The 56,000-nt window shown below is 47.1% G+C and overlaps 1 protein-coding gene across 6 annotated transcripts; it reads right to left on the bottom strand.

The window, feature by feature from the left end:
• Positions 1 to 13,738: 13,738 nt before the first annotated feature.
• On the bottom strand, positions 13,739 to 51,363 carry LOC140407184 (uncharacterized). Of its 6 annotated transcripts, none has more exons than XR_011939511.1 (3): positions 34,596 to 34,714; positions 26,761 to 26,801; positions 13,739 to 13,795 (listed from the first exon to the last, which is right to left on the bottom strand). XR_011939511.1 is itself a non-coding variant. In XM_072494858.1 (3 exons), the coding sequence occupies exons 2-3, from the start codon at positions 26,764 to 26,766 to the stop codon at positions 23,314 to 23,316; spliced, it is 696 nt and encodes a 231-aa protein (XP_072350959.1). In that variant the 5' UTR covers positions 26,767 to 26,801; positions 51,287 to 51,362; the 3' UTR covers positions 23,106 to 23,313. The 6 variants fall into 6 exon arrangements, 2 of the variants coding, with proteins under 2 accessions (XP_072350959.1, XP_072350958.1); XR_011939510.1 differs by lacking the exons at positions 13,739 to 13,795; positions 34,596 to 34,714 and adding exons at positions 23,106 to 24,297; positions 51,287 to 51,363; XR_011939509.1 differs by lacking the exon at positions 13,739 to 13,795 and adding an exon at positions 23,106 to 24,297.
• Positions 51,364 to 56,000: the final 4,637 nt, after the last annotated feature.

Raw genomic sequence — 56,000 nt, 5'->3', positions numbered from 1 at the left:
GGGACCATTTTAGGCTTGACTTTCAGGTGTTCCACTGCTGATAGTGGGATCAGATTGGTCATTGCTCCTGTGTCGAGCTTACAGTTAACTGGCGTGCCATTTATCAGTAACAGGATTGTCCATCTGTCCTCTATCGTCTCCTCATTCACCTCACTATGGCTGCAGATAGCGAGAGAAAATGTTTTGCTTTGGCTGGCCGAGCCCTTTGTTTTCCTTCGTGAGATCATGCGCGCATCAGTCCGATGTTTGCTGCATTTATCTGTACTCACACTCATCGATTTTGTTTGGACAACCTTCAGACGTAAAGTGGATCGCCTCACAAACTGACCCGTCCCACCACACTAGTAACAAATTTTTCCCAGTGCGGGGCATTGTTGTGGCAAATGTCTGTTGCCGCACTTCTGGCACAAAATGGCGGATCTGGTGAGCCGCTCAAAATAGCCACCCGCACTGAGACCATGTTTATTTTTTAATGGCAACAAGTGCTTTCAAAATGGCCACCAGCACTGAAAACACATTTCTTTTTCGACTGCATCACAATGCTTATGGCAACATCTTCTTCGAGATGCGCAGCAATATTTTTTGAATCTGAGCCTATTCATCTGCCGCGCAGCCACCTCACTTGCCTGGCACATTTAGATGGTATTATCGAGTATGAGGTTGCCATCGCACATCAATCTTTCATGGAGTCCATAATTTGATGTGCCAAATATTATTTGATCCTGGATCATCGACATCTGCAGATGATCAAAATTGCAAGATTGGGCCTTCAACCTCAAATCTGTCAAAAAACTGTCATATGACTCATCGGCCTTCTTGGTGCTGATACGAAATAGGTATCGTTGAAACGTTTTGTTCTTTTTCGGAGAGCAGTGCCAGTCAAAATGATCTATCACCTCATCATATATCCTGATTTCCTCTTGTCATGTGAGGGTACCTTTAAGACATGGATGTTTAAGCAATGTACCTTTAAGAAAACAGTGATGTCAGAGAGTTAATGGAGCTGAGGTCAGGTCAGCCATTTTGTAGTTTAGTTTGACAGTTTTGAAAAAGAGCTGGTGTGTGTCTGTGTGTTTCCAGAGAGCTGCAGTTAGTTTGAAAAGAGCTTGTGAGTGTCTGTGTTTTGCAGTGAGCTGGATTTGCTGTCATGTCTGCCACAAAAGACTGTGGGGCGAGATTCTCCGACCCCCGCCGGGTCGGAGAATCGCCGGGAGCTAGCATGAATCCCACCCCCGCCGGTTGCCAAATTCTCCGGCACCGGATATTCGGCGGGGGCGGGAATCACGCCGCGCCGGTTGGCGGGCCCCCCCACCCCCCCTGGAGATTCTCTGGCCCGCATGGACCGAAGTCCCGCTGCTGGAAAGCCTGTCCCGCCGGCGTGGATTAAACCACCTCTCTTACCGGCAGGACAAGGCGGCACGGGCGGGCTCCGAGGTCCTTGGGGGGGGGCGCGGGGCGATCTAGCCCGGGGGGGGGTGCCCCCACGGTGGCCTGGCCCGCGATCGGGGCCCACCGATCCGCGGGTGGGCCTGTACCATGGGGGCACTCTTTTCCTTCCGCCTTCGCTATGGTCTCCACCATGGCGGAGGCGGAAGAGACCCCCTCCACTGCGCATGCGCGGGGATGCCGTGAGCGGCCGCTGATGCTCCCACGCATGCGCCGCCGGGCAAAGTCAGTTTCGCGCCAGCTGACGGGGCACCAAAGGCCTTTCCCTCCAGCTGGCGGGGCGGAAATCAGTTCAGCGCGGGCCTAGCCCCTCAAGGTTAGGGCTCGGCCGCTCAAGATGCGGAGGATTCCGCACCTTTGGGTCGGCGCGATGCCGGACTGATTCGCGCCATTTTTGGCACCGGTCGGCGGACATCGCGCCGATTGCGGAGAATTCTGCCCCATATCTGGATGATTTGGGTGATTTAAATTCATAATAATAAAACCTTTAACCTGATGTGATTTTGGTTAAAGGTGTTAAGTCTCTTGGAAGTTTGAAGGAACATTTTAAGGAATTATTTACTGTTGCAATATTTTCTGAGTTATCTTTGAAGTAAGGGGTGTTAAGAGATCCAATGTTTATTCAAGATGTTCAGTTGAGTTCATGGAATAAACAGTGTTTTGTGTTTAAAAACCCACGTGTCCATAATTGTAATCCCACACCTAGGGAAAAAGCCGTGTGCTAGGAAAAGCAACAAATACATGAAAGGGAGAGGTTGGTTGAACTCCATGATACATTTTGGGGGGGAAAAAGTCTCACCCATAACAATTGGGGGCTCGTCCGGGATAAAAGTCTATCATTAGATTGGCTTTTGTGAACTTAAAGACAGTGAAGGATTGTTGCTTTTCCGGTGTGGTATTTTAGTTTAAGTGGGGAGAGTGTTGTGAACAATGGCTCTTTCAGAGGCTCAGAGGTTTTTGAGGATGGAGAATGCCACACGTAGTACTTTACGGATAGAAACGAAAAGCAGACTGTTAGATTTGGCAAGAACATTGCAGTTAACATTACCTGACAAAATACGAAAAGATGAGGTAATTATGGCGGTGGTTAAGCATTTAAAGTTGCCTGAGATAGAGTTTGACTCATTGGAAATGGCAAAAATTCAGTTGCAAATTAAACAAATGGAACCTGAGAAAGAATTAAAGCGGCTGGAATACGAGAGTGAGAGAGGAAAAAAAAAGAGAAAGAGAGAAAGAGGAAAAGAAAGAGAAAGAGAGAGAGAGGAAAAAGAAAAGGAGTGAGAAGAAAGGAGAAAAGAAAGAATAGCCCTAGCTGAACAAAAAGAAAAAGAAAGGGAGATACAGATCAGGGAAAAAGATAAAGAGAGGGAGTTTGAACTTCAGAAAATCATGATCATAAATCATAGAATTTACAGTGCAGAAGGAGGTCATTCGGCACATCGAGTCTGCACCGGCTCTTGGGAGGAGCACCCTACCCAAGGTCAACACTGCCACCCTATACCCATAACCCAGTAATCCCACCCAACACGAAGGGCAATTTTGGACACTAAGGGCAATTTATCATGGCCAATCCACCTAACCGGCACATCTTTGGACTGTGGGAGGAAACCGGAGCACCCGGAGGAAACCCACGCACACACAGGGAGGATGTGCAGACTCCGCACAGACAGGGATCCAAGCCGGAATCGAACCTGGGATCCTGGAGCTGTGAAGCAATTGTGCTATCCCAAGGCTACCGAATGGCCATGAAACATGACAATCAGTTAAGATTGGCAGACGTAACGGGAAACGTACAGTTTAATGATAATGATGAGGATAGTGTGAAAGAGCGTCAAAGTCAAAGGCTTGGTGGAAATCTATTTAAATATGTCCAAGCATTGCCAAGGTTTGACAAGAAGGAAGTGGAAGCCTTTTTCATTTCATTTGAGAAGGTAGTTAAACAAATGAAATGGCCACAGGACATGTGAGTATTACTGATTCAAACAAAGCTGGTAGGTAGAGCTAGCGAAGTGTTTGCATCACTATCGGAGGAGATATCTGGTACGTATGAGGAGGTGAAGAAATCCATCTTAAGTGCATATGAGCTAGTGCCTGAAACTTACAGACAAAGGTTTAGAAATTTAAGGACAGTATTTGGTCAAACATACATGGAGTATGAAAGGCTCAACCAGAGTAATTTTGATAAGTGAATAAGGGCTTTGAAAATAGACCAAACGTATGAAGCTCTCAGAGAAATTATACTTTTGGAGGAGTTTAAAAATTCAATTCCTGTGTAGTGAGAACTCATGTGGAAGAACAGGGCGTCAAAACTGCGAGATTAGCAGCGGAAATGGCAGATGATTATGAATTAGTTCATAAATCAAAGATTGGTTTCCGACATCAGTTTCAGCCGGTGAGGGATAGAAACTGGGAACATGAGAAATACTCAAGTGGTAAAGGTAAAGGTGATCTGATGGGAGACAATAAAGAGAGTGTACCTCAGATTAAAAACGAAATCCAGGAGGGTGGAAAAGAAATGAAAAGTTTCAGATGTTTTCACTGTAATAAACTAGACCATGTAAAGTCACAGTGTTGGTGGTTGAAGAAAAGCACTGGGAAGGCTGATGTGGTAAAATAGGATAAGACACTGGGGTTTGTTAGAGTGGGAAAGGAAAGCCCAAGGGAAGCGAAGGAGGTGCAAATGATTGTACAGCCTGTTCAAGAGGTAACTGTTAAGAAGGTACCAGATGTCTTTAAAGAATTTACTTGTGTGGTTAAAGTTTACTCATGTGTATCAGGAGGAGCAGGTAAAGAAGTTACAATTTTAAGAGATACAGGGGCTCGTCAATCTTTAATGGTAAGAGATGAGGAATAATGTAGCTTGGGAAGAATGTTGCCAGAAAAGGTGGTGATATGTGGAATTCAGGGTGAGAGGAATAGCGTTCCATTATCTAAGGTAAGGTTGGAAAATCCAGTGAAGAGTGGTGAAGTGGTAGCAGGAGTAATAGATAAACTATATTGTCCAGGAATACAGTTTATCTTGGGTAATGATATAGCTGGATCGCAGGTGGGAGTGATGCCTACTGTGGTTGATAAGCCAGTGGAAAATCAGTCAACTGAAGTGTTGAAGGACGAATATCCTAGGATTTTTCCAGATTGTGTAGTAACAAGGTCACAAAGTCACAGGTTAAGACAAGAGGAGAAATCAAAGAGTGAAGATGAAGTTGAAGTGCAATTATCAGAAATGATTTTTGACCAGATGATTGAAAAAGAACAAGAACAGGTGGAGGATGAGGCGGATATTTTTAGTTCAGGAAAATTGGCGGAGTTACAACAGAAAGATGTAGAAATAAAACGGATATATCAGAAAGCATATACAGAAGAGGAATCTGAGAGTATACCAGAGTGTTATTACCATAAAAATGATGTCTTGATGAGAAAATGGAGACCTATACATATGCAGGCGGATGAAAAGTGGGCAGAAGTTCATCAAGTAGTATTGCCAGTAGGGTATAGAAAGGAGGTGTTGCGAGTTGCACATGAGGTACCAGTGGGAGGTCATTTGGGAATAAGGAAAACTTAAGCTAAAATCCAGAAACATTTTTATTGGCCTGGACTACATAAAGATGTCGTTAAATTTTGTCAATCATGTCACACTTGTCAGGTAAAAGGGAAACCTCAAGCAGTGATAAAACCAGTGCCCTTAATACCCATTCCAACATTTGAGGAACCTTTTACAAGGGTCCTAATCGATTGTGTAGGACCGCTTCCTAAAACCAAAGGTGGGAATCAATACCTTTTGACGATAATGGATGTGTTTACTAGGTTTCCAGAGGCCATTCCAGTACGTAATATTACAGCTAAAAGGATTGTGGAGGAGTTACTTAAATTCTTTACTAGATATGGACTACCCACAGAAATTCAATCGGATCAAGGAACAAATTTTACTTCAAAGTTATTCAAAGAAGTTATGGATAGCTTAGGAATAAAACAATTTAAGTCAACTGCGTACCATCCAGAATCGCAGGGAGCGTTAGAAAGGTGGTATCAGATATTAAAGACAATGTTGAGGGCGTAGTGTCAAGATTATCCAGAGGATTGGGATAAAGGAATCCCATTCGTAATGTTTGCAATTAGGGATGCACCTAACGAGTCTCAAATTTAGTCCTTTTGAACTAAATTTTGTTCCTGAGGTAAGAGGACCACTTAAATTGATTAAGGAAAAATTGATGGGTGAGAAATCGGAAATTACACTATTGGATTACGTGTCAAATTTTAGGGAATGATTAAATAGAGCAGGTGAATTGGCTAGACAACATTTGAAAGTTGCACAAAATGTGATGAAACGGGTCGCGGACAAGAAATCCAAAGTTCGTAGTTTTGCCAGTGGGGATAAAGTTTTAGTGTTGTTACCAGTGGTAGGGGAGCCTTTAAAAGCTAGGTTTTGTGGACTGTATCAGATTGAAAGGAAATTATGTGAGGTGAATTATGTGGTAAAAACACCAGATAGAAGGAAGACTCACCGAGTGTGTCATGTGAATATGCTTAAAAGGTACTTTGAAAGGGAAGGAGAGAAAAAGGAGGTTTTAATGATTCTCACTCAAAGTGACAAACCAAATCCAGATGACTGTGAATTTGACATACCTCAAATTAAATTGGAAAATGAGGATGTTCTTAAAAATTGGGATGAATTGTTAAGTTACCTTCCAGAGGAAAAACGAACTGACCTGAAAGAGTTATTGATATCACATGGGCCTATTTGTGGAGATAAATTGGGAAGTACTAAAATGGCTATACATGATGTAGATGTAGGAAATGCTGTTCCTATCAAACAACATCCATATAGACGTAATCCTTTAAAATTGGCACAGATTAACAGAGAGAGTGAGAGTATGCTGCAGAATGGCATAATTGAAGTGGGTTGCAGCCAATGGAGCTCACCCATTGTGATAGTACCTAAACGAGACGGTACCCAATGATTGTGTGTGGACTATCGAAAGGGGAATGAATTATCGAAAGTTACAAGAGCCGACTCTTATCCTATTCCACCATTGAAGGATTGCATGGAGAAAGTGGGACAATCTGCTTTTATTTACAACTTCCAGACATGGAAAGAACATTTAAAACATTGTATAGAGTTCTTCGATCGACTTCAGGAGGCGGGTTTGGTGATGAACCTGGCCGAAAGTGAGTTTTGAGATGCCCGAATCACTTTCCTTGCGGAGTTTCCGTTATCCTCAAGACGAAGGGAAATAATGCAATTTCTTAGCATAAATGGATTTGATCGAACAGTTGTGCAAAAGTTTTGTGGCATGATTACTCCACTGATGGAATTGCTGAAGAAACGTAAAAAATTTCAATGGACAGCGGACTTTCAACAGGCATTTGACTGCATGAAAGCGGTGATCACCAATGTTTCTGTATTGGAGAATTGCAAGGTACTCTGTGGTCAGATTGAACTAAAGTATCTGATTCTAAAGAGAAATGCCGAGGAGTAGAGGAATGGACGGATCGTGCAGAGACTTTGTTCAAAGAGACTGCCAATCGAGAATGATTTTGGTTGGAGGAAGAAGAACAAAGAAAAATGGACTATATTATTATACCTGTTTGCATGTGTTGTTGTTTTTTTTAAAACAAAAAGGCATATTTACTGTGTACATTTCTTAGTGGATGGTGCAAAAGTGAAAAATGAAACCATCTTGAAGTTGATTGTTTATTGTTTTTTGTTGCGGGAGGTGTCATGTGAGGGTACCTTTAAGACATGGATGTTCAAGCAATGTACCTTTAAGAAAAGAGTGATGTCAGAGAGTTGGTGGAGCTAAGGTCAGGTCAGCCATTTTGAAGTTTAGTTTGGCAGTATTGAAAAAGAGCTGGTGTGTGTCTGTGTGTTTCCAAAGAGCTGCAGTTAGTTTGAAAAGAGCTTGTGAGTGTCTGTGTTTTGCAGTGAGCTGGATTTGCTGTGATGTCTGCCATAAAAGACCGTCTCTGGATCATTTGGGTGATTTAAACTCATAATAGTAAAACCTTTAACCTGATGTCATATTGTTTTAAGGTGTTCAGTCTCTTGGAAGTGTGAAGGAACATTTTAAGGAATTATTTATTGTTGTAATATTTTCTGAGTTATCTTTGAAGTAAGGGGTGTTAAGAGAACCAATGTTTATTTAGGATGTTTGGTTGAGTTCATGGAATAAACAGTGTTTTGTGTTTAAAAACCAACGTGTCCATAATTGTGATCCCACACCTGGGGAAAAAGCCATGTGCTAGGAAAAGCAACAAATCCATTAAAGGGAGAGGTTGGTTGAACTCCAGGATACATTTTGGGGTTCTAAAAATGCCTCGCCCATAACACTCTGCGCTGACAAAAGCGAAGGTATTGTAGATTGTGATTGCTTGAGGATCTGCTACTGTGAGCAACAATGCAATGCACCTCCCATCAGGCTGCACCTGGAGGCCAAGGGCTGAGACATAGAGTCCAAACTGTTGTTTGAAAATGCGCCAGTATTTGTCTACTTGAACCTGGTGGGGTGCCTTTAAACCTTCCATCTCAAGCTTCACTGTTGTTCGCTGTGTGGAAATGCAGTTAGCTACAGTTCACCAGGTCGGCTGAAGAATCTTCCATTTATTTTGTTCTTCGGCCGGTATTATTTCTTAGTTTCTGCAGTCACCTTTAAATGTTCAGCACTCCTGGTACCATGTTGTGTTCTGTGATGCTACCTTTCATGAGGATACACACAGAATATATATGTGTTCAACTAGCACGATCATTTATTGTCAAACACATGGAAGGATAACTAACAGAAATAGATGTATACAGAGAAAGTTACTTGGGAACTACTGTGTGCAACTGTCCTATTGTACGTCCTATCACCAACTTCTGAGTGCCCCACGTCGCATGACCAAGGTCTGACGCCACCAGCTGGTTGGAGGTCACTTGCTGACTATGTACAATATCATTCACCAACATATCACCACACATGATAATGATTCAAATTCAAACAAATCAGGTCCGCGTCCTTGCTGAGCATGACTCTGATTCCATCATCAGGGGGGACCTGGGAAGACCATGATCAGAAATCTCACCGGTGCAAATCTTGCTTTTGCCCTCTTGCAAGATTCAGCAGCCATAATGGGATTTGCACCCAGGGCTAACGCAACGCTGAATCCCTCTCCATGTATACTGACTTAATTGTTTTTTAAATTCAGTGAAAATAAAGGCAGTGCTTTTATTGCTAGGACAGCCTGAAAGCCAGAGCTTGAACAGAGCAATGAGAGCAATACTACGCAGACCGTTCATGTTGTTTTTGTACATAGCATTTTTCTTGTAAGAATGAAGCTTCCAAACTGAATGCATCTTTAATATACATTCTCTTTGGACATCATTGATGTAAGTTCTCAAAGCCGTATATGAGTAATACATGCTCGACTTGTCAGCAACAGCCACTCCTCGGGGAACATTTGTCGGCTCAACCATGGCGCAAAAGCAAAATGCATTTCAAAGGAATAGAAACTTGAAATAAATGTTACCATTGCCAGCATGCAAATCACAGCTTCCAGCGTGCATATATTATTTAAAAACTTGACATTATTCAAAAGCAGGTATCTTGATAGTAATACAGCTCCAAGATCTGCAATAAAGCAAAATCGTCCTGGCTCTCCCACGTGGCTGAAACCCTATCTGGCTTTAAACGATAGAGCTGCCGATAAGGACCAGGAAGCATTCAATTTCCTTTTATTTTCTTGGCTGCTGCCAACAGTGTGATCCTGAGATGTCCGTATGCACCTGGGTTATGCATATTTAATTTTAATTGGGCTCAGGAGTAAGTTCACGTTCGGGGGCCTGGTCGAGTGCCCTCGCAGTGTGATCCTCACAAACTGTGAGCAAGATCATTCCATGACTGCATGAGATATGGAGGAGAATGACACAAAAGGAATTTAAAGGTTTCTGTCTCTCCCTCTCATGAGGAAGTTACATTTCGAGACAAGCAGTTTGGAATTCTCTGAATGGAATTTGAGCATAAAGGGAATACAAGAGGCTTTTGATTGGGTGAAAACAGACAAAGTGACATGCATTTTGTAACATAAGTATCAGAATTAATCCTGCACTGTCCAGTCAATGTTGGATGAGCTATCTGACACCACGGAACACACTCTAACAAAGGAAGAAGCCTTGGGTCAGGCACCCGACAGTGGAGAAAGCATTACAAATGATTATGCTGAAGGAGAGAGAATCATTCTCTAAGCTGCTATCAAAATGTTACTTCATAAATACAAAGTATGGAACTTTTCGATTCAGAAATACAGTTGAATAATCTGATCAGACAGAAAGATTGGATTTCTGTTTTTCTATTCTTTTGTACTTTAAAAACGTATAAATTAGTACCATTTTTGGGCTCTTGATGTCAGCACTTTTGTCAATAACAAATGATTTTGCAATAATACATACTAAATATAAAATACACCTGAAGGCAATTTAATTTAATACTATTGTTTTTTCTCATGGCTCTTGCTAAACCAATCAAGAGGTAAACCACTTGGCCCCCTTGCATGACAGTACATGGATTATACTAACTACCCAGTTTCCTATACTTAAATAAGATACTGACGGAACTAAGATGTCTGTGTCCTCCAGTCTCGTCCCTCAAAATGAGCACGATCAAAAAACAGGATGCTGTATTACCTTTCCACACCGACCGAAAAGTCAGTTATCGGCCAGCTCACTGGAAACCCGCTGCACCACTATAATGTTATGCACAGAGCAGCCATACATACTTCAGAGCGAAACTTTCTCCTCCATCTCGGAGAACAGAGGTTGGTTTAGCACAGTGGCCTAAACAGCTGACTTGCAATGCAGAGTAAGGCCAGCAGCGCGGGTTCAATTCCTGTACCAGCCTCCCCAAACAGGCGTCGGAATGTGGCGACTAGGGGCTTTTCACAGTAACTTCATTGAAGCCTACTTGTGACAATAAGCGATTATTATTGTTATTATTACATCCTGATGAGAAAGCTGCCAGACAATCTGATTAGCCAGCAGCTCTGTCAAACAAGCAGCACCAGTGTTGAGTGGTGGCCACTGCTGGAATTACAGGCAGTCCCTGAGAAAAAGAGTGACGGATTTCAGACAGATTTGACTGGCAGAGTCCAGCACAATGGGGGCAGCTTTGAGAGGCTGGTGGGCAGAGTTAAAGGGAGGCTTTGATCTTGGAGGATGACGCAGGGAATTTCCTGAAGGAGGTTGCCCCACCTTCCTGCCTGACATTAGGCCTCCACTGGAAACCGCCAGGCTAACTGCCTTGCCTGCATCTTGCCGTGTCACTTACAAACCTCAACAGGCCTCAGGGCTGTCGTGTTGGGTGTTCTGCTGCACAAATGATCCAACACGGCTGTAGATTGTCTTAACAACGGTTACAACTAACTGCTGGCTTGGGTACGTGCTTCACCAGCTAACCATTGGACCCAGTCCTATCACTATCTTAGTGAGGCACTCAGCACATGGTCTATGTCTGAGTGGCACGCTGTGAGCTCTGTGCTCTGAGCTATCTCCTGGTAGAATGAGCGGGAACTGTGGTGTTCCCTGTTTTATAGTGCGTGTGCTCTCATTGGTAATTGGCTGCGATGTTATGTGTGCGCTGGTTGGTCCAACTGCCTGTCCATCAGTGTGTGTGTGATTGCACCATGATATGCTGATTTGGATATCATGACATCCCGCCCTTTCACAAGGATATGTGCCTACATGCTAATAAATAGAAATGTGTACTGAGTGCATCTGAGCATGTGTGTGCAATATTTACAACATGTACCTGAGGCTAAACTATGTACAGAGGAAGGTGTCAGGTGCAACAGAGCAACGAGGTTGTACCAATAACAGAACAAATGCAATCAGCAAATGAGGAGAGAAAACTTCTGGAACAATGAACGACAAGAAAAGAAACTCGTTAACAGTACTGTGAAACAATTCAGTGAGTCCAATGTGCTAACAGGCTTATAAGTCAATGCTCTCAGGTGGGCGACGAATTCGGGTTGACCGTTAGGGTAGCACACCACTCATCGCTCGGATTAATGCTGTGAACCGGCAGCGGCTGGTGGTTCCGACTTGAGGACATCCGGTTCTTGTGGATTAGCGCAATGCGGAAGGGCTCCCTGTCTTCGGTATCGCTGGTCTGCATACTGTCTGGATATGACTCTGTGTAGGGGGGCTGAATCGCCCGCACGTCCCTGCGAGGCTGGCGGAATTGTTGGGAGTTGGCAGGTTGAGCTGCTCGACAGCAGGCAGCGTAGTGGCCCATCCTGCCACAGCAGAGGCATTGTCGCGCTTTGGCCAGACATTGCCGCTTTAAGTGGGCGGAGCCACAGTTGCCGCACGTCGTGACGTCATGGCGTTCGTTGCTCCACCGCGCATGCACGGTGCGGTTCTGCGTAGAGCGCGCCTGCGCATCATGTCCCTCTGCGTCAACGTCCCCTCTTTTGGTGCGTACAAGCGCGGGAGGCCTCGGAAAGCATGCAAAATGGCCGCCCTCATCCAGGCCGCGGGCCGGGAGGAACTCGATCGACTGGACCCGCTCCGCCTCGTAGGACCCGTGCCGTGCCGTTTTGGCCACCTGTATTTGGGTGTACCGGCTGGTCGCGTTCTCATGGAGGACGCAGGTCTCGAGGCGCTTTATTTTTAGGAGCTGCTGGCGTAGGGTGTCCGAGATGACCCCAAAAACTATCTGATCCTGTATCATGGAGTCGGAGGTGGCCTCATAGCCGCAGGACTGTGCGAGGATACGGAGGTGTGTCAAGTAAGATTGGAAAAGCTCATGCTTACCCTGCAAGCACTGCTGGAAGAGGTACCTCTCAAAGCTCTCATTGACTTCCACACTGAAGTGTTCGTCGAACTTGAGAAGCACCGTCTTATATTTTGTTTTGTCCTCGCCTTCCGCGAATGCCAGGGAGTTGTAGATGCGGATGGCGTGTTGCCCCGCTGTGTAGAGGAGGAGGGCGACCTTCCTGGCGTCCGATGCATTCTCCCTGCCTGTGGCTTCTAGGAAGAGCTGGAAGCGCTGTTTAAACAGCTTCCAGTTTACGCTGAGATTACCAGCGATTCGGAGCGGCTGCGGTGGGCTGATGTTTTCCATGGAGCAGGATGCCGGATTTATGAAAGGGTGCAGGTAGGTCTCACAGTCGCTGGTTAACTTCCACTACTGGTATCATGTCGGTTGGGTGTTCTGCTGCACAAATGATCCAACACGGCTGTAGATGGTACAACTCTGTTTTATTGTCTTAACAACGGTTACAACTAACTGCTGGCTTGGGTACGTGCTTCACCAGCTAACCTGTGGACCCAGCCCTATTACTATCTTAGTGAGGCACTCAGCACATGGTCTATGGCTGAGTGGCACGCTGTGAGCTCTGTGCTCTGAGCTATCTCAGGGGCTGTTTAGCACAAGGCTAAATCGCTGGCTTTGAAAGCAGACCAGCAGCATGGTTCAATTCCCGTAACAGCCTCCCCGAACAGGCGCCGGAATGTGGCGACTAGGGGCTTTTCACGGTAACTTCATTTGAAGCCTACTTGTGACAATAAGCAAATTTCATTTCTTCCCTGCCTGAACCTTGGGTATTTTCTTTGGGGCAGCACGGTAGCCTTGTGGATAGCACAATTGCTTCACAGCTCCAAGGTCCCAGGTTCGATTCTGGCTTGGGTCACTGTCTGTGCAGAGTCTGCACATCCGCCCCGTGTGTGCGTGGGTTTCCTCCGGGTGCTCCGGATTCCTCCCACAGTCCAAAGATGTGCGGGTTAGGTGGATTGGCCATGATAAATTGCCCTTAGTGTCCAAAGTTGCCCTTGGTGTTGGGTGGGGTTGTGGGGATGGGGTGGCGGTGTTGACCTTGGGTGGGGTGCTCTTTCCAAGAGCCGGTGCAGACTCGATGGGCCGAATGGCCTCCTTCTGCACTGTAAATTCTATGATCTCCTGGTAGAATGAGCGGGAACTGTGGTGTTCCCTGTTTTATAGTGCGTGTGCTCTCACTGGTGATTGGCTGCGATGTTATGTGTGTGCTGGTTGGTCCAACTGCCTGTCCATCAGTGCGTGTGTGATTGCACCATGATATGCTAATCTGGGTGAAGGGCAGGTGGATTGTATGATGCCTTCCCCTCCACCAAAAGTAGTAGGTGCAAAATTCTTCTCGAGCATGATGCAAACCTGGCTGCTGGTCAGTAAATCTCATGGAAAAGTTTCAAGATCTCATTACATTTCATACCCTATTCCGATAATACTGTTTTCAGTTACCTCCTTTTGGGTTATCCGTTAGCCAGGATCTCTTTCAAGCTCACATCAGCTGCATTACATGTACTGTGCCAGGGTGCATCTGTATTCTTGATTAAATCGCCTTTCTGGGAAGAACAAGGTAAGAACTTGACCACAATCTGCACTTATTCATGCACAGATTTGTTTCAAATCACTAGCTTTCACCTGATGAAGGAGCTGCGCTCTGAAAGCTAGTGATTCAAAACAAACCAGTTGGACTTTAACCTGGTGTTGTAAGAGTTCTTACTTATTGATGCAAGTGGCACATAGTGAAGGATTGGTTCTCAGCAGTCTGAAATGTGGCATCAACGTGAAGCTGATAAGTTTTATTTATTCCAGTGCTGCATATGCCCTGATACAAGTGAAACAAAGAATATTAAAGACATGCCAACTCCTCAAGATAAGATTGATCTTGGGGCGGCATGTGGTGCAGTGGTTCGCACTGGGACTAGGGCGCTGAGGACCCGGGTTCGAATCCCAGCTCTGGGTCACTGTGTGGAATTTGCACATTCTCCCTGTGTCTGCGTGGGTTTCACCCCCACAACCCAAAGACGTGCAGGTTAGGTGGATTGACCATGCTAAATTGCCCCTTTGGAGAAAAATAATTGGGTACTCTAAATTTAAAAAAAAAAGATAAGATTGATCTTTAAAGCTGTCTCGGTCTCTTTAATGTCCTGTCTCCAGACATTCCCAATTCACTCAAAACTCACACTCGCTAAAGGAATTGTTGAAAATGGATGTGCCTTTCTTGTGGCACAAAAACCATCAATACCTCTTTGAAGCATTGACATTTTCATCACCAGACGCATCAACATTGCAATTTTACAATAGCAGGGAAACAACTACATTGGAGATGGATGGCTCAGAAATAAAGTCTGGGAGCATGCATACTGCAAAAAGGCAAACCAATTACATTTGCTTCAAAATACGTTCACAATACAATTCAATTACTCTAAGACTGAGTGGGAAACATTGGGCGGGTTTCTTCATCCGGCTGCGCCAGATTTCTGGTTCAGCACGCCGGCAGGATGCTCTGTTTCACCGGCTGGTCAATGGGGTTTCTCATCGTGGTGCAGCCCCACACCGTTGGGAAACTTCCAGGCTGCGGGCAAAGTGGAGCATGCCGATGACAGAGAATCCAGCCCATTAGCTTTGGTGGTATACAGAACTAGGGGGCACAGTTTCAGAATAGGCGATTTCCCATTTCACACCAATTTATGGAAAATTCCTTCTTTCAGCGGTGGTTAATCTTTGGAATGTTTTTATCTGGCGGCTGGGTCATTGAATATGCCCAAGGCTGAGTTGACAGGTTTTCAATCTACAAGGGAATCATGGTAATGGGGATAGCACATAGAACACAGAACATTGAATTTACAGTGCAGAAGGAGGCCATTCAGCCCATTGAGTCTGCACCAGCCCTTGGAAAGAGCACCTCACTTAAGCCCACACCTCCACGCTATCCCTGTAAACCAGTAACCCCACCTAACCTTTTTGGACAGTAAGATCAATTTTATCATGGCCAATCCACCTAACCTGCACATCTTTGGACTGTCGGAGGAACCGGAGCACCCGGAGGAAAGCCAAGCAGACACGGGGAGAATGTGCAGACTCCACACAGACACTGACTCAAGCCGGGAATCGAACCTGGGACCCTGGCGCTGTGAAGCAACCATGCTAAGCACTGAGCTACCGTGTTACCCATGCAGGAATGGGGATTTGAAGCCACAATCAGATCAACCATGAAGCCATGTGACAGGCCAGGTTTGAGGAGCTGAATGGACAACTCCTGTTTCTATTTCTTACATTCTTATATTCTCAAGAAATATTACGTATGTTTGTACCCATATAACCTTTTTTAAAAGGAATATATACACAATTCATTTTCACTCACTTGGGTACCACAAAAAATGAGTAAGGAGTATAAGGCAAGCAAGAGGTGTTATGTTTTCTTTGAAAGGTTTTCCTCATAGGAATGCCTGCTGTTACTTCACAGTTATAACAGAAGCACTGCTTAGTCTCCACGTTCTCTTTATACCCATTATGATTGTCATTAATGTCACATGTGGAGCAGTTTTGAATATGTACTTTTATTTTTTATCTAGAACTAGAGAAATTCATTCTGATGGTTGGATCTGTTGAGTATTAGAATTCTTTCCTTTTACCTCTGCCACCTTGATCTGAATCTTGTCTATATTTCTGGATAAAGCCTTCTACAATTTCAAGCTTTAGCTTTGAAGTAAAGAGTTTCATTCAAATTAAGTTCAGTTATAAATAGATACTGATCCAGAGTACAAAATTGTCAATGATTGACACTAAATTGGAATTTACATTTACTAACAGTATCGCAATAATTAACTTTTCCTCAGTATAGCAATCAACCACCCTCACCCTAACTCTTAACATGGCACTATTCATACAGCACAACTTTAGAAGAGACGATGACTGCACTGCACCATAGAATGACACAATTGACTTTATGTCAGATAAATTATGTTCTTTTTGAGTTAATGAGGCTGTCAAGGTACACTTGGTGGTGCACTGATCTGACCTTCATGGTGTTGATTTCTGTAATTCTTGCACTCCTGGACACTTGTGATTAAAACGTAGTCATTTTCTTTGTGTCTCCTGTGATTAAGCAGTTCGGGGGTCAAAGTGCTCCAGCCAGTGGAGAATCTCACCTGGTCCCCTCGAGTGTTAGGAACATACCATTCCTTAGTACGTCGAAAAATGTTTTTTGGGAATCAGGTTTTTTATGCCTTTCCATGGCCCACCGGGATCCTCACTGCAACTTGGAGGGGCGGGACGTAATCTCTCAGGCAGGTCCCACACCTCTGAGAACGCATTGCCCTTTTTAAAAAGTGCTCCAATCTCCATGAGCTGCTGCAGTAGCCGCTTCCCCCCCGCCAGCCCCCCAAGCCCTCCCTGCCAACTGCAGGCAGGGCACCAGTCCATCCTAAGCTCTGACAATGCCCCCCCCCCCCTCACAACCCCTCTTGATCTCCCTAGGCCCCACTTCAGCCCCCCCTCAGAACCCCCTTCAGACCCTGCAACTTGGCAGTACCAACCTGAGTCATTGCAGATTGAGAAGTGGCAAGGTGGTAAGAAGCACCCAATAATTGCTGCCAGGGTGTCAAAGGGTGCCTTTCATGGGTGGTGGGAGGTCAACGTTTGTGCTGGAGGGTCTCGGAACAGGGGTTTTCCCTGGGATCGGGCTCCATTGACTGCTCTCCCTATGCAGCGTTTAAACCCATTAAGTAGTCACTCACTATGTAAAAGTTAAAATTTTCACATAATTAAGAGAAAGTGTGAACAAACAAAGAACAGAGAAAATTACAGCACAGGAACAGGCCCTTCGGCCCTCCAAGCCTGTGCCGATCATGCTGGCCCGTCTAAACTAAAATCTTCTGCACTTCCGGGGTCCGTATCCCTCTATTTTCATCCTATTCATGTATTTGTCAAGATGCCCCTTAAACGTCACTATCGACCCTGCTTTCACCACCTCCTCCGGCAGTGAGTTCCAGGCACCCACTGATGTGTTGGGTGTTCTGGATCACATACCGGTCACCAACATTTGAAATAGTGCAACTCTATTTTATTAAACCATCAACTGTTTAAACATACTCAGACTGTGGATTAATACGATACTAGCTTTAACTAAAGACCTTTGCCTGGTCATAACCAGTCGATGCACTCAGCACATGGTGAATGTTTGTGTTGCAGGCTGTGAGCTCTGTCCTCTGTCCTCCCTGCCACTCGAATGAGCGGGAACTCTGATGCCCCCTGTCTTTATCATGCGTGTGCTTTCACTGGTGATTGGCTGCGGTGTTGTGTATGTTGATTGGTCCCACTGTGTGTCCATCAGTGTGTGTGTCTGCACCATGATATGCTGGTGTATATTATGACGTCCCTCCTTTTATAAAAAAATGTGCCTGCGTGACAATAAATAGAGTATGGTGAATGTTCCTGATTATGTGTGTGCGAAATATTTACAGGACTATGTACATAAAAACTAAGCTATTTACATGGGAAGGTGCCTGGTGCAGAAAAACAGTGTGTCACAAGAATAACGAGATGAACACTATATACAAACCACTTGAATGATTAAACTGAAGAACAGAACAGATCATATAGTCCAAAAGTCCACAAAGTTCACAAATTAAGTCTCTGAGGTGGGCGACAAATTCTGGTTGACCACCTCAAGGGTGGGTCGGCAGCCGTCGGCTGAGGAGCGAGCTGGACTGCGTCAGAGTGAGGAGGATGCAGAGTGACCGGAATCTCAGCATAGTCCAGGTCAGGGGCAACAGGAGGGCGTGGCAATGGTGGAGGATCACGTAGCGAGCGCGGAACGAGACGAAGGGCATGTCGATTGCGGCGCGGAATGGAGCCGTCCTGCAGACGAACCAGGAACGAGTGGGGAGCCACCTGCCGAAGAACCACAGCAGTTGCAGACCAGCCACCATCTGGAAGGTGGATGCGGACATTGTCATCTGGAGCCAGAGCAGGGAGATCAGCTGCACGGGCGCCATGAGCCGCCTTGTGCTGTGCATGAGACAGTTGCATTCGTTGAAGGACCGGAACGTGGTCGAGGTCTGGGACGTGAATGGATGGCACCGTCGTCCTCAGGGTGCGACCCATGAGCAGCTGGGCTGGCGACAGGCCAGTGGACAGTGGGGCCGAGTGATAGGCCAGCAGGGCGAGGTAGAAGTTGGATCCCGCATCGGCAGCCTTGCAGAGGAGCCGTTTTACTATGTGGACGCCCTTCTCCACTTTGCCGTTGGATTTGGCATACAGGGGACTGGATGTCACATGCACAAAGTTGTACCTGTTGACAAAGTTGGACCATTCCTGGCTCGCATAGCAGGGGCCATTGTCCGACATCACAGTGAGTGGGATGCCGTGTCGAGCAAAGGTGTCCTTATAGGCACGAATGACTGCAGACGATGTGATGTCGTGTAAACGTACCACCTCCGGGGAGTTAGAAAAATAGTCTACAATCAGAACATAGTCCCTGCCCAGCGCGTGGAAGAGGTCGATTCCGACCTTGGAGCAAGGTGACGTGACCAACTCATGGGCTGTAGGGTTTCACGTGGTTGGGCCGGCTGGAAACACTGACAGGTGGGGCAGTTGAGCACTGTGTTGGCGATGTCGTCATTGATGCCGGGCCAGTACCCTGCCTCTCGGGCCCGTCGGTGGCAATTCTCCACACCAAGATGGCCCTCGTGTAGCTGTTCCAAGACGAGCTGGCGCATGCTGTGCGGGATGACAATGCGGTCCAGTTTCAGGAGAACACCATTAACTACCGTCAGATCATCAAGATGTTGTAGAATTGCGGGCATTGGCCCTTGAGCCACCCGTCTGTTAGGTGGCGCATGACACGCTGTAGCAGGGGGTCAGCCGCTGTCTTGCGGTGAATTTGGACGAGGCGTGCATCCGTGGCAGGTAGATTGGAGGCCACGAAGGCTACATGGGCGTCAACTTGGCAGACAAATTCCGCTGGGTCACACGGAGTGTTGACTGCCCTGGAGAGAGCGTCGGCAATGATTAGGTCTTTGCCCGGGGTGTATACCAGCTGGAAGTCGTATCGCCAGAGCTTGAGCAGAATGCGCTGGAGGCGAGGCGTCATGTCGTTCAAGTCTTTTTGTATTATGTTGACCAGCGGGCGATGGTCGGTCTCAACGGTGAATTGGGGAAGGCCGTACACATAATCATGAAACTTGACGACACCGGTCAACAGGCCCAGGCATTCCTTTTCCATCTGAGCATAGCGCTGTTCCGTGGGGGTCATGGCACATTACGCATATGCAATGGGGGCCCATGATGAGGCCTCATCGCGTTGCAGGAGCACTGCCCCAATGCCAGATTGGCTGGCATCGGTCAAAATTTTTGTCTCTTTCGCTGGATAAAAAAAAGCCAATACCGGGGCCGTGGTGAGTTTGGTTTTGAGTTCTCTCCATTCGCGCTCTTGGGCAGGAAGCCATTGGAAGTCTGTCGTCTTCCTGACCAGGTTCCTGAGAGCCGTGGTATGAGAGGCGAGGTTAGGGATGAACTTCCCTAGGAAGTTGACCATGCCCAGAAATCGGAGGACCGCCTTCTTGTCCTCTGGCATTTTCATAGCTGTGATAGCAGCCACCTTGTCCGCATCCGGTCGCACACCCAACTGAGATGTGGTCCCCTGGGAACTTGAGTTCCGTCTGACCAAAGGGGCATTTGGCTCTGTTGAGACGTAGGCCCTGCTCCCGTATGCGTTTGAACACGACTGACATGCTCCTGAGGGGTGGTGGACCAAATGATTATGTCATCGACATAGACGTGAACACCTTCAATGCCTTCCATCATTTGTTCCATGATCCTGTGGAGCACTTCTGAAGCCGATATGATTCCAAACGGCATCCTGTTGTAACAATATCTGCCAAAGGGGACGTTGAAGGTACACAGTTTCCTGCTGGATTTGTCGAGCTGGATTTGCCAGAATCCTTTCGCGGCATAGCATAGCATAGAATTTACAGTGCAGAAGGAGGCCATTCGGCCCATCGAGTCTGCACCAGCTCTTGGAAAGAGCACCCTACCCAAGGTCAACAACTCCACCCTATCCCCACAACCCTGCAACCCAACCCAACACTAAGGGCAATGTTGGACACTAAGGGCAATTTATCACGACTGATCCACCTAACCTGCACATCTTTGGATTGTGGGCGGAAACCAGAGCACCCGGAGGAAACCCACGCACACACGGGGAGGACGTACAGACTCCGCACAGACACTGACCCAAGCCAGAATCGCACCTGGGACCCTGGAGCTGTGAAGCAATTGTGCTATCCACAATGCTACCGTGCTGCCCAAAGACGTCGAGTTTGGCGCGAGCCATCTCGCATGTGATCTCTTCGCACTTGGGGATTGGATAATGCTCCCTCATGATATTGAGATTCAGATCCTTGGGATCAATGCAAATTCTGAGCTCGCTGGAAGGCTTTTTTACACACACCATGGAACTGGCCCAGTCGGTTGGTTCCGTAACTCCGGAGATCACTCCCTGGTCTTGGAGGTCCTGCAGCTGCTGCTTGAGGCGGTCCTTGAGGGGTGCTGGGACTCTGCGAGGTACATGCACCACAGGTGTGGCGTTCTGTTTGAGTAAGATCTTGTAAGTATATGGGAGCGTGCCCATGCCTTCGAAGACGTTGCGGTGCTGGTCAATGATGGCGTCGAGTTGCGCCCTGAAGTCAGCGTCCTGAAAGGCAGACGTGTCAACAGGAGGAGAGAGTGGACTCTTTGAACGAGGTTCAGCAGCTTGAACGCCTGTGCGCCAAGCAGAGAGTCCTTCGAGGAGCCCACGATCTCGAAAGGAAGGATGGCTTTTCGTGACTTGTGCGTCACTTCAAGTTGGCACGAGCCGGTAGCAGGAATGATGTTGCCATTGTAGTCCAATTGCTGGCAGGCCGATGGAAGAATGGTTGGTTTGACATGAAGGCTTTGGAAAGCAGACCACGCCATGAGATTGGCGGAGGCACCAGTGTCCAGGCGGAATCGTATTTGGGACCGGTTGACCGTCAGGGTGGCACACCACTCATCGTCTGGATCGATACTGTATGCCGACAGCGGCTGGTGTCTTTGCTTCGGGGACAGCCTGTTTTTTGTCACAACACCGACTCAAAAAGGCGCCTTCGGGTCCTCGGTGTCACTGCTGTGTGGGAGGTCTGCATCGGATTCGGTGACCGTGGGTTGAATTGCCCGAACATTCCTGCGAGGCTGGCTGAAGCGATATGAATTGGAAGGCTGAGCTGCTCGACAGCAGGCAGCATAGTGGCCAAGTCTTCCACATCGTAGGCATTGTCGAGATGTTACGGGGCATTGCCGCTTTAAATGGGCGGAGCCACAGTTGCCGCACTTCGTGACATCAGCACGTTCGCTGCGCCACCGTGCATGCGCGGTGCGGTCGTACGTGGTGCGCACCTGCGCATTACTTTCCTCAACGTCGCTGTCCCCTTGTTTGGTGCGTACAAGCATGGGAGTCCGCGAAAAGTGCGCGAAATGGCCGCCCTCATCCTGGAGGTGCTCAATCACTTGGACCCGTTCCGCCTCGTGGGGACCTTGCCGGCCGTTTCAGCCGCTTGGATATGGGAATACCGACTCATGGCGTTTTCATGTAAGACCCAGGTCTCGATGGCGGTCGCTAGGGTGAGTTGCTTTACTTTGAGGATCTGCTGACGTAGGGGGTCCGACTGAACACCGAAAACGATCTTGTCACGTATCATGGAGTCGGAGGTGGGCCCGTAGCTGCAAGATTGCGCAAGGATGCGGAGGTGCGTTAGAAAGGATTGGAAAGGTTCACCCTTAACCTGCAAACGCTGTTGGAACACGTAGCACTCAAAACTTTCATTCACCTCTACGCTGCAGTGAGTGTCAAACTTGAGGAGGACCGTCTTGAACTTTGTTTTATCTTCATAATCCGCAAAGGTGAGAGAATTGAAAATGTGGATGGCATGGTTCCCGGCCGTGGATAGGAGGAGAGCAATCTTCCTGGTATCCGAGGCGTCCTCCCTGTCCATGGCTTCGAGGAAGAGCTGGAAGCGCTGTTTGAAAATCTTCCAGTTGGCCCCGAGGCTGCCAGTGATGCGAAGCGGCGGCGGCGGGCTGATGTTGTCCATGTTGCAGGATGACGGAATGCTGGCGGAAGGCAGATCACTTGCAAGTAGGTCTAAGAAGTGCTAGTATCCCACCACCCCTGGTATCATGATGTGTTGGGTGTTCTGGATCACATACAGGTCACCAACACTTGAAATAGTGCAACACTATTTTATTAAACCATCAACTGTTTAAACATACTCAGACTGTGGGTTAATACGATACTAACTTTAACTAAAGACCTTTGCCTGGTCCTAACCAGTCGATGCACTCATCACATGGTGAATGTCTGTGTTGCAGGCTGTGAGCTCTGTCCTCCTAGCTAGCTGCTACTCGAAAGAGCGGGAACTCTGATACTCTGATGCCCCCTGTCTTTATAGTGCGTGTGCTCTCACTGGTCATTGGCTGCAGTGTTGTGTATGTTGATTGGTCCCACTGTGTGTCCATCAGTGTGTGTGTCTGCACCATGATATGCTGGTGTATATTATGACACCCACTACCCTCTGTGTAAAAAACTTGCCTCGTACATCTCCTCTAAACCTTGCCCCTCACACCTTAAACCTACGCCCCCGAGTAATTGACCCCTCTACCCTGGGAAAAAGCCTCTGACTATCCAAACAGATATGTTCATCTGTTTCCCAAAACCATTCAGACAGTCACGCATTATCTCAAAATACACATGGCTAATAATAAAATGAAAATGGTCTCAACTGCACCCCTAAAACCTTTAAACAATGTTGGCATGTAAAAAATAAAGTCACCTGATTGATTGATTGATATTTATTGACACATGTACCGAAATACAGTGAAAAGTATTTTTCTGCAGCCAAGGGAACGTACACAGTACGTACATAGTAGACAAAAGAATAATCGACAAAGTACATTGACAGTGGTGTATCAACAAATAGTGATTAGTTACAGTGCGAAACAAGGCCAAACAAGAGCGGCATAGGGCGTCGTGAATAGTGTTCTTCCAGGGAACAGATCAGCCCAAGGGAGAGTCGTTGAGGAGTCTGGTAGCTGTGGGGAAGAAGCTGTTCCTATGTCTGGATGTGCGGGTCTTCAGACTTCTGTATTTTCTGGCTGATGGAAGGGTCTGGAAAAGGGCACTGTCTGGGTGTGAGGGGTCTCTGACAATTCTGCCTTCCTTCCTGAGGCAGCGGAAGGTGTATACAGAATCAATGGGAGGATGGTAAGTTTGTGTAATGTGTTGGGCTGTGTTCACCACACTCTTCAGTTTCTTGCGATCTTGGGCCGAGCAGTTGCCATACCAAGCTGTAATGCAGCCAGATAGGATGCTCTCTCTGTCACATCTGTAGATGTTTGTGAGAGTCGATGCAGACATGCCAAATTTCTTTAGCTTCTGTAGGAAGTAGAGATGTTGTTGGGATTTCTTGACTGTTGCACCAATGTGAGTGGACCAGGACAGACTGTTGGTGGTGGTGACCCCCAGGAACTTAAAGCTATCGACCATCTCTACTTCTGAGCCATTGATGCAGATGGGGATGTGTGTCGTGCTACGCTTCCTGAAGTCGATGATCAGCTCCTTAGTCTTTCCAGCATTTAGAGAGATGTGGTTTTCAGTACACCATGCAACCAAGTGATCTATCTCCCTTCTGTAGTCTGATTCATCTTTGTTTGTGATACGACCCACCACAGTTGTATCATCTGCAAACTTATAGATTGAATTGGAGTTGATAAAGTGAAAAATATCTCATTTGTACCTCTAAAACCTTGAAGACGTCTGTCAGTAAATCAAGTTTAAAGGTCTGTGAGATGAAGGTGAAAGATGTGCCTTTAAAGTGGTGGAAATCTTGAAGTGGTTTTAACACAGTCAATTCCATTGTCTTTTGAAGTATTGGAGGCACAATGTATGATTAGGAGGCTGAATGCTTTGAACTGAATTGTTTACATTGAAATTCACACTCCATTGCCTGCAAAACGCATTGTGATTGGCAGTTCCCTGAAACTTCAAAGCAATGAATCAGATTGTTTATTTTTATAGATATTCAGGAATCCATTAAATCAGGGAAGTAGCTGTTTCTCTTGGCAATTATTTTTATGAGTCTGCCTCTTTGTTCTGGAGTGCTCCCTAGAATGTGAAGGGGCAGCCCCCATACCTGTTCTTTCCTCAGGAACAAAGAGGCAGGCTCATATGAAAAATGCGGTCAGAGAAACAGCCAGCGGGAGTATCATCATAGAATTTACAGTGCAGAAGGAGGCCATTCGGCCCATAGAGTCTGCACCGGCTCTTGGACCCAAGCCCACACCTCCACCCTATCCCCATAACCCAGTAACCCCACCCAACACTAAGGGCAATTTTGGACACTAAGGGCAACTTAGCATGGCCAATCCACCTAACCTGCACATCTTTGGACTGTGGGAGGAAACCGGAGCACCCGGAGGAAACCCACGCACACACAGGGAGGACGTGCAGAGTCCTCCCAGAGAGTGACCCAAGCCGGGAATCGGACCTGGGACCCTGGAGCTGTGAAGCAATTGTGCTAACCACTATGCTATCTCAGATAGGGGAGGGGGGTGGCAGAGAATTCCACCTAACTGATTAATGGCACGCCCTGCCTGCCAATGACATGCAAAACAGAATGTGAGCTCAAATGAGCTATTTCCATGGTCCCGTGGTTCGGGCCGGGAAGCCTGACTGGACTGTTGGGAAGCGTGCTATGGTCAGCAGGTGGGCATGGAGATTCATGATCCGTTTGTTGCCCAGCGTGAATCCTGATTTTGGCCCGCCGCAGGATTCTACAGGTGTAAGTGGGGTTACTGGGTTACAGGGATAGGGTAGAGGCGTGGGCTTGAGTCGGGTGCTCTTTCCAAGGGCCGGTGCAGACACGATGGGCCGAATGGCCTCCTTCTGCACTGTAAATTCTATGATTCTGTGATTCCCTGTTCCATCAGGATTCAAATCTTAGCGGCAGGGAGTGGGGAATCCCGGCCTATATTTATTATACCATCTCATCATTTCTATCAATGAAATTAAAATCTATTCACAGGCTTACACCATGCTTGAACTTATTTTTTCAATGAAACACTTAAAAAAACAATGTTCTCCATTTTAAATTTAAAAAGATACAATATTGTATTGGTAATTACTTGTTAATGAGTGATAGATAGTTAAGACTACAGCATTAACAAAATGCATTCTCTGTAGCAAACAGTTAGGTAGAAAACAAACTATGTATTTGAATGTAGCCTCATATATTGGAACAGAATTTCCTTTAGGACATTTTAGGGCATGGTACACTCAAAAAAATTAAGATGTAAGTTTGTGCTGCTTTGCAAATAATACAAATTGTATACAATTTATTGGAGGTCTAATGTTGTCATTGATTTTTAAAAATTCACTCATGGGATGTGGGTGTCACAGACAAGGTGAGAATTTATTGCCCATCCTTAATTGCCCTTGCACTGTGTGACTTGCCAGGCCATTTCAGAGGGCAATTAGGAGTCAACCACACTAAAGGTTTGTGTCAAGAAAAATGCATGGCTAGAAGTTTAGTTCATCTTATTTGTGTGTTTTAGTATCATTTAAAGGGTTTTGAGTCACGCTGAGACATCTGGGAATTTTAGGAGAGAGGATTGGCTGCTAGCTAAGTCCATCCAAATGACTTCACGAGCTATGCAACAGAGCACATTGCATCAAGGGGTGCCTGGGTCAGCCCAAATAGCAGCTTGCAGCTGGGGGGGGGGGGGGGGGGGGGTCAATTCATAACCAAAAGTCTGTAGTTGTTGAAACAGCAGCCAGCAACATCAGCCAGCAAACAGCAGCCAGCAAGACAGGGTTTAAAAAGGACACAAGGATTGGACAAGGAGTTACAAAAGGATCCTTACACTATGTGTAGAATTGCCTAATGATTAAAGTAGCTGCATAACATTAAATGTTATATTTTAAGAAAAGTAATTTGTCTCCTGGACATTATACTTGGCCTGAAAACCCCATTCCTGGTGCTTTTTTCCCCACAGTGTGTTCATACTTGGAATAGGTTGTGTGGAACATGAAAGTAGCTCCCCTCAGACAGCCTGTCTCAAGATTGGAGAGATAGGAAATGAGCAGCATGCCCACCAGCATATGAAAGAGAAAGGACATGGCATAATGTTAGATTAATGTCTTTCATTGGACTTCTTTCCAATATGTGAGCTATCTTCTCTTTTTCAAATGCTGAAGGAATTGCATTACATTTTGTTCCATTTTAATTTTGTGCGTTCCTTACAACTGTCTCCATTATTACAAATTGGCTCCGCTCTCATCCTTACTTGATTTTAAAATCCCATTGCATGTAAAGGACAAACACTAATGGAGTCATTAGTCTCCAGACGTATGGCTGAGTGACTTTCATATTTTAGGCACTGGCAGCTTTGCTCAGTTGAGCACAATCAAAATCTGGTTATTGTATTAAGTAATCTCATAACTTACCTGCATTATAATTCAAGGAAGATGTTACTTTAAGACGACTACTGCAAATAGAAATATGGACATAGTTAACAGCTGTTAAAATTGATGTCTCAATTATGGAAATATGAATTGCCTCCAATATGAAGCAAATTATTTCTAATTTTCCTGCCTTTGAATAATTATTTTATTAGTGGATATTTATTTCCAAGCTCATAAATTGTTACATATTAACTATCACAGTGGAAACATAAATTATTATTCATTCAAAAAAATCCTGTAAAGTTTTTTAACTGCAGGTCTAAAGTTGGGTGCTGGTGTGACACATCAGTCAGGAGAAAGGAAGAATTGTACAAATAGGTGGAAACATTTTTGGTTTGAAAAGCTGCCACATATAATAAAAATTTTAAACAATCTTATTTCTCTAGTATCTCTGATGCAAGCTTGGCAGATAAACCAACCAGCAGGGTAGCGGTAAACCAGGAGGACCTCCAACAAAATATTTACAAAGATTAATCTCTCAGTTAGCAATTAAAATGTTTATCATCGGATTCAACTTTGATTCAGAGAGGTACCAGGACAAATGTCCATGAGAAGTAAGGTGCCTGACCAGGAACATTTTCACAGAGTTAAAATCTAACCCTCGTAACCCAATAAAACATAAACGATCAGATGCTACTTCTCGTTTGTTCTATTATTTTTTTTAAACAGCTGAATGTATGCACCATACTGTGGTCATTTAATTCTTTACCCATGTTGTACTGGTTTTGTTCACATTATGCAGTACATAAGTTGCTCCTGGCAGTTAAAGAAGTTAGTGCGAGAAACAGCCCGGAAAGAGGCGGACCTGGAGAATTAAAACAACGGGAAAAGGGAGAGCAGCTTCAGAGTGAGAAACAGTGCGAAGAGTTAAAACAACGGGAAAAGGGAGAGCAACTTCAGAACGTGAAACAGTGCGGAGAGTTAAAACAATGGGAAAAGCGAGAGCAACTTCAGAGCAAGAAACAGTGCAGAGAGAGGTTGACCCAGAGAGTTAAAACAGTGGGGGGTTGGAGGGGCGCACCGTAAAAAGGGTGGGGAAAAGCAAAGAGTAACGTCATAGGAACGTGGTAAGTCCATTGGCTGGTAATTTGAAATGAAATTAAATGAAAATCGCTTATTGTCACAAGTAGGCTTCAAATGAAGTTACTGTGAAAAGCCCCTAGTCGCCACATTCCGGCGCCTGTTCGGGTATGCTGGTACGGAAATTGAACAGTGCTGCTGGCTGCCTTGGTCTGCTTTCAAAGCCAGGCTGCATTACCAATTCTAATTTACTTTCAGTTAGAGGTAAAAAGGAGAAATATTTTACAGGTTAGGAAGACTAAAAACCAACTGGAAATGCAAATTAAAGAAGCATATTAAAATCTAATAAATAAAATAGAGATGCAGAGCTCGGTGATGTGTTATTCCTGCATGATGTGGGAGTTGGTGAACCCCATTGTGGTTCCGAGTGAGCATCTGTAGCAAGCGTTGGTTGCTTCAGCTCAGAGTTGATGAGCTGGGGTCTGAGCTTTGAATGCTGCGACACATCAATGAGGGGGAGAGTTACCGAGACGTTATGTTTCAGGAGGCAGTTACACCCCTTAGATTAACTGCCTTGAATTTGGCTAGTGGTCAGGGACAGGCTGCGAGTGAGGCACGTGGAGGGATCCAGCAGGTAGGGTTGCAGGAGCCTCAGCCCTTGTCCTTGTCCAACAGGTTTGAAATTTTTGCTCCCAGTTCGGATGGGAACAGATGCCTGCCTGCCGCTCGGATTCATGATATCTCATAGAACAAGGATAGAGGTTCCTGAAGGAGTATGAGCAGCTAGGGGCTAAATTAAAAAGCACAATTAAAAAGGTAATGATCTCTGTATTACTACCTGAGCCACAAGCTAATTGGCACAGGGTCAATAAGATTAAAAAGGTAGATGCTTGGCTCAAAGGTTGGTGTGGGAGAAATAGGTTTGAATTGATGGGACAATGGCACCAGTTCTGGGGAAGGAGGGAGCTGTTCAAATGGGACAGTTGTCACCTGAATCTAGCTGCGGCCAGGGTCCTGGCGAATCGCATAATTAGAGCTCTAGATGGGCCTTTAAGCAGGAGGAGTTTCAGTTTTATGGAAAATTAGAAAATCGAAGTTAAAAGACAAGGTGAGAGTGCAAGTCAATGATGAGGACTTTAAACGAGTTAAAGGGGCAGAGGGAGGTTAGTAAAGTTTCCAGAATATGTAATAGAACAGAGAGTATGGAAAGCAGCAGGAATTTAACAGCAAAAAAGGCGACAACTAGGAGAAGGGGGTGGTCAACACAGGACTGAGGGTGTTGTACGTAAATGTACGCAGTATGCAAAACAAGGTAAATGAACTTGTTGCGCACATTGAAATTGGCGGGTACAATGATGTGGGCACCACAGAGACGTGGCTGCAAGGGCACCAGGGCTGGGATCTAAATATCCATGGATATGTGTCCTATTGAAAGGTCAAGCAGATGGGCAGAGGAAGGCAGGGTTGCATTGTGAGCAAGAATTGATCTTTAATCAATAGCAAGAAGGGTCAGAAAGTGTAGAATCTGTGTGGGTAGAGTTGAGGAATCTCAAAGGAAAAAATACCCTGATGAGAGTTCCGTACATTCCCCTAGCAGTAGTCAGGGGAATGTCTTATGAGACAGAAAATAAATCAGGAGATAGAAAAGGCATATATGAAAGGCAATATTACAATAATTCTGGGTGACTTCAATATGCAGGTGGCCTGGGAAAATCAGGTTTGTAGTGGATTCCAAGAAAAGGAATTTGTGGAATGTCTACAAGATGTTTTTTTTGGAATAGCTTGTGTGAGAGCCTACGAGGGAACAGCCAATTCTGGATTTGGTGATATATAATGAGGCAGACTTTATTAGGGAACTTAAGGCGAAGGAACCCTTAGGGAGCAGTGACCACAATATGATAGAATTCACCCTGAAGTTTGAGAGAGAGAAGCTGGAATTAGATGTAACGGTATAACAATCGAATAAAGGTAACTACAAAGACATGAGGGAGGAGCTGGCTGGAGCTGATTGGATGGGGAACCTAGCAGGGATGACAGTGATACAGTAATGGGCAGGGTTTTGGGGGGTTTATTCGGGAGGCACAACAGAAATTCATCCCAACGAGGAGGCAACATGCTAAGGGGAGGACAAGGCATCCATGCCTGACGAGGGAAGTCAAGGACAGCATAAAAGCAAAAGAAAAAGCATACAATATGGTGAGGATTAGTGGAAAGTCAGAGAATTGGGTAGCCTTTCAAAGCAAGCAGAGTAGAACTAAAAATGCAGTAAGGGGGTAGAAGATGAAATATGAGTGTACGCCAATTACTAATATAAAGTAAGTTTTTTTGGTATATAAAAAGTCAGAGAGAGGTAAGAATGGAGATTGGACCACTGGAAAATGAGGCTGGAGAAGTACTAACCATAGAACCAGTGCAATGCAGTACAGTGCAGAAGAAGGGCAGAATAGGGAACAAAGAAATGGCAGAGGAACTAAATGGGTACTTTGCATCAGTCTTCACCATGGAAGACACCAGTGCAGCTTTAAGAGAGTCAGGGGGCAGAGATGAGTGCAGTGGCTATCACGAGGGAGAAGTTTCTGGGGAAACTGAAAGGTCTGAAGGTGGATATATCACCTGGATCAGATGGACGACATGCCAGGGCTCTGAAGGAGATATCTGAGGAGATTGGGGAGGCATTGATGGTGATCTTCCAAGAATCAATGGAGGCAGAGAAGGTTCCAGAGGATTTTAAAATGGCTGAGGGAAAATACCTGTTTAAGAAGGGAGGGAGGCAGGAGACAGGAAATTAAAGGCCGGTTAGTCTGACTTTGGTTGTTGGTAAGATTTTAAAGTCAATTATTAAGGATGAAATTGCGACGTACTTAGAAGTGCATGGTAAAATAGGACTGAGTCAGCACTGCGTTATCAAGGGGAGGTCTTGCCTGACAAATTTGTTAGAATTCTTTGTTGAGTTAATAAGGGAGTTAGACAAAGGAGAACCAGTGGATGTGATCTATTTGGATTTCCAGAAGGTCTTTGACAAGGTGCCATACAGGAGGCTGCCAAATAAGATAAGTACCCATGGTGTTAGGGGCAAGGTAGTGGCATGGATAGAGGATTGGCTGACTGGCAGAAGGCAGAGAATGGGGATAAAGGGGTCCTTTTCCGGATGGCAGCCAGTGACTAGTGATTTTCCGCAGGGGCCACAGCTATTCACGATATATATTTATGATCTGGAAGAAGGAACTGCGGGCATTGTTGCTATGTTTGCAGATGATACAAAGAAATGTAGAAGGACAGGTTGTGTTGAGGAAGCAGGGAGGCTGCAGAAGGAACTGAACAGCTAGGAGAGTAGGCAAATAAGTGGCAGATGCAATACAATGTGAAAAAGTGTGAGGTTATACACTTTGGTAGGAAGAACAGAGCCAAAGACTATTTTCTAAATTGGAAAAGGCTTCTCAACAGAAGCACAAAGGGACTAAGGAGTCCTAGTTCAGGATTCTCTTCAAGTTAATATGCAGGTTCATTTGGCAGTTAGGATTGCAAATGCAATGTTTAACATTCATGTCGAGAGAGCTAGAATACAAGAGCAGGGATGTACTGTTGAGGCTGGAAAAGGCTCTGATCAGATCACATTTGGAATATTTTTTTGTGAACAGTTTGGGCTCCGTATCTAAGGAAGGATGTGCTGGTTTAGATAAGGTCCAGAGGAGGTTCAAGAATGATCCCCTGGAATAAGGACTTGTCATATGAGGAGCAGTTGAGGATGCAGTTTAGAAGGACGAGGGGGGATCTCATCGCAACTTACAGAATACTGAAAGGTTTAGATAGAGTGAACCTGGAGAGAATGTTCCCACTCATAGGAGAAACTAGAACCCGAGATCACAGCCTCAGACTGAAGGCACGATCCTTTAAAACAGAGATGAGGAGGAATTTCTTCAGCGGAGCCTAGTGAATCTGCGGAACTCTTTGCCGAAAGATGCTGTGGAGGCCAAGTCACTGAGTGTCTTCAAGATAGAGATGGCTAGGTTCTTGATTATTAAGGGGACCAGGGGTTATGGGGAGAAGGCAGGAGAATCGGAATGAGAAATATATCAGCCGTGATTTAATGGTGGAGCAGACTTGATGGGCCGAATGGCCTAATTCTACTGCTAAGTCTTATGGTCTTAAATTAAAGTCAAATCAAATTGATTAAGAGTAAGAGGCTAGACGCAGAGTAGAATTAGTTATGAAAATGAAATCAAAGTCCATTTTTGAACTTTTGCTGAAAAGTTATTAAGTGCCACTTGTCATGCTGTCTTATTCATTGGATTTGTTGACCAAGTAGCATATTAGAAAATCCAAACACATTGTAGAGAGGATTGAAGCAGGTTTACTTCAACAATTTTTCATGTGCTGAGTGCCTGCTTGTAGGCAAGCTATAAGAGAGTACTAGTCCGTTAGAAAGCTAATGTATCTCCTGGAAACTAGTTACAATGAGCGATTTCTATTTCATTTCATTTCTTTCGGGACTTGTGGGAGGAAACCGGAGCACCCGGAGGAAACCCATGCAAACACAGGGAGAACATGCAGACTCCGCACAGAAAGTGACCCAAGTTGGGAATCGAATCTGGGATCCTGGTGCTGTGAAACAACAATGCTAACCACTGTCATATCATGTTGCCCAAATGAAAATTGGTGGGACGATAAATAGCGAGGAGGATAGCCTTCGATTACAGGACATAGACGGGCTGGTCAGATGGGCTGATCAGTGGCAAATGGAATTCAATCCATAAGTCAGAGGTGGGTTCTTTACCCAGAGAGTAGTGGGGGCATGGAATGCACTGCCTGTGGAAGTAGTTGAGTCGGAAACATTAGGGACCTTCAAGCAGCTATTGGATAGGTACATGGATTACGGTAAAATGATATAGTGTAGATTTATTTGTTCTTAAGGGCAGCACGGTAGCATTGTGGATAGCACAATGCTTCACAGCTCCAGGGTCCCAGGTTCGATTCCGGCTTGGGTCGCTGTCTGTGCGGAGTCTGCGCGTCCGCCCCGTGTCTGCGTGGGTTTCCTCCGGGTGCTCCGGTTTCCTCCCACGGTCCAAAGATGTGCAGGTTAGGTGAATTGGCCAATGATAAATTGCCCTTAATGTCCAAAATTGCCCTTGGTGTTGGGTGGAGGTGTTGAGTTTGGGTAGGATGCTCTTTCCAGGAGCCGGTGCAGACTCAAAGGACCGAATGGCCTCCTTCTGCACTGTAAATTCAATGATAATCTATGATTAATCTAGGACAAAGGTTCGGCACAACATCGTGGGCCGAAGGGCCTGATCTGTGCTGTATTTTCTATGTTCTATGTTAAGGAAGTCTGCGAAAGGGGACGCAGGACGGGAATCACAGCAGGCCACCTCACCTCGATGTAGTGTTAGGGCTTGTAAGGCCAGAAGGTTAGACATCTGAGTCTGCACATCCTCCCCGTGTGTGCGTGTGTTTCCTCCAGGTGTTCCGGTTTCCTCCCACAGTCCAAAAATGTGACAGGTTAGGTGGATTGGCCATGATAAATTGCCCTTAGTGTCCAAAATTGCCCTTAGTGTTGGGTGGGGTTACTGGGTTATGGGGATAGGGTGGAGGTGTTGACCTTGGGTAGGGTGCTCTTTCCAAGAGCTGGTGCAGACCCGATGGGCCGAATGGCCTACATCTGCACTGTAAATTCTATGATAATCGATGATTAATCTAGGAGAAAGGTTCGGCACAACATTGTGGGCTGAAGGGCCTGTTCTGTGCTGTATTTTTCTATGTTCTATGTTTTAAGTGTGAGGTGATGCACCTGGGCAGGACAAACAAGGCAAGGGAGTACATAATAAATGGCAGGACTCTGGAAAGCAGGATCAGAGGGACCTTGGTATACATGTACTCATGTCTCTTAAGGTAGCTGAGCAGGTGGATATAATGGTTAAGAAGGTATATGGTCTTAATTTTCAAGAAGGTATATGGTACTCTTGTCTTTACTAGCTGAGGCATTAAATTCAAGAGCGGGAAGGTTATGCTGGAACTGTATAAAATGCTGGTTATGCCACAGCTAAAGTATTGTGTGCCGTTCTGAAATCCACATTATAGGAGGGATGTGGTAGCACTGGAAAGGATGCAGAGAATATTTACCAGGATGTTGCCTGGGGTGGAGAGTTTAGCTGTGAAGAGAGATTGGATAGACTTGTATTGTTTTCCATGGAGCAGAGGAGACAGAGGAGGAAACACAATTGGGATGTATAAAATTATGAGTGGCATAGATAGAGTAGGCAGGAAGAAACGTTTCCCCTTGGTGGAGGGATCAATGACCACGGGACATAAATTTAAGGTAAGGAGCGGAGGTTTAGAGAGGGTGTGAAGAAAAAGATTTCACCCAGAGGGTGATGGAAGTTTGGAACACGCTGCCTGAAAGGATGGTGGACGCATATCATTTAAGAGGTAGTTAAATATTTACTTGCGATCCCAAGGCTATGGGCCAAGTTCTGGGAAATGGGATTCGAGTAGTTTGTGGGTTATTTTTGACTGGCAGACTCGATGGGCCAAAGGACCTTTTCTGTGCTGAAGGCCTCTATGACTTTACTTGTGTCTGAGTTCAGCGCAGAGTCATACATTTGTGTAAATTATGTGAAATTACAACTCTCATTAAGAGATGCCATAAGATACCTGTTGTAAGAATGAGGGGAAACACTGACTTGCCATGGGATATTCTGATTTTGGAATTAAGGTGCATTGTTGGGGAAGGTTGATTGAATTTGAGTTATGTTATTTCTAACTGAGTACACACTAAATATGAAAGCAAAAAATGGAGTTACCAATCCAAGACATTAAACAGTCACGAGGCTGAAAAATCCTGCACTAAATCAGAGCTTTTTGACTTTAACAAGTCCGAGCAGCAAAGTATTCCCTGAAATAGAAAGAAGGATATTCAGCCCATTTAGTATGTAATTCCATTGGAGCTGACTACTTAATCCCACTCCATTGCCTTTCCTGATACCTTTTTACATTGATTTGTTTTTGGTAATTGTCTGAGTGGCAATTCAGCCTATGTATCAATAATCACTTTTGGTAATAACCCCTCCGTGGAAAAAAGTCATCTTGCCACTTCATTCTGCTCATAATATTCTTTATTTTATTCCCTGTTGTAACAGATTTTCAAATTGACAGAGATGATCTTTTCCATGCTAAACTCTCAAAATGTTTGCGAACTCTGTTGCACTAAAAAAAAGTTTCCAACCTTCCTTAATAATGTTAACCTATCATCAATCAGTGACTCTTTGCTCTACCAGTTCCATGGCTCTTTTATCCTTTCTACGATGAAATGCTCAGAAATGCATGCTGTACTCTCAACAATTGCCTAGTCCATCCTTTGTACAGTCTGACGATCACTGCCTGACTGAAATTCTGAAGATGGATATGATAGAGGAGGTCAATAACACTACCAGAGTAACAAACACCGACCACACATGTAGAAGGTTTGACTGAGAGGAAAAGATACAAAATGCCAATGTTAGTCAGAAATTAAGAACTAGAAGTAAGGGGATAAAGCAAGGTAGACTTCCAAACACTGTTGCATTGGATTGCTCCCGTGCTAAGGATGGAACCACTTGTAAAATAGTTTTGAAAACAAGTGAATTTAAATTATGTTGTCCTGCATGGTATTTCTTGCAAAGAATGTTTATGAAAACTAACTTCGGTTGAAGCTCCAGAAAAATAGCACATGAAACCATTTTTACTTCACTCAGTGGAAAACCTAATAAATTGAAGGTTAAAAACAGAAGAAGATAAGAGTTAAGGTCAGAGTATAAAAAGAGATAAAGATATTACCCCAAATCTTGTTGGAGCGAGGCATCTTGCGGCGTCTATTATTCATTCAAATTTAAGTTGAAGGAATTGTGCAGCAAGAGCAATGTGACATCGAAGGCTTCAGTGAACAGTGGAAACATAAAGTTAGCACCTTCACTAACAGTGTACAAGAATTGAGACAGAAACAAAAATGATGGAGAAGGATTAATTCAGGTATTGAATGAGAAATAAACAGAGGAATATAAAAGTTGGATTGTGAATGTGAGGAAAGGAACAGACTGTAAAAGTAAAATATATCTATCTATGTGTATATATTTGTATGATTAACTTTTGTTGAGAACCTTGCAAAGAATTTATACATAGAGCAATGAGATTCAATTGTTTCAATACTTTCCTTTTAGGGACAGAGAGGTTGATTTGCACCATAGAAACAATTACCCTGGGGGTGATTCTCCGGCAGCGGGCGGGAGCAGAGAATCCCGCCATCCTCCCCATCCCACTTTTAGGTTAAGTGCATTGTCGGCACTGTTAAATATGAGCGCTATTTTGTCTGAAACACATTTAGTGGGCAAATAATGTGCAATTGCATCAAGTTCTTCAAAGGCGGGAGGTCGGGGGGGGGGTGGGGGGAGGTGAAGTGTATTTGTGTCATTCTTGTAAATCTCCTCTGCACCCTCTCCGGTTGGTCTTTCTCCTTTTTATTTTTTTAAATTAATTATTGTTTTAACTTAAAGTACCCAATTCATTTTTTTCCAATTGAGGGAGACACCTATGTCTCCTTTTTATAATATGGCAACCAAAACTGCATGTAATGCTCTAAGTGAGGTCCAATCAAGGTTCGATACAGGTTGAGCATAATCTACCTACAGTTCAATTCTATTCCTCCAGAAATAGAGCCTAATGTTTGGTTTCCATTTTTCCTTGGCCTTGTTAACTTGTGACACAACTTTAATGAGTGATGTCTTTATACTCCAAGCTCCCTTTGTTCCTCTACCTATGCAGACTTACACCTTTCAAGCAATAAGTGACCTTCCTATTCTTCCAATCAAAAGTACTACCTTTATAATTGTTGAACTAATTTGCCAATTGTTTGCCCATGCTGTAAGTTTATTATGACCTCCTGAAATTTGTTGCAGCCTATTTCAATACTATCTATCCTACTCGTCACAAAAATTTGGTGACATCCACAAATTAATTTGATGAATGCATTTAGAACACTTTACTACAATAACATGCTTTCGAAGTGCCAAAGGAAAATACCATGTTTGATTTAGTGATGAGTAATGAACAAGACCTGGGGCGAGAATCTCTGACCCCCCGCTGGGTTGGAGAATCGCCGGGGGCTGGCGTGAATCCCGCCCCCGCCGGTTGCCGAATTCTCCGGCATCAGAGATTCGGCGGGGGCAGGAATCGCGCCGCGCCGGTTGGCGCCCCCCCCCCCCCCCCCACCCCACCCCCCGGGCGATTCTCCGGCCCGAATGGGCGAAGTCCCGCTGCTAGAATGCCTGTCCCGCCGGCGTGGATTAAACCACCTCTCTTACCAGCGGGACAAGGTAGCGCATGCGGGCTCCGGGCTCCTGGGGGGGGCGCGGGGCGATCTGGCCCTGGGGGGTGCCCCCATGGTGGCCTGGCCCGTGATCAGGGCCCACCAATCCGCGGGCGGGCCTGTGCTGTGGGGGCACTCTTTTCCTTCCGCGTTCCGCCACGGTCTCCACCATGGTGGAGGCTGAAGAGACTCCCTCCACTGCGCATGCGCGGGGATGCCGTGAGCGGCCGCTGACGCTCCCGCGCATGCGCCGCCTGGCAATGCCATTTCCGCGCCAGCTGGCGGGGCACCAAAGGCCTTTCCCGCCAGCTGGCGGGGCGGAAATCAGTCCGGCGCGGGCCTAGCCCCTCAAGGTTAGGGCTTGGCTGGTCAAGATGCGGAGGATTCCGCACCTTTGGGGCGGCGCGATACCGGACTGATTTGCACCGTTTTTGGCGCCGGTCGGCGGACATCGTGCCGATTACGGAGCATTTCGCCCATATTGTGCAAAGTAACTATAATATGACTGAATTTAATATTAGGTTTGAGAAAGAGAAATAATTTAAGATATTAAATTAAAGTCAAGCCAACGTCAAAAAGATGAGAAATAAATTGATCCTCGTAAAGTGGATTAAAATGTTAATGGATTAATCCACAGACAACAGTGGAAAATACTCAAAGGAGTATTTGATCCAATACAAAATCAATGCGCACTCCGAAAAGCCAAGAACACCAACTGTGCAGTTAAGCAAACACAGAAAACAAACAAGGTAAGTGTCAATGTTAAGCTAAAAGAAAATGCTTGCACAAGTGCAAAGGAAAGGGGAAACCAAGCAGGTGAGAAAAATAACAAAGGGTTAAAATAAATTGTTGACAAATAAAAAACAGACTGAATAAAATCTATCAAGAGACATTAAAGCTATGTATGAAAGCTTATATAGTTATGCGGCCTGATTCTTCGTTCCTGAGAGTAAGTGTTGATGCTGAGGCATGATTCGTGGAGTTCTAGAACAGCAAAACTGATGCTGCACCTGGACCAATTCACCGGCCGTTGTCGATTCCAATGAGAAATGGTGTCGGATTCGCCAGAGCCGGGAGAGGCTGACAAACTGTAGCCACATATTAGCACTCCACTCCCCACACACACTCATCTCAACCAACAAGATGGCACTGGTTGCACTGGAGCGCACCCATCCCATTGGTGGGTCAGCTGACCCAGAGGGTGTCATAATATACACCAGTATTTTATGGTGCACACACATACTGATGGACATGCGGTGGGACCAATCAGCATACACAACACCACAGCCAATCACCAGTGAGAGCACATGCACTATAAAGACAGGGGGCAGGAGATTTCCCGCTCACTCTAGTAGCAGCCAGCTCGGAGCACAGAGCTCACAGCCTGCAACACAGACATTCACCATGTGCTGAGTGCATCACCCGGTTAGGACTAGGCAAGGGTCAACAGTTAAAGCTGGTATTGCATTTACCCACAGTTCAAGTATGTTAATATAATTAACCTTATAATAAAATTGAGTTGCACCACTTCCAGTGTTGGTGACCTGTTTCTGATACAGAACACCCAACACATCAGAGGGTACCTAGGGCAGTGGCCTGTGGGGCACCCATATGACTTACAGTGGGCAGTCAGCGACATGTGCAGCCGCATGGTTGCCTTGGAGGCTGCGAAAATGGTGTTCTGTGCCCATCCACCCCGACCCCACAGCCCAAGTCCTGGCCATCACCCGCTCGTATCCAGGATCCTGGCAGAAGCACCCTGGCCAGCAACACAACTGTCAGCATATGATGCTGGACACTTTCTGTATCCCCTCTCACCCCCTCATCGGCCACGGCGACTGTTTCACAATTTTTGAAAGCGCAAGTGAACCTCGCCATCAGAGATTCTCCCCGGTGGAGGCAGAGGATGGCAGAGGCCCCGGAAATACCGGGTCAGGCCCGCTAATGATATGCCAACGGCGTTTACTGTACATGCAGAGTGGAACACGTTGATGCCACTGTCGAGCCACAGGAGAATTACAATTTGCCGTGAACCCGGCGCTGCCACGGTTTCGGCGTCAAAGCAGAATCTCCGCCCAATCGCGTTTCGCGATTCTGTCGTCGGCCGATTGAGAATTACTGCTCTTATTAGCCTTAGTTTTATTAGCTCTGATTATGTCACCTTTGCTCATGAGTCGCCAGGTATCTTTCTGATACCGCCACGTGGTTCAAGCTCGAGTTATGATTAATAAGACAGCACACCGCTTAGTAAGATTGAAATCAACGGTCATTTATTATGTATAGCAATAAATACTTACACAATAATCCTACTTTCTATATCACTATCTAACACTACTGGCCAATACTTAACTTTTCAGGCTGGCCCACCAGGTCAGGGAAACAAATGGTTTATCAGATTGGGTCTGGCCTGCGGGATTCAAAAGGCTGATACAGGTCGATGGCTAGGAGTCTCTATCGGGTAGCGATCGCTGGAGTCAAACTTATAGTTTCTGGTCGATGTTCTTGCGAAGGTTGCGAGCAGGAGAAGAAGGGAGAGAGAGAGAGAGATCTGAACTTGGCCCCTCAATTTATAGGGTCCAGGGGCTTCCCGCTTCTTGGGGCGGCCCTTGACCCTGAGTCCCAAGTGATTGGACTTGTTCCCAATCTCTGGGTTCGATACGCTCCAATAATGGGGCGATTCCTCGATCAGGGGGTGGTCATTCACCTGTCTTTGTTTCGGCCACTGCTGGCACTGAGAGGTCTGCCCGGCATTCAATTGCTAATATGTTGCAATTGTTCCCGGGGATAGCCGATTAAACTGCAGGGGCGAAATTCTCCCCCAACGGCACGATGTCCGCCGACTGGCGCCAAAAACGGCGCCAATCAGACGGGCATCGCGCCGGCCCACAGGTGCGGAATGCTCTGCATCTTTGGGGGCCGAGCCCCAACATTGAGGGGCTAGGCCGACGCCGGAGGGATTTCCGCCCCGCCAGCTGGCGGAAATGGCGTTTGTTGCCCCGCCAGCTGGCGCGGAAATGCGGCGCATGCGCGGGAGCGTCAGTGGCCGCTGACAGTTTCCCGGCGCATGCGTAGGAGCGTCAGCGGCCGCTGACAGTTTCCCGCGCATGCGCAGTGGGGAGAGTCACTTCCGCCTCCGCCATGGTGGAGGCCGTGGCGGAAGGGAAAGAGTGCCCCCACGGCACAGGCCCGCCCGCGGATCGGTGGGCCCCGATCGCGGGCCAGGCCACTGTGGGGGCACCCCCCGGGGTCAGATCGCCCCACTCCCCCCCCAGGACCCCGGAGCCCGCCCACGCCGGTAAATACCAGCTCTAATTTACGCCGGCGGGACAGGCAATTTCTGGGCGGGACTTCGGCCCATCCGGGCCGGAGAATTGAGCGGGGGATCCCGCCAACCGGCGCGGCCCTATTACCGCCCCCGCCCAATCTCCGGTACCGGAGACTTCGGCGGGGGCGGGATTCACGGCGGCCAACGGCCATTCTCCGACCCGGCCGCAGATTGACGCAGATTGACGCCCCAGATGTCTGTGTTGATGTGCTGCTAATGGTCGCAGGTATCGATCTGGGCCGACTTCCCCAGATCGGATCCGATATACCGGTTTTTCGAGCGCGGTTCTCTCTCTTTCTCCTTTTGCGGAGTCGCATAGTCTGCACTGCACAGCAGAGTATTGCCAACGCTAACAGTGCTTCAATTACGTAAGACAGGGAGTACCAGGTTATGAACTTGGCACACCAGGATAATGCACATGGCTGGTGACTGGGCCCTCGGTACTGCGGGGCAGTGAAACATTAACGGCTGGGGGGTTTGAAGTAACGGGGTCCCTGTTCCCGCGCAACCAAGTGTCCATAAGAAATATGTTGAGCACGATGAACGAAGTCCTCATGGCTGTTCTCTTTCTTTGTCTTTCTTTGTGTTCTCTGTTTTTCTCCTGGAGCTTCTGGAGTTCTGTAAAGCAAGCAAGCATCTGTAACTACCTTGGTATAATATCCGGTATGTTAGTGTGTCTGTCCTTCTTGGGGCCAATTAAACCCTTATAATTGGTCACTATATGTGACCCCCCCCACATTTTTTTTCAAAACAAATGTTAGGACACGGCGCACTTCCCAATGGTGGACCAATGCTAAGTTTATCATCCAAATGTTCCTGGATGTAAATAGCATGAGGCAGCAACCCAAAGGTCGCCTCAATAAATAAAACTGTTTTGAAAGGAAAAGGTCGAATGAGGTGTGTATGGGCCGCGACGGGTAAGATTTGGATGGAGTCCCCGGGTAGGACGGCTACCAAAACCGTATGTCCCCTACCCGAGCGTTTTTGACCAGCAGGGGGGTCCCCAGGCAGGGCAGGTCTCACGCCGTTTCTCCACTGCCTGAGCAACCGACAAGAACGGGCAGAAATGTAGTCATCATGGCGGGGTTGCTGCTGTGATTCTACCCTCAAATCAGATTGGGCGTCTGGTACTCGAACCAGTACCAGCTGAAAAGCTAGTTCCTCTGAACAAGCGTGTGGTCTGTTGACCAGGTATCTGTGGACAAGTTAATACCGCTGAACAAGCGTCTGGCCGCGGTGGGTGTCCGTTGGAAAGAGCTAAAAGGTTTCAGGTGAATGTGGGTGTGTGACGGTGAGAAACATTCTCCTGTCGGACGAACAACACTTAAACAAAACATACAAACAACATAAAACATCCTGCAGGTTCCATCAGGAAGGACAACACTTTTCCCAAGTGTCTCCTTTAAATCATCATGTGGACACCTCAGTTCTCTGTTGCAAACAGGGTCGCAAAGGGGTTGGCGGATTGGGGGTCCGATTCGAGGTCGTCCCCTTCTCCCGGGTGCCAAACTCTGGAGTGAATTAATGTTGAGAGGGCTGCGTGGTGTGAGTTGGGGTTGCTTTCGTCGTTTCGGACGAGTCTGTAGGAGTTGTCGCGGTGCCAATGGGTTTCGTCGAGTTGTGTGGGGACAAAGTCGGTGTCGTCCGTGTGGTTCGGTGGTCGGTGGTGGTATTTGTTTAGAAAAGTGATCATGAAGGGATCACGGGAGTCGAAATCGGAGTCACTGTGTGTGGGTCCGGTTGTATGGGGATAGTAGGGAGGCGTGCTGTGGCTATCGTGAGAGTCACAGTCGCTGTCTCTGCTGCTGCAGTCTGTGGGCGTTCCGGGGTGGGGTGTAGATTTTGGGGGTGGAGTCGGGGGCGAGTCCGTGTTTGGGATGGACGTGGAGGGGGTTGGTCTGGTTACATTGGCTGTGGGCGGGGTGTGGTCTGCTGCGTCAAGCATGACGTGGTGCGTGTGGTTTGACTGTGCTCCATAAGGCTTTAACTGGTTTATGTGAAACCACGCAGTCTTACCATTTGGGTATTTGATTTTGTATACCGATGGGCTTACTTTATCCGTAATGGAGTACGGGCCCAAGTATTTCGGAGACAGAAATGTGCTGGGGTTATACACAGACAACATCACTTGTTGTCCTATATTATACTCCATTGCATGTACTGCCTTATCAAAACAGGCCTTGCTCTGTTTCCTTTTAGTGCCCAGTTTAACAGCGGCTGCTAACTGAGCCGTTTTTACATTCGCAACTAATTGCTCAACGGCTTTCTCGTGGGTGAGGGCCATAACTTCAGGGCTGGTCAGGTCTAAACCTAACAAGTACTCTGTCCCTTTCATGGGGCGTCCGGTCAGGAGGGTGTGTGGGGTGTAACCTGTGGAGGTGGAAACAGTGTTATGCAAAAACATCAGCACAAAGGGGAGGACTGAGTCCCAAGCGGTGTTGTTCTGCTGGACCATTTTTCGGAGGGTGGTTTTTAGGTTCCGATTCATGCGCTCCACTATACCACTCGACTGTGGGTGGTACGCAATGTGAAATTTTTGGGTTATGCCAAATATCGTGAGGACGTTCTGCATGACCCGTCCCGTAAAGTGAGAACCTTGGTCCGATTCAATACTGCGGGGGAGTCCCCATCTTGTAAAGATGTGGTGGGATAGGATTTTGGCTGTGGTTTTCGCGGTGTTGGTGCGGACTGGAAATGCTTCCACCCACTTTGTAAAAGTGTCTATGACCACCAGAACATATTTATAGCCATTCCTGCAAGGGGGCAATGGACCTATAAAACCGATCTGGAGGTTAGTCCAGGGGCTGTTAACGGTTCGGGTGTGGCTGAGTTGTGCCTTTTTGGCATATCTATCTGGGTTGTTCTGTGCGCGGATGAGGCAATTCTCAATGTAATGGGATACATCCTCTTTGAGATTTGGCCACCAACAAAGCTGTTTGAGGTGGGCTGCGGTGGGATCGATTCCCTGGTGTCCATGACCATCATGGAATAAACAGATTAATTGGTTCCTGTCCTGCTTTGGAACTACGTAAAGTGTGTCTTTTAACACCACACCGTCATGTGTGGTTATCGTATTTCTGTACCTCTCGTATGAGGCTGGAAACGTCCCTTTCACAATCTCAGTGAGAGCGCTATCCTGCTTCTGGGCCTCTACTAGATCTTCGATCCTAGTCTGCGTGACCTGAACTGCACTCACTGGCGCACTCACCGGAGCGCTTTCGGGGGGCTTCCAAAAGTACCCATGCCTGGATCCTGCCTTAGCCAGTGCGTCGGCTTTTACATTTCATGGGGGGGAGGAACGATGGTGGCTGCGGACTTTTATAATGCCAAAAGTCCTGTCCTTGGCTTTTTGCAAAATATGGCGGAGTAATGGGGCTGAGGGGAGGGGTTTCCCATCCGCGGAAACAAATCCTCTTGTTTCCCAGAGGGGCAGAAATTCGGTGAGGCTGTTGCAAACGTATAGACTGTCTGAATATATGTCTGCTGGGCTGGGGAAGGAATCTGGGTGCTCTACAATGTAAGCAATGGCCGCAAGCTCTGCTGCCTGCGCGCCTAAGTGTCCGGGTAATTTTAATGCGATTTCCTCGAGGGCGCGTCCCTGCGCGTCCTCCACATAAGTCCCACAACCTGTTATGCGTTGCCCATCCAGGACTGTGGAAGATCCATCCACATAGATCCTAATGGGATCACACGTGTCCGGGTGAGGGGGGCTCGGAGATGGAGTGGTGAGTTTTCTGGGGGGTGTTTTAGCGATAAAGGGGCCTGTATTATGGTGGGGCGAGATGATTTCACACTCATGGGGGGTTCCGGGGTACTGGAGATTGTCCGCTAAGTATTTGTGTGTCTTGGTCCGTTTGACTGTGATGTCCCGTCCTTGTAAGAGAAGGGTCCACCTAGCAGCGCGGATTTGGCTGACGGTACCGTCTTTAAGTCGTCCGTCTAGTAAACGTTGGGTGGGGGTGTGCTCGGTCAAAATGGTAATGGGGTTCAGTCCGGTAATGTATGAAAAGTACTGGACTGCCCAGAAAACTGCGAGCAGGTGCCTCTCACAGGCTAAGAATCCCTGCTCCACAGCATCTAAAATTCGGGAGGCATAAGCCACGGGTCTTAGCTGGTCATGCCATTCCTGCAGGAGCACGGTTGAAAGGGTGCGGTCTGTGGTCGCTACCTCTATGGCGTAAGGGGAAAGCAGGTCTGGAACTTGTAGTGCGGGGGCGGCTATGAGTGCCTGTTTTAATGATTCCACAGCATCTGTATGCTGCGGAAGCCATTCCCAGGGGGCTCCTTTCTTTAGGAGGTCTGAGAGGGGCGCAGCCTTGCTGGCGAAACCGTCAATGTGGTTTCGGCAGCAGCCAACCAGTCCTAAAAACGACCGGAGGGCTGAAAGGTTTTGGGGAAGGGGCAATTTAGCGATCAAGTCAATTCTTTTGTGCTCGATCTCGCGTTTGCCGTGTGTGATAATAGTACCCAAATATACCACTTTTTCTTCCAATATCTGGGCTTTTTTGGGGTTGACTTTACAGTCAATGGAATGTAGTAATTCCAGGAGTTCGGACAGAAGCTCAATGTGCTCTTCCTTTGTCTGTCTGTAGTAGTAGATCGTCTACATACTGTACCAGACATTCGGGGCGAGAAAATTTCGCTAGTCCATTTGCCAGCTGTCGGTGGAAAATGGAGGGGGAGTTGTGGAAGCCTTGTGGCAGGCATGTCCACGTGTATTGCTGTGCTCGGAAAGTGAAGGCAAATTTGTACTGGCACGCCTTTGCCAATGGAATGGACCAGAATCCATTACTGACGTCCAAATCCGTGAAATATCGGGCATGGAGACCCTGTTTGAGCATGGTCTCGGGACTTGTTGCAACGGTGGGGGCTGCTACGGGGGTGACTTTATTGAGTTCCCGATAACCAATGGTCAAGCGCCATGATCCGTCGGGTTTCCTTACTGGCCAAATCGGGGCATTATTAGTTGAGGCTACCGATCTTAGGACGCCCTGCTCTAATAAACTTTCTATAACCTTTAGGATTTCTCCCTCTGCTTCTAGGGGGAATCCGTACTGCTTTTGGGGTCTAGGGTCCGGTCCTGTTATTTGTACGGAGCCAGTCATCCGTCCACAGTCGTGCTTGTGGGTCGCGAATGCGCCCTGTTTTTTTGCAGGACCGCCCTAACCTGTCGGTCCGTTCTGAGTGTGGTGGGGTTGAACCAAAACTCACCTACTGCGCTAATTTTTTTCATGTAGTCCCCAATGTTGAGCGTTGCGGGGGCTCTGGCGGATTTCGCCATCTTCCAGACACACTGGTTGACTGGATCGAAAGAGAGGTGGTGGGAATTCATGAAGTCGATACCCAAAATGTGCTCTGCTGTTGGGGGCTGGTCGACTAAAACTAGGGGGTGTTTGGTGTTAATGGTTCCGATTTGGATGGGTACAGGGGTTGTGACGTGTCCCTGCTGTGAGTGGCCTGTGAAGCCGCTGAGGGTGATAGTGGCTGTAGTGGGCCACGTGTCCTTACCAAGGGTGGAGGAATTTAAGGTGGTGCGGGACCCTCCTGTGTCCCAGAGAAGCTCGATCGGCTGTCCCCTAATTTTTGCTGCGACTGCGGGTCGTCCTGACCTATCCCAAAGGGTATCGCAGACCCAACTGGGGGAGCCTGTACACCGTCAGTCTGTTCCAGTCAAGTCTGTCTGATCCGACTGGGCGCTAACGCTATGTATGGGCTCTGCCTTTTTCTTAGTGAGAGTGCCTGTCTGTTGGGATCTCTGTGGTTGTTTAGGGGCATTGCATTCTTTGGCAAAATGTCCCAACTGTCCGCAATTGTAGCATTCTTGCGGTTTTGCTGGGGGGCTGCTCTTTCCCTCGTTTCCCCAGGCGGGGTTGTGAAGAGTGGTTCTTACTGCCTGCACGTCTGCGGCGGCTTGTTTTTCCTCGGGGGTTCTAGCGGCGGATTTATTGTGAGGAGACTGTTCCCAAATGCGGGACAATCTTTTGACCACCCACTACTCATTATGAGCCTCCTCCGAGGGGTCATAATTACTACAGACATTCTGTCCTGCTTCCGTGGCATGGGAGATAAGGGTGCAGGTCCATTTGGCCATATTGTCTGCGGACAAATGGGCACTGTCCACGTTTCCGAAAACGGTTTCAAAGTGAATCCACAAGCGTCCTGCGAACGCTGTGGGGTGTTCAGACTTTTTCTGTCTGCACTTATTTAGGCCATCTATGGTGTCGCCCCGGTTATACCCGATCGCATCCAGGATCGCGGTGTGAATTTCTGCAAGGGTGCCTCCTCCTACGTTCTGTGGGTCGGGAAGGGCTGCTGTGACCGATGGGTCTAAGCTGAGGACCATGAGCTTTACCTGCTCTTTCTCATCCAGGCCGTACAAGGTCGCCTGGTGTTTGACGGTGGCAAAGAAATGCTGTGGGTCTGAAGTGGGGAGGAACGGTGTGATTTTCGCACACGCGTCCCGTAATTGGGTCACTGTGAGGGGGGTGGAATATAGGAATTCCGCCTCGTCTGCTGTGGCGGTGCGGTGGGTTGTTACAGGGTTCATGGGAGCCTGAACTACCTGCTGTGTGGGGGGTGGAGGTGCTTTCCTCCTTTGGGGCTTTCCCTGCGCACATGTTCCCTGAACATATCTCTGCGCTGTCTCCTGCAATTCTTCACAATCAGGGCCGTCTTCCTGTTCTAAACTTTCCCCAAAGGTTTCTTGGAATCCTTTTTGGACAGTAAGCAGTGATTGCAGGTCTGCAATTTGCTTTCGGCACTTCACATCGTCTATGTTACTCTGCCTTTGTTCCGTGGTTGCAGCTTGGAGCGCTCTCAAGGCTGCCTTGAGATCACTACATTGCTTCTGTAGCGTCTCTACCTGCTTCTCTGTCTCTTTCTTAACCAGGACTGCATGCTGTGTGTCCTGATAAGCCTTCTCATACTGGGATCGAAAACTGCTTAAAATGCGCCAGACAAGACTGGTGACCCCGTTTGGCGTCAGCCACCTCTTCGTCCTTGGCCTCTAACTACCTTTTCAATTCCAGGTTCTCTTTCTCCATCTCGCACACATCGATTTTACTCATACGATGTATGCCTTCTATTTCTTTCCGGAGTGTCCTGACGACCTCCTCTGTGCCTTGCAATTGTGTCATACAGGACACAATTGCCATCGGCTTGCGCGTTTTTGCTAAGCTCTTCTCATGGATTTCACTCATGTTCTCCCACCAAGTATGCCCTATGCTTCCGGGACCTGAGTCGTCATTATTGCAGAAACCGCTCCACACGGGCCATCCTTTGCCCTGTAGAAATTTCCGAATTTCCACTTCCCAAATGGGACACTGTCCCACTTTAATGCTGCTGATCGGTGCGACCGCAAATTCTCCGGCATTCATGAGGCATTGCATTGCCTGCATGGCCATCTCTCTTATCTGCTTGCTTTGTTCGAATTTGGAACAGGGGGCTAAGGTGGTGTCGTAGATGCGGGTACGGCTTGCGCTAATTTCCGAAAATACCGACTTCCGACAGTTTTGACGCAACAAAATCTATCAGTTTTACCTTATAACCCTGTTAGTTATGCATGCATACACACACTTCCGAATTGTGAATTATTAACCAGAACCGCTTGAACACTTGTGGGTTTTTTTTTTGGTTTTGTTTCCAATTGGATTCTATTCAAATTTCTGGGGTTCTCCCGGAGTGGTTTTCCACTTCTAGATCGGGTCCCGGTGGAGTCGCCAATTATGTTGCTCTTGTTAGCCTTAGTTTTATTAGCTCTGATTATGTCACCTTTGCTCACGAGTCGCCAGGTATCTTTCTGATACCGCCACGTGGTTCATGTTCGAGTTATGATTAATAAGACAGCACACCGCTTAGTAAGACTGAAATCAACGATCATTTATTATGTACAGCAATAAATACTTACACAATAATCCTACTTTCTAGATCACTACCTACCACTACTGGCCAATACTTAACTTTTGGGGCTGGCCCACCAGGTCAGGGAAACAAATGGCTTATCAGATTGGGTCTGTCCTGCGGGATTCAAAAGGCTGATACGGGTCGATGGCTAGGAGTCTCTATCGGGTAGCGATCGCTGGAGTCAAACTTACAGTTTCTGGTCGATGTTCTTGCGAAGGTTGCGAGCAGAAGAAGAAGGGAGAGAGAGCGAGAGATCTGAACTTGGCCCCTCAATTTATAAGGCCCAGGGGCTTCCCGCCTCTCGGGGCGGCCCTTGACCCTGAGTCCCAAGTGATTGGACTTGTTCCCAATCTCTGGGTTCAATACACTCCAATAATGGGGCGATTCCTCGATCGGGGGGTGGTCATTCACCTGTCTTTGTTTCGGCCACTGCTGGCTCCGAGAGGTCTGGCCCGGCATTCAATTGCTAATATGCTGCAATTGTTCCTGGGGATAGCCGATTAAACTGCAGATGTCTGTGTTGATGTGCTGCTAACGGTCGCAGGTATCGATCTGGGCCGACCTCCCCAGAGCTGAATACGCTATTCTGTCTGCAGCTGTCCGTTTGTGCCCTGTTGGCTGCTTTTCCCATCAGCCTTTTCGGTTAGCCATTTTATATCGGGTTTTGGCCAAATAAATCGGGAATCAGCCATTTTAGGTGGCTACAGAATCCCGCCCATGATCTTTGGCCAGACCCCAGGATGTGGATGGAGATTGGATTCGGGATCAATAATATTTTGTTTAAAATAGATAACATTTGAGACTAAAGACGCTAACCAAGTGAATAAAGCCACAAAGTCCACAGGTTTTGAACAAAAATAAACTTTACTGTACAAGTTCAGAAAGATAAAACAGTTTACAATACCTGCCTTATACTCCAATATTCAAGGTTATTATGTGGTCCGTGAATTAACAGAAGAGCTGTGGTTTCACACATCCCTCTACACAATAGGTGACAGATGTCAAAACAGATTCCATTAGTTTCGCATCCACCCAAACGTTTGTTATATTGTGAGCCAAACAATTTCATTGAAACTTTATCTCTCTCATGAATGTTTCCAACTCCATATCTGAAGATCCCACCTTGGAATTCTCTCCAAACGTTGCTCCCACTCAGACGGTTTCAACAATAACCCATCTCACAGGGTTTCAATCTTGCCTGCCGAGTTTCCTTTCCCCTGGATCTCCAAGCAAACTCAAGCTTCACCTTCCAAGCACAATTTCAAGCAGAACTAACAGCTCCAAATGGATACCTATGCCCCAAAAGGGCAGTAGCACAGTTACGAATCTGGTTCCTTTTTGATTATTCAGGGCGTCTCTCATGCTCTCTGTGCTCAAAGTCTGCTCTCCACAGCTCTTTTTTAAAATTTTTAGCCTATTATTCAGCTCCTTTTTTTAACTTCACTAATGGGACCTATCCCTATCCTGTCTTCATTCCTTACCTGAGACTGCCTTTTTGGACTCCCCCCCCCCCCCCCTCCCACTCTAGTTCCCATTTTTAATTTGGGACCTTCTCCCTGTCCCCCTCTTGCATCCTTCTCCCTGACAGACACACAAAATAATGGCACTCTGTATCAGGTCACCTGACCTGCCTTTTCACATCATTCCTTTCTCTCTTTGTGCAGGTACGCAGTTTTGGTCCTCGACTCAAGAACTCGAAAACCATTGAACTGCACAAGTGTGGCTATTTCCCAGCTGTTGCATGCGCATGAGGTTCAAGGTTTGTTGGGAACCAGTGTTCCCAACCTATTAACTGGGCAGCATGGTAGCACAGTGGTTAGCACAGTTGCTTCGCCGCTTCTAGGTTCCCAGGTTCGATTCCTGGCTTGGGTCACTGTCTGTGTGAAGTTTGCACGTTCTCCCTGTGCCTGCGTGGGTTTCTTCCGGGTGCTCCGGTTTCCTCCCACAGTCCAAAATGGTTGGGTGGAGTTACTGGGTTATGGGGATAGGGTGACGATCTGGGCTTTGGTAGGGTGCTCTTTCCAAGGGCCGGTGCAGACTCAATAGGCCAAATGGCCTCCTTCGGCACTGTAAATTCAATGATTCTATGAAAAAGGATATTCATAGGTTTCTTAATGAGAGCATATTAAGGGGTAGTATTCAAATACTTTACAGTCTTGGATGATGAATGTGCTGCTAGCCTGAAGCTAAGAAGACAATCACCTTCACCTAATAATATTTTGCAATATATACTGTAGCATTGTTGATCCCACCTTTGAAAACTCTTTATAAACACTGATCGAATACTTCTCCTATTATCATTCGTCTACTCGAAGATGTACGACCAAAGTGGAGAATGTGGTCCATGCACTTTTGTAGCACTAGGGCATTTGCAAAATGCATTGTAGGCGTATCCATAACCTATGTTCCATGCACATTCCATCAAAATGTCATCTTCCATCATGAAGTTGAAAAATTCACTTCATAATTTATTAGCTCATATTTCTTCACTCATATGAACAAAAGGGAAGAACAGATCAATAAATCCTTGTAATAGGTTATTTTCAGTTTGCTCGATTGCGACAGTTGCTCTCTTGATATCAAACACTGTATGAATATTTTATGAGCTATTAGTGTACATGAAGACTGAATGCTGTGACTTAAATACTGTGTTTCCACCTCTGGGACGTCGGTTCAATGAGACTGGAGGATCTTTTCTGTTTGCTGACTGTAATGACCAAAGATTAGGCAATCTTAACAAAAAAGGTACACAGCTCAAAACAGCACCAAATTAACAGTCAATTTGCAGTATCAGTCAGACAGCCCACAGTAACACTGATCTGACAAAAGACTGCTGCAGTTGACACTGTTCTTTCTGATTGCAGCTGAGGTCCTTTTCTGTGGAATAGAGCAAACTTTATGTTGTGTCTGACTGTGGCTTAACTCACCTGTGAGTGTTTACTTCTCGTTGAGTAGCCAAGGTAGACTGAAGCTTTCTGGATGAAATGGCCCCAAAATTCATACTAATAAAAAAGGAAACAAAAATCAGCACAAGATACAGGGGTGGGATTCTCCGTTCGCCAATGCCAAAATCAGGTCGTGCGATTGGGCGGAGAATAGCTCCCGACGCCAAACTCGCGGCAGACGCCAGCTTGACGCTGAATCGTGATGCTTCGCCTACTCAAAAACTGCATCAATGCGATGCACGCCGTGCGTACGCTAATCACCGTTTGCATATCATTAGTGGGCCAACCCATGATCCTCTGCCTCCAATTGGGTCATGTTCCTGATGGCGCGGTCCATGTTTGCTCTCAGAAATCGTGAACTTGGCATGGCTGCTGAGCGAGACAGTGTCCAGCACCACCATACTTCGCCGACAGTCGTGTCATGGCCGGAGATCTTCTACCAGGGCCGGGGGGAGTAGTGGGGGGTGGCCAGGAGATGGCTGTGGGGTCAGGGTGGATGGGTATGCAACACCATTAATGCATGCCGCTGACAACCCACTTTAAACCTGGTGCCCGGTGACCCCCCCCCCCCCCCCCGTACTCTCTGGCCCCAGCCGACCCATCAGCTATATGGGCGCTCCAACACAACCTGTCCCGTCTTTTCGGCCTCGATCAGTGTGTGTGTGTGGGGAGTGTATTGCTTTTTGTGCGACTGCAGCTTGTCAGCCTTGCGAGTGTCCATCATGGACCCGGCGAATCCCGCACCGTTTTTCATGGGATTGGATGGTGTTTCTCGCGACGCCGGTGCTAGCTACTCACCGGTAGCGGGATCGGTGTCGGTGCAGCACCGATTTTCCTGTTGTAGAGGTCCACGGATTTTCCATTTCCACTTAGTCGCAGAAATGGAGAATCCAGCCGCAGACCATTTGTGGGATGATATTGAGTATCCTTAGATGTCCAAATTGCACTTCTATTGTAAGTCGCGCAGACGGACATTATTGATGAGTGCTTTAATGTGCATGCAGTGAACATCCATCAGGAGTATGAAGGTTAGGCAGGTCATCGCGTAAGTTAGTGTGTAACACTGAGTTAATACCAGCCCTGCCATTTTTACACTCAATGCCTCAGCTAGCACCCGGTCTTAAACACACACCCTGTGGAATTTATCTAAAGCACTTGGAAGGATTCTGAATGATTACTACTGGCGTTTTTGACAGTTGTACACATTTTTGGAGATCTCTAGAGTTCCTCAAAGTTGCTAAAGTCAAAAAGGAGTGATGGGGCAGGTGCTGAAGAATTTGATCTTGACTTCAAGGCTTCGGCACTAATCACCTTCTCCCAGACATGCATACAGAGATAAGCAACCCTGTCGGACTACAAACAAAAAATTCTGGGAAAACTCAGCATGTCAGAGAGAGAGAGAAATAGTTTAAAAGGTGTTTCAGATCCAATATGAATCTTCTTCAGAACTTGGATGAAAAATAGTTATATTGTACTCAAAGGATTGGGAATGATTTTCCAGCCGTATTGGGCTCTTACTTAAGCATGACGTGGACATTAGATGCGGGAGAGGCCGAAATCGGGAACCGTGCCGGGTGCCGATTGGTTTGCGATCTAACTGGCCCGCTCTCATTGGCAAATTCAGGCAATAGCAAGAAACCAATACTCACCAATTAAAGCCAATCTCAATACCATTAACGGGAATAACCGTCTATCTAACTCCCGTGATCTAACTGCCTCTCCAGTAAGCAGTCAAGCGGGCATCAATCAGTACAGCTTTTTCAAAACGTGAAGCTGGTGGAGTAGCTGATGTGGGTATCCGAGGAGGTGAGTAGCCATCTTCAAAGTTGACCCATCAGACCAGGGGCACTGCGGTTGATGGCCCAGCCCAAGGGGAGGGATGAGGGGGGGGGTCGTGGGGATGGAGGGGGTGGGGGGAACTCACCCGAGCCGGGGGGCGGGAGGGGGAGACATCCCGGGGGGGGGGCCTCGATTGGGGGGTGGAACGCTATCGGTGGGGTGTTCGGCATTAGGCGGTGGCTTTTAGGTGACCAAGCACCCGCTGGTCTGCAATGCCACCCCCGGAACATCTGTACCTATAACAGTGGCACCTCTCGTTACTGCTAATCTGTCCCACTGGTCACCCATGGTGCACAGCTGAAGGCCATTGCTAATAGGGAATTGGCAATTGTAGTAATGTGAGCACTTCACAGCCCCTAAGTGGATTACCATGGGTACATGTGCCATGTCGCAGCTGAGAGTTACTGTATCGCATCCCAATCAGACCATGAGACCTGAGGCTTCAGCACCACAGAGGCAGAAGGCAGCATCCAAACACCCACAAGATGGGCCTCAGCACTAGGGACATGCCCGCACCCACATTGTGGATGTGTGCACCAGGGAGGTAACCAGCACCCGGTCTAGGTAAAGTTACCATGACAGGTCTTGGGTACGGGGTCTGGTGCCCGGGGGCTCCTGCTCTGGCTGAGCGGTGCATGTGCAGGGTGTGTTGGATGGCACCCTGAGGGATGGCAGGTGATGTCAGAGGTGGTCTGCTGTGCCCTCCACTACCTGACACAGGAGTGGGGGTGATGTATTGGAAGTGGAGGAGGAGGAGCATGCGGCAACCTTTGAGCACATTGTACTTTCTTGGTCATAGTATCGACATGGGTGAACCAGGACAGATTATTGGTGGTGTGCACACCTATGAATTTGAAACTGCCAACCATCTCCACCGTGGCACCTGGACAGGTTTACCCAGAGCTGATGCAGTCAATATGGTGTGGCCAGAGGTTCAGAGGGGGATGTCAGCGACAGCCCAGCAGGTCCACAGTCGATTGGAGGAATCCCAAAGGCTGAGGGCACAGGAGATAGCGTAGGCAATGTATGGCACTGAGGCCAACACCTTGAGGGTGGCGCCACAGTGGAGAGCCTGGAGCACGACATCATCACCATAAGTGGTGGTGTCCAAGGCTTTGCCCAGTCAGTGATGGCCATGGCTGTGCCTCAGAAACATGTCCCAGTTGCTGGGGGACATGTCCCTGACGCAGGTGGGCCTTTCCAATGTGCTGCGGAGCATGTCCCAGATGCAAGTGGACTGTGGCAAGGAACTACAGAGCATGGCCCACTCACAGAGGAGCATTGCTGAGGGCAACGACACAATGGCGCAGTCATCAAGAGCCGCCAGGGCAAGCAGAGCCAGATGATGCAAAGTTTCCGGAGCTCAGTCCAGCTGCCCCTCTCTCCAGAGGTGGCCTCATGGGGTGCTGACGCCAGCCACCAGAAGCCCCGAGCACATCCCACCCACCCCCACATAAATGCCCGTCTCGGAGTCAGCGTTCGGAACAAGGTGGCACAGGAGGGCATGTTCCATCGGAGGATGGCCCAGGCCCCTCTGGCCCCAGGGCTCCCAATATTGTACAACAATAAAACACATTGCAACCGAGAAATGTGAAGCCTCCAGCATGTTATTCTGCACTGCAGGCCGACCTGTCAGCCCCCTGCCCCAGCCACCAAGCCCGGTATTCCTGAATCTCTCCCCCACACCTGGTCCAGAGGCTCAGCTAACCATTGTGCTGCCATGCCACCCCAAAGTACAGAGTACAGAAGGGAGACAGGGAACTCAGTGCGTGGTGTACCAACAACAATCTTTCCCTCAATGTCAGCAAAACTAAGGAGCTGGTCATTGACTTCAGGAAGCGAAATATCGTATGCATCTGTGTCTGCATCAATGGTGCCGAGGTGAAGATGGTTGACAGCTTCAAATCCTTACATGTGCACACCACCAATAACCTTTCCTGGTTCACCTATGTCGATACTATGACCAAGAAAGCATAAGATCGCCTGTACTTCCTCAGGAAACTAAGGAAATTTGACATGTCCACATTGACTGTGACAAATCTTTACAGATGCTCCAGAGAAAGCATCCTATCTAGATGCCTCATAGACCGTTAAGGCTACTGCTCGGCCCAAGACCGTAAGAAATTACAGAGTCTTAAACACAGCCCAGTCCATCACGTGAAACTGCCTCCCATCCATGAACTTGGTCTACACCTCCTGCTGCCTTGGGAAAGCAGGCAGCATAATCAAAGACCCCTCCTACCCGGCTTATTCACTCTGCCAACCTCGTCCATCGGGCAGGAGATATAAAAGTCTGAGTTCATGCACTAACAGGTTGAAAAACAGCTTCTTCCCCACTGTTACCAGACTCCTGAATGACCCTCTTATGGACTGAACTGATCTCTTCACACATCTCTACTGAGCAGTACTACACTCTGTATGCTTCACCTGATGGCTGTGTCTATGTATTTACATTGTGTATTTATGTATGGCCTATGTTTTATCATGTATGGAACAATCTGTCTGGACTGTATGCAGAACGGTAGCACAAGTGGATAGCACTGTGGTTTCACAGCGCCAGGGTCCCAGGTTCGATTCCCCGCTGGGTCACTGTCTGTGCAGAGTCTGCATGTTCTCCCCGTGTCTGTGTGGGTTTCCTCCGCGTGCTCTGGTTTCCTCCCATAGTCCAAAGACATACAGGTTAGGTGGATTGGCCATGATAAATTGCCCTTAGTGACCAAAAATGTTAGGAGGGGTTATTGGGTTATGGGGATAGGGTGGAAGTGAGAGCTTAAGTGGGTCGTTGCAGACTCGATGGGCCGAATGGCCTCCTTCTGCATTTATGTTCTATGTTCGAATACGTTTCACTGTACCTCGG

Source organism: Scyliorhinus torazame, unplaced genomic scaffold (genome assembly GCF_047496885.1).
Source record: "Scyliorhinus torazame isolate Kashiwa2021f unplaced genomic scaffold, sScyTor2.1 scaffold_1294, whole genome shotgun sequence".
Classification (NCBI taxonomy): Eukaryota; Metazoa; Chordata; class Chondrichthyes; order Carcharhiniformes; family Scyliorhinidae; genus Scyliorhinus; species Scyliorhinus torazame.
This window is presented reverse-complemented; position numbering and strand designations above follow the sequence as displayed.